Source organism: Elaeis guineensis, chromosome 13 (assembly GCF_000442705.2).
Source record: "Elaeis guineensis isolate ETL-2024a chromosome 13, EG11, whole genome shotgun sequence".
NCBI lineage: Eukaryota > Viridiplantae > Streptophyta > Magnoliopsida > Arecales > Arecaceae > Elaeis > Elaeis guineensis.
Genome location: NC_026005.2, coordinates 74164530 through 74236618, shown reverse-complemented (window position 1 = coordinate 74236618; position 72089 = coordinate 74164530). Strand labels below are relative to the sequence as shown.

General features: G+C 37.5%; 2 protein-coding genes and 2 non-coding genes across 5 annotated transcripts in view; 3 read left to right on the top strand and 1 right to left on the bottom strand.

Moving 5' to 3' along the window:
- Positions 1-9108, top strand: part of LOC105056041 (uncharacterized) — a 20897-nt gene extending 11789 nt beyond the window's left edge. For both annotated transcript variants that reach the window (XM_010938101.3, XM_029267848.2), the window contains 2 exons: positions 8441-8538; positions 8664-9108. In XM_010938101.3, the coding sequence (XP_010936403.1) occupies positions 8441-8538; positions 8664-8942 (377 nt within the window). In that variant the 3' untranslated portion in view covers positions 8943-9108. The remainder of the gene's footprint in view (positions 1-8440; positions 8539-8663) is intronic.
- A 14285-nt stretch (positions 9109-23393) lies between these two features.
- On the top strand, positions 23394-25697 carry LOC140853181 (uncharacterized). The gene is made up of 3 exons (XM_073247263.1): positions 23394-23589; positions 24598-24693; positions 24806-25697. The coding sequence occupies exons 1-3, from the start codon at positions 23394-23396 to the stop codon at positions 25522-25524; spliced, it is 1011 nt and encodes a 336-aa protein (XP_073103364.1). The 3' UTR covers positions 25525-25697.
- A 9735-nt stretch (positions 25698-35432) lies between these two features.
- On the bottom strand, positions 35433-35538 carry LOC140853555 (small nucleolar RNA R71). The gene has a single exon (XR_012136625.1). It is a non-coding gene; the product is annotated as a small nucleolar RNA R71 (small nucleolar RNA).
- A 22697-nt stretch (positions 35539-58235) lies between these two features.
- Positions 58236-59346, top strand: LOC105056043 (uncharacterized). Its single transcript, XR_012136496.1, has 3 exons — positions 58236-58368; positions 58880-58961; positions 59073-59346. It is a non-coding gene; the product is annotated as an uncharacterized protein (transcript).
- Positions 59347-72089: the final 12743 nt, after the last annotated feature.

The window sequence follows — 72089 nt, the reverse complement described above, 5'->3', positions numbered from 1 at the left end:
AGAAAAATAAATAAATAAATATGATAAAGAGAAGAGAGGCGCTCTCTTCTTCTTCTTCTTTAAGCAGGGTGATCAAATCCCTGTTTCCTTCTCTTTCCTCATCTGGCCATGGTCATGGAACCCGGCTGGCAGCCAATGGCAGCACACAGCGCCAACCAAGAGATGACCCCGACGGTGGAGGCAGCCATCGGTGATCGATGAAATAAGAAAAATCGGAGAGCAAGGGAGACTCCATCGGACCAAATCCGGTAGCTCATCGGACCAAATCCGGTGACGGCGAGCCAAGGAAAAAGGGAAAGAAAGGTCTTACCCAGTCCGATGACACCCACGGGGAAAGATTCGATCGTCTCTCTCCGACGGGAATTCAAGAAAAAATCTCGACGAAAATCTTAAAATCGGTGGGGATTTTTCCCAAAGATTTGAGGTGAGGAACAAGGAGAAGAGGGGCTTTGTATTTGTAGGCTAAAATCCTCACAAATTTTTAGAAAAATTAGACTCCTTTCCTCGATGGAGTCAGAGAAGAGGAAGACTCCCATTCTTTGCCTCACGCGCACTGCATGTGAGGTTTTCTTTTTTTTTTTGATTGGCCAAAAATTGGGTTATGACATTCTCCCCTTAAAATAATTTCGTCTTCAAAATTAGCATGTCTGAAGTTTTGCTTCGAACTCCCAAGTAGCCTCTCTTTTACTGTGGTTGCTTCATCGTACCTTCACATAAAGTATATTTCGATGGCGTAATACTTGATCCTTCCTCTCGACAATCTGTTCCGAATACTCTTCTTAAGTCAGATCCTCATAAAGATGCAACAGTTCATATTTCACCATGTGACTTGGATCTAGAATATATGTACTTAACATCAACACCTGGAATACATTATGCACACCTGATAGAGCTGGTGGCAAAGCTAACCGATATGTAACCTCCCTAGTTTTATCCAAAATTTCAAATAGACCAACATATCTAGGGCTCAATTTGCCATGAATCCTGAATCTCATCACACCCTTTATGGGAGATATCCTCAAGAAAATATATTCACCTACTTGGAATTCTAGCTCTCTTCTTTGATTATCAACATAACTCTTTTATTTATTTTGATAAATCCTTTATCAAGCAACTCTTATAGTTAGTCTCTGAGCTCTTTCAATTCGACTGGGACCATCCCATATGGAGCTTAAAAGATAGGATCAGTGCCAAGTATTATATCAATAGAATTCAATCTCTTTATCAGGACATAATTCTGGCAAGTTATCTAGAAAGACATCAGAAAAATTCTTCACAATAGGGATGCTTTCTAACTTGAGCTCCTTTTGTTGAGTATCTATCATAGTAGCCAAAAATCCTTTACAACCCTTTCTAAGAAGTCGTTTAGCAAGAAAAGCTAAGATCACCTTCTGATGAGAGGATAATTTGTTACCAAGAAAACTAAACTCTAATTGGCCCTGGATTTGAAACTTCACTGATTTCTTAAAGCAATCCATGGTGGCATGATGTGCGACTAACCAATCCATCCCAAGGATCAAATCAAAATCTTTCAGTTCTAGAACTAATAAGTTCGCTTTCATCTCTCTATCTCTGATATCCAAAATGCAATTCTTTGCAGATTGAATTAACTAATATGATCTCCCCACATTATGCTTTCTAATAAAACTAACTGATGTAAAGGAGTGGACAACATCAAGATCAAATGGAACATAAACATTATTGGATGATATCTTAAATCATACCTATTACCATCGAATTAGAAGCATTGGCATTCTGTTGTGTGAGTGCATACACCCGCCCTTGGGTTCTAGGCTATTGTTGTCCTCCTCCCTGTTGTTGTACATCTTGAGGTGCTCGATTCATAGTGGCTCCTTGCAAAGTTTGAAGTGCCTGATGGTTCTGTGATCTTTTTCCACTAGGACATACTATGGCTTTATGACCCTCTTGACCATGGTTGTAACACTTTCCTCCTAGCCACGTGCAATTTTGCTGATAGTGAGGCCCTCCACATCTATAGCACTTAAAGTCTTCTGGCTATGCTTTACCCTCAGTAGTTGCTTGGTTCAATCTTGGAGTCTTTGACTTAAAAGGTGTATTATCTTGATTTTGAGAGTCATTAGATCTGGTCCTTTTTTTTTCAAACTTCTCTCTTTTGCAGCCTGTGCATCATTTAGTCCTTTTTCAATTATCAAAGCCTTATTAACGGTTTCCTTATAGGTGGGCAGCTCAAATGCAGTTACTAATTATTGAATCTGACCTCTAAGTTCATTTTCGAATTTTTTGGCATGGACTCCCTCCTTAGCTATCAATGTTGGAGCATATCTGGATAGTTCTTCAAATTTTGCTGCATGCTAAACAATTATCATACTTTCTTGTTCCAATCGGTCGAACTTTCGAAACTTTTGGAATCGGATGCTCTGAGAAAAATCTCTCATAAAAGACTCTTTTAAATCCTTCCCATGTAAAGGGTACATCATTTGGCCCTAATTTTTCGAGCTCCATGTCCCACTAATCCACTGCCTCACTCTGTAACGTCAAAGTTGACTTTTTCCTCCACAGGGCATCTCAAGGCTTGAAACAGTTTTTCTATCATTTTTAGCCAACTCTCAGCCTCTATGGGATCAGAGATGCTTGTGAATGTTAGTGGAGTATACTTCTTGAAATCTATTAATGTGATTTGATGCTCCTGCTGGATTCCAACTCCCTACTGCTGTTGAGAAGTCTCTTATTGTGATTGCTGTTGCTGTATCAATTGCTCCATGAATTGTTGTTGTTGCTTCATGAGTCGTTGTTGTTGCTGTTGCACCTCCACCATTCTTGTCACATCTATCCTAGTAGTTTGCTGTTGTACCAATAGTTGCATAAGCTGGGAGGTACTAACTTGTTCATCCGGCTGTATCTTAGGTTCGTCCGGAGTTCCTGTTTCAAGAGTTCCTGTCTCTGGAGTATTATCAATGGGATCGATCGGGTGTTCTTGCTAGTGCGTATTGTTTATCGGTGAGGGTGGGTCATCTTCTTGTTGATTCGTGGGCTCCCAAGCACTAGAGCCATCCACAAATTGGGTGGGCCTCCTAGCACGCCCACGTCCACTTCCTCGTGCCATGACGCCCTACATCGATTTTGTTAGCATCACAATTTACTTTAAGCCTAAATTGCTCGTTTATATCACGAATATGTTTCATATTATTTTACCCCGCTTAGAGATCTACCCGCATACACTCTATTTAACCTTATGCCCTAGGATCCTAAAATCAAGGCTCTGATACCACTCTGTCACGCCCTGAACCAAACATCTGGGTCGACTACGTGACACAGCCGCATGAATCCTAAAGTAATGTCCTAGAGATCATGCAAGGTCTTAAATCGAATTAAAAATTCAATATTCTCATAATTAATAAGTAAAAATCAAACATCTCAATTAAATAGCTCCACGAGGGTAAATAACCAATAATTCAAGTACAACTATTTCAAATATTCCATGGTATCAGAAATTCAACTAATTAATAAACTAGCAAATCCAACTCTCGAACTTCACGCCCAATTCGACCAGCTATGCATTCTGGAACTCTGAAAGAAAAGAGAATCGAAGGGGGTGAGCTTTACAATCCAGTAAGAATCCTCATACACTCAGACCAATATAATAATAATATAATTAGAAAATAATTTGTGAACAGCATCAAAAGAAAACATAAGCCATAAAATCTCATGTCAAGTATCCCGTATAACTCAGTATCACTATATATATAAAAACATACATTATATACTATTAAATAATTATCTTGTTCAAAGGTGATATACCACACGTGCATCATTAAATAAAACTCATTTTACTTAATTATAATTTTGTCTTCTTACCCATATCTCATTAACATGATCCGAATCAATCAACAAATATCTTTAGGGTTATGGACTAATCACGATCACGATCCCGCCCATGACTGGCAAACCATAATATTCGCGATTCCGTCCGCAGTGGCAAACCAGAACATCCGCACTCCCGCTCGCGGTGGCAAACCATACTAGCCATGCTTCCGTCCGCGGTGGCAAACCATACTAGCCGCGCTTCCACCCGTGGTGGCAAACTATACTAGCCGCGCTTCCGCCCGTAGTGGCAAATCAGAATATCTATGATTCCGTCCATGGTGGCAAACTTAAGTATCACGTTTCTATCCGTGGTGGGGCTATTCTCAGTTTAATGTGGCTAGTCCAAATATCCCTTTCTTGATCACTAATTTGTTAAGTCTTAATTTTATCAAGAAAATACTGTATCATATTACGTTCTTTTCAAAATTCTCAATAGCCGGTAGCACAATTCAAACTATCCGAAAAGTCATCAATATTTAATACAAATATATGATATAGAATATACAGATAATCAGACCAGCAAACATAAAACAAGTATCAGCCATGAGAAACCCAATCATGTAGTACAAAAATAAATATATATATATATATATATACTGGTATTTGTGTCCAAAAATCCTTACTTCTATTAACGATAAATTAATCTCCTAATCTCAATCCACACCCTGATTTTACGAATCAGGTGTCAAGGAAACTTGTTCGAAGATCTCTTGTCAGGAAGATTGTTCTCTTAAAGAATCAATTTCAATATGAAAATATTAAAATATAAATTATTTAATTTAAATCCCCTATGACATGCTAGGGCCCGCTCCAAGTGCCCTTAATTTTATTTTATTTATTTTTCTCAACCCAATTAGACAAATAAATAAATAAGTAAATATGTTAGAGAGAAGAGAGGCTCTCTCTCTCTTCTTCTTCTCCTTTAAATAGGGCAACCGAACCCTTGTTTCCTACCCTCTCGTCATCCGACCATGGTCATGGAACTTGACCGGTAGCCAACGGCAGCGCACAATGCCAACCAAGAGATGACCTCGGTGGCGGCTACAGCCACCGACGGTCGATGAAATAAGAAGGAAAATCTGAGAGCAAGGGAGACTCCCATCTCCCGCGAATTTGGTAGCTCATCGGACCAAATCCGGTGACGGCGAGCCAAGAAAAAGGAAAGAAGGAAAGGAAGAAGGTCTTATCCCAGTCCGACGACACCCACGGTGAAAGATCCGACGGTCTCTCTCTGATGGGAATTCAAGAAAAAATCTTGACAGAAAATCTTAAAATCGGCAGCGATTTTTCCCAAGGATTTGAGGTGTGGAACGAGGGGAAGAGGGGCTTTGTATTTATAGGCTAAAATCCTCACAAATTTTTAGGAAAATCAGACTCCTTTCTTCGACGGAGTCGGAGAAGAGGAAGACTCCCAGACTCCCGTTCTTTGCCTCACATGCACCGCACGTGAGGTTTTCTTTTTCTTTTTTTTTTTTTGACTGGCCAAAGATTGGGTTATGATAGATCTCGATGGTGATGTCGACGTGGGACTGGGTGGCAAGATTGTAGACCTCATCGGGGAGGAGGACGTTGACCCAACAGGGGAGGGAGGAGGTGCCAGAGAGGTCATATTGGAGCTTCATGTAGGCCTTGTGGGTTGGCATAGCCTAGCCAGTGATGCCGATGATCCAATGGCACTGGCGGAGTGGTGATGGTTGGAGTCAGAGGACTCCATTGGGTTAGTTTCTTTTTTCTTCCGCTAATCAAGATCTCGAGGAGGTGGTGGGATTGGGGTTTGTGTTTAGATCTGGGAGGGATAGGGGTATTTATTGAAACCCGGGGAGGAGTTGTAGGGTCGGAGGGGGATTTTTTTTTTTTTTGGTAGGGTAATGGACTTTTCCTTTTTGAAGTTTATTTGATTTTTTATTTGCTTTTTGGAGGGAGGGAGGGAGGGAGGGGGGAGCGATTGGAGGGGGGAGGTTGGTGATTTGATTTTTTTTATTTGTTTTTTTGGAGGGAATGACAATAAGATGACATGGCTTCTCATTAAGATGAAATATCTAGAGAAGATGATTTTAAACACTTTATTCATTAGATCTACCTTTGGTCTTTGCTGCGTACATCTATATCATATCAAATAAATTTGCTTTGCACTAGACTTCCTTTCATCCATATATGTCTAACATTTCTTATATACATCCAAGTATCTTTGTTGAGATATTGCAAAATTTTAATAAGAGCTGGTGCTTGTTAAGGCAGAGAGAGCACAAAAGGTCTAATTGTTAAGATATATGCATGGAGACTTGTTGCAAGTCTTCGTAGTACTAGTTGTGGTGTAATGGCTCCATTTGTCATGTTGTACCAGCATTAAAGGTCAATATTAGACCATCAACCCTTTGCCCCTCTTTATAGTTGTTATATTAAAGTACCACATGGTATATGGTATAAGAGGAGGGAGGAAGAAGAAGGGAGAGGGGAGAAAATCCAAGTTTATTATCCAAACATAGGATATGATTACTTACATGGGATTCTTCTCCCAGTAGGATTTCATATATATTTCTATAGGATCACAACCTATATCCCATCATGAATTTTCTCCTAAAGTTATAAATTCTAGGCACCCAAACAGGCCCTTTGTAGGATAAAACCTATGGGATTTCTATAAGGGGGCATTTGGTATGGGGCGATCAACCCAAGATCAAGGGTGATGGGGGTGGAGGTGATACCATGTTTAGATTAGCAAATGCCACCTAAAGGAGTTGAATGCATATTGATTACTCATGTTCGTGTGCGCATAAGAAAAGCTTTGCTGTGTTTGACCTATTCCCATCTCTCTCTCTCTCTCTCTCATACACACACACACAGTGATGACAAAACTATTCATGGGAACTTGCAAAAGTCACTAGGAAAAACTGTGGAGTTCACTACCTTGATCCTCGGTAAACACTATCGAGTCTTAGTACCTTGATTATTGGATGCATCCAAGCCCTAGGCTATAAAAATCTCACCCTATGTCCCAAGCACATCTGTTCCTTTGTTTAAATTCATTTCTGCATATTTTCTGGTAAAAATAAGATATAGATCAGAATGATAATATTGACCCAGCCATTAGCCTATCCAAGTTCAGAGTCCTAATCATTTGACTAAAGTTAATTGCTGGCCACTAGTGACCTAAACCAAGATCTCTATTTCCTCGTTTGCTCAATTTCTTCAGATCTATAATCTGATCTGACCAGTCTTGCAATAGAAAATCTTAGAGTAGGTTTGAAATCCATTCATTTTCACCATGAATTTTATCCTTTTTCATTTCCTGTACCTTGCCTTGTTTAACTTCTTTCTCCAAACCTTGTGAACAAAAGGTTTTGAACAGCAAATGCTGACCACTGTTCTTTAAACCTTAGCCTGCCACTCTTTTATTTAACCTAGGTGTAAACCCTGGTTTTTAGATAATTATAACATCATTTCTATCAACTCTGCTTGAGATGTATGGTGTTTTTCTTCGTTGTTGGCTGGCTGATGTTTTTAGGAACAGGGTAAGACCAAGATTCTAATGCTCTGACAAATTTTCATGCCAAATGAAAATTCACACCATATACATGCATCTTAAAGATAAGCACATTGTTGAAACATTATTCCCCAGGTGTTCATATACTTCATACTGTTTGCTTCTTTGACCAAAAAAATTGTTTTGATAATTTAAAAAGATCAATTTTACATCCATTTAAGAAAGACATCAAAATGGAAATTGGACAGTTGGAGATATACATATGCTGGGTGGAATTTTTTTTGTTGTTCTCCATTTCATATTGTTGCATAGAAACGAAAGGAATGGTGGAAAAAAATAGCTTTCTCCTAACAGGTGTAGGAGATTTTGCCTCAGAATTTCCTCTTTCTTAGGCAGTATTTTATCAAAGTGTCTGAATATTAACCAGAATTTTCTTAGGTTCTTTATATGCATATATATTTCTCTATAGAGGATCATAGCTCTATATATTCTCTCCTCAATGCAGTTGAGATTTTGTTGATTGCTCAATGTATGGTAATATTTTTTAAAAATGAGAGAGAGAAACAAAGAATTCACATATAGAGGCACAAAAATCATGTTAATAGAGGGGCTAATTGGTCGTTTTATGTTGAGTGGTTTGCTTCAGTGATTGCATTGATCATGCAATTTTAACCCATTAGGATATATAGGTTGTGGACTTAACAGCAGTTGACAAATACCTGTTTTTCAAGGGGATCGGCACATTTTTGCTAGTAAATGTCTCTTATGTATTATGGGGACTTTTTAAAATTAGATTGTATTGTTTCGTCACTTTTTATTTTCATTGATTTGGTGTTATTATTTTTTGATCCATGTTTTCTTCTCTTCACAATTACCTGTATTTACCATTTAATAATTTACTTTTCCTTGTGGATCACTCATCTTCATGAGCAAGCCCATTGGTATTCAAAAATTGTAGGATAAAAAGTTGTTATTGAAGTTGGACTTGATGGATTATTGAACATTATGTAGTATGATATATTAATTTCAGAATCATCTGGTTTTCCACATGTACAATTGATGCTTCCAAATAATTTCAGAAATACCAATTTCTTAGGTTCTATCTTACAGATACCGATGGGTTTGTGATCCCAAGTTTGAATGTTGGGGACTCTGATCTTGGTAAACCTGGTGTACTGGGAGTAACAGATCCTAAACCTCCTCCAAAGGTTGGTCTTAAAATATTTCTTTGTTGAACTAGCTTCTATCATGCATTTGGCGGTTTTCAACAGAATCTTTATCCTGTTTTCCTTCATTTGAAAATTTACATTCCAGTTGCCTTTCCTTTAAACAGGCTGTTAAGGAAGCTGAAAAGATCTACTTGGGACCTCACGGTGCTCCACCTTCTCAAGCCAAGCTAGAGCTGAACGTAGCTGGCCGTAAGCAGCGTTTCAAACAGAAGCTCAAGGAAGCGGATCATAAATTCTCTGGGACGGGGCGTGAAAACAAGGTGGAAACCCTGAGACAACTTGTGGGCAGTAAGGTAAGCGGCACAACCATGCCAAAGAGCTCCCCACGAGATTGGCTCGACCCACATTGCCACGAGTCTCAGTTTGAGAGGTACCGTCAGTAAGAACACTACCAAGCAAACTCTTAGATACATTTGTGGAACATCTTCTATATAGTCTTGAAATCCCTAGCATCTGTTTTCAAGAGATGCATCCTTGTTATGAACCCTGGGTATTTTCCATTATTACTGAATGTGTTGTACTCGATACTAAATGGATTATGTTTTATCATCCTCATGTTGTCTGGTTTCCTAGTCAAGTTATCATCATCAAGAACTTCAATTGCATGTTAATTGATTGCTGTTTGAATGATGTGCTGTGTGCTGTGTGCTCTGTGCACTATGTTTGGTTTAGTTGCCATTAATTCTTTTTGGTTTAGCAACAGCAGCTGCATTTTGGAGTGATTGCACTAATTTTTGGTTCCTTTGATTGTGAAAGTTCTTTGGCAATGTCTCTTGATAGCATCATATGACTGCCTCCATTTGGTCCACTTGCAATCTTACAAAGGGCCTGGCGGAAACTGTAAGTATGATTTTAGAATCATGTTGTTTGATTCTTTACAAGGATGAAAATATGCACTTCAGCCACCCTTTCTCATGGAAGGCTGTATCTTTTGTTTGTTGCCATTCCTTCAGAAAATCTTCATGGCACCAAATCAGGAGGTTATCAGTGCCAAATCTTTATCTTGTGTGATCCGTTAGAAGGATGATAAGAGAAAAGTTATTATCTCCAAGTAATCGCATAACTTTTAATGTCATACTTTTATGTTTCTATTTATGTTTTTTTTTTTCCAAAAACATGATTATATATCTTGCTTGTGGGAGAGTGCATGAAATATGGGACTAGAGTCTAGGAGAAAGCAACCTAGAATGTTTAGAAGTGCTTGGGACATGACGTAAGAATTAAACGACAAGATATACCTGCAACTAAGTTGGTGATCATTTTGATTGTAGGTTGTCCGAACCCATCAACTTTGTGCCTGCATTAGGAGAGATAAGATCAAGATGATTCCATCAGCACACATCATGTTCCACTTTTATCTAATTGATGATGAAATTAGGTGAAAGTTCATGAAGGTCTAGACTAAAAATTTCATGATGCAATAGTCATGCGTAATGATTCCTTTTTGTGCGGTCACGGATGGCTAGAAACAGGTTATCCATTTTTAAATTATACCAGTATAGTGGGCGAGCGATGTCTGAATTTATTGATTTTGTAAATATACAAAAATAACCATCATAATAATAGATTTCAGTATAAGTTAAATTATAAATATGATAATTTAGTTTATAATTTAATTAGAATAAATAAAAAAATAAATTAAATATTCATGCACAGGATGCAATTTAATCCAAGCCCCCATCCGATTAAAAGGGCCGAAGATAGAAAAATAAAAAAAAATGCTCTAAAAAAAAAATCATGAATTTTATATTATATTTATATTATCGTGAGAATAAAAATTCATAAATTGAAAATTTTGTAGCCAAAGAAAGATCTTTTGGATAAAAAAGGATCTTATTTTTTTTTAAAAAATTGATTTTGTAATATATAATATATTTTATGTAAAGACATATTTATATTTAATATTTTTATTTGAATATGTCAAAAAATAAAATTATTTTAGATGCACTTCATATATTTTCAAAAGAGAAATTTCATCGCACGAGTCCCCATCAAATTGGTTGATAATTTTTAAGTTCTTAAAAAAATAGAAAAAAAATCACTTATGGATAAGAGATATAATAATACTTCCAAGTTACGTCCCTTTAGAATTTTTATATTTAAATATTTTTGTGATATCTGTTGGTTTATAAAAATTAAATAAATTTTTTTATTACATAAATAATTCATCCTCTTTAATTTTTCTAATTAAAATTAAAATATTTCTAACTGTATATAATTTTTTTTATTTAGAATTATATATAATTTTTTTTATATTTAGATTCATGATTTTATTTTTGACATACGTTGTTTTATTTGTATAATACTTTTTCTTGTGGTGACGTGCAATGCAGTTCGCATGAGTACGGCATGCCCAACATTCTACAGCAAAAAATATTTTTTGATAATACTTTCAATTCATTAGCAAAAAAAACTCTATAAATGATAATATTTTAAAAAAAAACTAAATTAATAAAAAAAATTAAGTCAAGTATAATGTTATGTCAAAAAAAAAAAACCTTTTATAACATAGTGTCAAAGTTCTCACAATATATCGAAATAATCGATAAAATAATAGAATAAATATATTATATAGCTAAACCAATAATATAAAATATTAAAATCAAAATGTAAAGGTGGATATCTCACTCTCTAAATTGGATGGCATTGTATTTTCAAATAATATTAAAAAAAATATCTACTTAATCCAAATAAAAAATATGCAGAGAAGTTTATTACCCACGAGTATCGCAGCATCAGATATATTAACCAATTATAGCATTATGGGTGTGCTAAAAATTTAACGATCTGCACCAATAATAGTGCTCACACAAACAACCAAACCAACTCTTTTATCGGCTAATAAAATTTTCATTGCAATTCAAATCTTTGAGCCTTTTAAACATGCAGAAATTTATGATTGAAAACAAATAAATTCATCATACTTTTAGAAAGAAAGTAAAAAAAAAAAAATCAAAACCATCGTACATCTGTAAGCCTAACAAATGCTACCAAGCCTTATAGGCTCTGATGAAAAATAACATTTACAACAGTAGATCCAGATCACCGTATCTTCTTACAAAAAAAAAAAAAAAAAAAAAAAAAAAACGTATGCTGGCGAGATCCTCAATGAAATAGAAGGCATCATCAAGGATCTGGATCCCATCAACCTTTAGCTCACGGGCCCACTGTTAGAAGTCATGTCGCCTAGTTGCTGGTTAGTATTTGGGGACTGTGAGTCTTTTTTTTAAGAAAAGATTTCTTTGTCATTTTATAAGTATAGATTATTTTCGTTTCTTGATTTGATCAATATTTTATTATTTTTTCTTGTTTCGGATGCCATCTGTTTTCAACCATTCTCTTCCACCTCCGCATCGTCGCCGCTCGCCTGAATCTCCTGTCGGAAAGCCAAGCGATGTTGCTACCATCTGCGCTACCCTCTATGAGCTTGCTGCTCGTGCCGATCTCCTCTGCAATTCTCCGATTCTTTACTCTTTTGAAGAAGACGATCTGGAAATTGGGGTCGGAGGACCAGAGGAAGAAGACGATGAAGGCGATGAGGATGGAGGAGATAAGAGAGAAGATGCCAAGAGGAAGGAGCCGCAGCACCCTCCGTCCATTGTATTTTGATTTCCCCCCATACCCTCGCCTTGCTTCCTCCTCTCCCCTTCTTATCCCCCTTGCCTACTTTTCCGGTGAGTACAGTGGCGTAGGGATGGTGAGCCTATTGGGTTCTGTGCCGACATCCCCACCATGATCCTCTCTTTCTTTCTATCACGTGGATGCCTTTGAGGTCTTTCAGTCCTGCCGTGGGTAAGCTGTGGGGATCTTCCTTAATAGTTTCACATCGGACAAATTCTGAAGTATCATATATTTAAAAAGGATACGGACACATTTTTTCTCACGAGGCATTTTACCCGTCGAGAATAAGGATAAAATCGTGAGACCGTCTCCATGACGCTGGGAGGACTCGCTTCCGATGTGGACCACGGAGCAATGCTCTCCGTCCGGATCTAGGCAGAGCGAACAATATTTCGTGGGCTGAGACGTGGTTCGCCCCGACGATCTGCTTGACATATGGATACATCAGTGACGCGCTAGGTAGGGGGCACCTGTCCCTTGCTCACAGCACATGCTCCTCCAGAGTGGGGGGTTATGTTGTGGGTAGGCTGTGGGGACCTCCCTTAATAGTCCCACATCGGGTAAACTCTGAAGTGTCATGTGCTTAAGAGGGATACGGGCACACCTTCCCTCACGAGATGCCTTTTTCCACCGAGGGTAAGGACAAAACCGTGAGGCCGTCTGCATGATGCTGGGGGACTCGCCCCCGGTGGGGACCACGGGGCAATGCTCCCCATCCGGACCTAGCCAGAGCGGACAATACTTCGTGGGCCGAGGTGTGGTTCGCCCCGACGACCTGCTTGACATATGGACACATCAAATCTCTTTCTCCTGAGATCCTTACATTGCTCTTTCAGTAGGTGCTGTCGGAGCCTCTCCTCGCCAGCGCCTCGATAGTGAGGTAACACCCACCCATTTCTTTCTCTCTTTCCTTGGAGCGGAGCACATACCAGTGGCCATGGGAGAAGTGGGTGGCGGAGGCGAAGGGGGCGAAAGCATGGACAATCTCAGAGCGGAGCGTATGCCTGCGGCCGGCGATAGGTGGGTGAGCGTGGCATAGAGCTCGAAGCCGAGCATGTGCCGGCAAGTGAGAGAAGTGGGTGGCGAAGGCGAAGGGGGTGGGAGCGTGGCCTGACGACCATAGGAGAAGTGGACAGCAGAGGCGACAGGGGCAGGAGCATGGGAGCTCGGAGCCAAGTGCGTGCCGGTGGTCGTGGGAGAAGTGGGTGGTGGAGGCGAAGGGAGCGCGAGTGTGGCGCATGGAGGCTGATGAATGAAACGAGAAAACACCGTGCATCCTGTTGTCGATCTCCTTCAGTGGATCCCCTCCTGCAACTCCATCGAACGTGCGTAGAATGGGATGGTGAACGACGGTCGCTGTCTTGTTGGATGTATGTCTGGTCAGAACATCACCTCTCAAGATCTTTTTGGTACTGTGTAATGCAGTAGGAAGAAAGAAGAAATAAAACAGAAACAATCAAAATACATGGATCAGCCAAAAAAGGATTCGCCTCCATGGGACATGCAAACTTCATTATGAGAAAAAGAAATATTATAAGAGGAGATCTCATCCTCAACCCTCGTACACCCAATTTTTCCCTCACAGAAAGTTCTCTCTCACTGAAGCTCTCTGTAGAAAGACCTCCTGAACTCTTGAAGTGATCGCTGTCCACTATCCAGGAGCCTCCCTGCTCCTTCTCTCAGTGTCATGGGTCTCTCTCTTCGCATGGGTTTGGGGTTCTCTGCTCAAGCCCGTGCACGCTACCAAAAATGAGCCACTACTTCTCTGTGGAGCATCAGGGCCTTTTAAAGGCCTTAAGAACCAATTAGAACGGGTTAAGGAGTCCTAATAACACCCGTATAAAAGCCCTGGACCGTCGAATTAACACCAGAATCAATCCACGCCCTCCAATTGCACATCGGTCTACGGAACAGTGCCGTAGATCGTGAGAAACATGTGGAAAACGCCCATGCGATCCATGCGGTGGACTGTGCACCGTCCGATCCACGGTGGATCGGGCAAATGGGCTCCTAACGGGCGCGCTGGGCCTGGGCCGCGCCCAGCCGCGCACTGCCATGCTTGGGTCGCACGGGGCCATGCTACCGCCGCTCCATCTGCCCGCCGCCGGCCGTCGGCGGTCCTCTATCGCTTTGGATTTTATGCCAACTTCTCTCACGCATATCTCCTCTATCTGAGCTCTATTTGAGGTGATCTTGATCTTGTTGGACTCTGTTTTTCATCACGGACTTCGTTGTAGGCTTAATGTGGATCAAATCTTGAGATGTTAAATTCTAACAATCTCCATCTCGACTCGATATTTGACCTTCTTCTGACTCTGAGAGCTTCTGAATCTCCTCGTCCCCATGCTCTGGGACAATCGCCTGCTAATCATGGATGGCAAACATGAGAGTCGAGTTAGACCGCTTGATCCTATCTTCATCGTATGCTGTACTCCTCTTGACTTGAGACCTACTCGGGGTATCATCCTGTGATAATAAAAATCTCATTTTGCGACGTCGCTTCTCGTCCTCCCGAGTCTCTTAGCTCGTGCCCGATCCACCTCCACCTGGAGCTCCACCTTGCTCTAGGCTCCTCCTGGCTCCTGAAGCTCCATCTTGCACTGGGCTCCCTGTCAGGTAATAATGTCCTCTTCTTTCCTTCTTCTCTTTCAGAATAATCTTATCGCCGCGTAGCACCTTCAGGATTCCTCCATCAGCTACCGTCCTGTAGTCTCTCGAATCCAGTCTACTCAGTGAGATAAGATTTTGCCTGAAATCGGATATGTATCGGACCTCCTCCAATCTCCTCACTGCACCATCATATGTCCTCCAGCTGACCATCCTAATACCTCTGATCGCACAGCTCGATCCATCCGACAGATAAATAGTGCCTTCACTGTTCTCCAAGAAGTCAAACTGCTCCTCTTTGTAACATACATAATAGGTGCATGCAGAATCTAAAATCCACTACTGAAAAAAAGTATATACTTCGTCAGATATCTCTAGGACATCTCTCTCTGAATCGCTACTGACCGTTGCTATAGCAGCCATCGTCCGATCCTTGAGTTGAAAGTAATCTCTGACTAGATATCCCAAGTCATCACATCGGTAACACCTGGTCTTGCTCAAATCCCTTCTGGACTTGGACCGTCCTTGTCGCGATCTCCTGTCGCTCCATCTACTGACTTTTGCTCCTTCAGAAGCCATCAAAGCTGAGCTACCGCCACCCGAGCTCGAAGTCGGATTCTCCCTCCTGAGAATCTCATTTTGGAGTATCATCGTAGTGATCTCGTTCATCTTGATGGTGCTCTTCCCCACTAGAAGAGCAGTCACTAAGGACTCGTACGAAGGAGAAAGCGACGTCAGCAAAATCAGTGCCCTGATCTTTTCCTCAACATTCTCACCAACACTGAGGAGATCGATGAGGATCTTCTGAAAGTGGCTAAAATACTCCTGCACGTTCTGTCCCTCAGTCATTTGCAGCTGGTAGAACTGCCTCTAGAGGAAGAGTGTTGGTGAGAGATTTCATCATGTACAACTCCTCGAGCTTCGATCACAGCACCATTGGAGAAGTCTCGCTAAGCACATGGATCACCATCTCATCCGCTAGATACATACGGATGGTACTCACCGCTTACATCTATAGCCGTTTCTAATCCCGCACCTCCATGATGGTTGGCTTCTCCTCGCATAAGAGAGCATCAATCAATCCTTATTGGATGAGCACATTTTTGACCCTTACCTACCATAAGGAGAAATTGCTCTTTCCATCAAACTTGTTGATCTCCATCTTGATTGATCCTGTCTTCTCTATCTTCAGTCTTACTCACCACCGCTGCAATATGCGTCCTTGCATCGCTTCGCTCTGATATCACTTGTTGGGTGGATGTGTGGCCAAGACATCACCTCTCAGGATCTTTTCGGTGCCGCGCGATGCAGCAAGAAGAAAGAAGAAATAAAATAGAAACAATAAAAATATATGGATCAGCTAAAAAAGGACTCGCCTCCACGGGGCATGTAAACTTCACTATGAGAAAAAGAAATATTACAAGAGGAGATCTCATCCTCAACCCTCGTACATCCAATTTCTTCCTCATAGGAAGTTCTCCCTCACAGAAGCTCTTTCTGTAGGAAGACCCTCTGAACCCCTGAAGCGATCATTGTCCGCTGTCCAGGAGCCTCCCTGCTCCTTCTCTCAGTGTCACGGGTCTCTCTCTCTTCGTGTGGGTTTGGGGTTCTCAGCTGAAGCTCGTACGCGCCATCAAAAATGAGCCACCGCTTCTCTATTAAGCATCAGGGCCTTTTAAAGACCTTAAGAACCGATTAGAACGGGTCAAGGAGTCCTAATAACACCCGTATAAAAGCCCTGGATTGTCGGATCAACACCAGAATCAATCCACGCCCTCTGATCGTGCGTCAGTCCACAGAACAGTACTGTGGACCGCAAGAAATGCATGGAAAATACCCACGAGGTCCATGCGGTGGACTGTGCACTGCCCGATCTATGATGGACCAGGCAAACGGGCTCCCAACGGGCGCGCTGGGCTTGGGCCTCGCCCGCATTGCGCGCCTGGGCCTAGGTCGCGCCCTATGTGCTCGGGCTTGGGCCGGCCCACGCGCTTGGGCCTGGGCTGTGCCGCGCGCACCTGGACTTGGGCCGGGCGCCGTGAGTTAGGTTGCGCCTTGCCGTGCCCAGCCGCGCGTTGCCGTGCCGCCGCCGCTCCGCCTGCCCACCGCCTGCCGCCGATGGTCCTCCGTCGCTTTGGATTCTGTGCCGACTTCTCTCACGCATATCTCCTCCGTCCGAGCACCATTTGAGGTGGTCTTGATCTTGTTGGACTTCATTTTTCATCGCGGATATCGTTGTGGGCTCAATATGGACTGAATTTCGAAACATCAAATCTTAACATGTCTCACCCTAGCACCCCATCCTTCGATAGCAACTGCAAACGACGGTCGTTGCCCCAACTCGGGCCGTCGTCGATCTCATTCCGTGGATTCTCTCACACGCAATTGAATCAGAAAGTTAGACGATGTCACAAGGCTCTCTTCTCTTATTTTCAAATGACTACATATTAATACGAAATACCATCTCTCAATCTGTTGATCATTTTACTATTATAATATAGGTACATGTTATGCATTCTTTGGATGAGCAATAGGGATTGAACTAGCATAGTTCTTTTAAGTCCCAAATTGTGGCTCAAAATTTTTTGGCAACAGTTCTCCTTTTGTCATCATCCACCGAATCAACAACTTGAGGATTTTTATTGGGCACCACAGATCGTTGATTTATAAGCAAGGGCGTTGCAACATGAAACCACTTCCAAGATACAGATAACACTACTAGTAGGTAAAAGGACAAACTGGTCCAGCCTGCCAAAACTAAAACTCCAGCTCCCCATACTTGGCAACAGTACTTTTGTCATCAACCACCGCGCAGACAATTTGGGAATTTTGTTGGGCATCACAGACCATTGATTCTTAAGCCGGGGCCTGGGAACATGAAACCACTTCCAAGATACGGAGAACACCGCTAGTAGGTAAAAAGGCAGACCGGACCAGCCTGCCAAAAGTATTACTTTGACTCACCATGCTTTGGCAACAGTACTTTTGTCATCAATCACGGAACAGGCAAATTTAGGATTTTTGTTGGGCATCACAGACCATTGATTCATGAAACCACTTTCCAAATCCAAGATACAGAGGACACTGGTAGTAGGTAAAAGGACAAGCTGGTCCAGCCTGCCAAACCTATAACTCCAGCTCCCCACGCTTGGCAACAGCACTTTCGTCATCAACAACCGCACAGACAATTTAGGATTTTTGTTGGGCATCATAGACCATTGATTCATAAGCCATGGCCTTGGAACATGAAACAACTTCCAAGATACAGAGAACACTACTAGTAGGTAAAAGGACAGACCGGACCAGCCTGCCAAAAGTATTACTCTGACTCACCATGCTTGGCGACGGTACTTTTGTCATCAACCACCGAACGGACAAATTTAGAAATTTTGTTGGGCATCACGGACCATTGATTCATGAAACCACTTCCTAAGATACAGAGGACACTGGTAGTTGGTAAAAGGACAAACTGGACCAGCCCGCCAAACCCACAACTCCCGCTCACCATACTCGCGTGGACACCACCTACCTGATTGAACAAATAAACAGCCCCAGACTAGAACCCACTAACCCTACAAAAGAAAAGCAGCCCTAATGTATGCTTTGTTTGTTAGACTTTTGATTCAAACCTCACCTCAGCATCTTTATAGGTATGACTGATCTAAAGAGGTCATTACATTATCTCCACCAAAGTTGAAAGCATTGAGAGTTTGCACCAATGGTGGTGGTTCTCATGATTTATAAGGATGGCACAACAAGAGAATGATTTGTTATTTTAATTCTATATTTAGTTAGAGTCATAAAAGAAATAATGAATGAGATTAGAAGGATGGATGGCCTCAATTTACCATTTGATTCAAAAAATATTAAGAAGGATGGATGATAGGAGGAAATTACCAATCCATCCTAACCTAACAATTTTACACTTTCAAATTGGAAGGATACAGGGAAGTTATGAATGGAGCATGTTAGAGGGTTTCTATGTTAATAAAAAATTCTTCATTATTTTTGAATATTTTTTTGCATATATACCCTTCTAATATTAAAATTTGCATGAATATCCTTCCAGAAATGGTATTTGTAAGTCTACCCTTATAAAATAGTTATTAGTTGTGCATACCCTTTTTTTTCTTGTATATGTATCCATACCATCTAATGCCATTGATAAAATAACAGTTTTTAATTTAAAAACTAAAATACCCCTAATGGATAGATATGCAAAAATAATTAAATTTTATCATATTTAGGAGGGTTCATGTGCCAAAAAAATAGGAGCCTTATGGGGGTAATCATGTACTTTATCATATTTAGGAGGGTTCATGTGCCAAAAAAATTAAATTTTATTTTTATCTATTTCCACTTGTTTATACCTAGATTATTCTTTTACTTGCTTCTTAATGTTTTTTATGAAAGCATTTCTAATGAAAAAAGAAGGATTCGATGATCAAATAACAAAGAGAGTTTTGAAAGTTCTTTTACTAATTATGAGATTAGTTTACTTTATGCTTTTTTATTCATAATATTGTTATATTTTATTTCATCAAAAATCAACTTCTAATATTTATTATTATAGATGTATATAAGAGGGTATATATAAGAATATAGAATATGATTAGAATCTCTTTTGAAGGCACATGAAATAGATAAAATTAAAATTAAAATTAAAATTTTTGTATGTAAACCTTCTAATATGTAAAACTGCATGAGTATCCTTGCAAAGCTTTACATGCATATCTTTATAAATATTTCTTGTTGCATATCTATCTATTAAGAATATTTTAGTCATTTAAATTAAAAATAATTAATTTCTTAATGGTGTTAGATGTTGTGGGCACATATTAAAAAAAAAAAAAAAAAAGGAAGGGTATGCATGTAAAATAAGTATTTTATATAAATATATATATAAATATTAGTTTCGAAAGGATATTCATATAAATTATAATATTTAGGAAGGTATGTATGCAAAAAAAAGTAAAAGACCAAGGCTTGCCTTCTTTGTCAAAGGATAGTTTAATAAAAATATCATACCAATATTTTTGTCCTTCTTTTCATTCATTTTATACTAAATAGAGGAGAAAATCATTCTATTCCATCATTCCATATTTCACCAAACATATAGAAGGATGAATGGATTTTTTATTCATCCTCTTCCTTATCCATTCCGCTCTCATCTATCCTTTCATTCACCCTCTTCCTTATCCATTCCGCTCTCATCTATCCTTTTATTCATCCTCTTTCTTATCCATTCCGCTCTCATCTATCCTTTGAGCGTGAGACCATTTGGCAACCATGATCTGCTGGGTGTCATGGAAAGAGAGGAACAGTGGGCATTTTCGGTTTGAAGCATACTCGATAGTAAAGGCGTTTGAACGTAGCATCATGCTGCTAAAACAATTAATCGCAGTGTTATCAAATCAACGTCTCACGCGAACTGTTGATTTGGGTCCCGATCGTTGTGGAAAACCATATCCCTCTCCCTGGACCACACATCGTTCCATAACTTGGGGTACGGAAAAATTGAAAATTCCGCCACCTTTATCTTGCTTTCTGTCGTGCCTAACACCAAGATATCAATAATTCCAAACTTAATAGATGCCGGGTGGTCCAGTCCTCCCGTTTTCATTAAAAAAAACAAAAGTTTCACCAAGGGAGTGGTCCTCTTGGGCACATTGCTAGTGATCGATCATATCGGCTAGTGGCCGAGGTGGAGTGCCAACCAAGTGAGCACCGAAGCTTAACCCTTCAAATCTCCTCCATCTTTGACACCATCTAAGAACACTGTTTTTCAAATCATTTCATCGGGATTTTATGTGGAATGGTAAAGGGCATGAGCTTCGTCTTTCTCCGTAGAGTTTTACCTCCAGTTCATGCATGGATCTTCTTTTACATAAATGTCATTTTCGAGGGATCTCTTTCACATCTAATCATCCATTGTCTTAAACCTTCTACATTAATAATATTTTAGTGTAATGATTACCTATCGTTTTTTATTTCCTCCATCTTCGCCTCTTTCTTGTAGCAGATATGGTTGACTACTACTGTACGTGAGCACCGTTCTCTTAATGGTGAGTCTTCCACTCTTTCTGAGGAACCCCATGTAGTTTTGGTTAAAATAGTACTGTATCATTGAGTTATTTTGTTTTTTGGTTGGTTCCAGTAACTTTATGGTTCCTTTGATCACAAGTCTTTGGCTGTCTGTCGATATCACACGGTAGAACCTATATTACTATGATTTGATGTTTCCCTTCAGCATCTCTTTCGAAGATGTTTCTTACATAGAACTGAGCCATTCTTGGATGGCCTCAAATTATTGTTGTGTATGTCCATAAAATCAGAGTGAAATATTATACCACTATATGTGTTTTGTATGCTATGCACATGGTCAACTATCATAATGCATTAGTCTAGACTAGGCGTTAGTCCACTGGTTTTTGTTTAGACTTTGCATGAGTCAGTGAAGTTTTCTTTCTTTCCTTCGGTTTTTTTTTTAAAACAAGAAGAGTATTCAGAGACTGATCACTCCCGTTAAGCGAATGAAAAAGAAACACAGAGAAACCCACTAGCGGCAAACACACGGAAAAGGAGAAATGAAAGCATCAAAGAAAGGACCAGAGATCAAATGTTAAGCATAGGGAACAAAGAGGTTAGGGAAGAAGATAATCTAGCTGGAGAAAATCTGGCACAGTGATTTGTAGTTCAGATCCAATTTGAGCTTCAACCTTTTTGGAACGAGTTACATTTCCATTCCATTACCAGGTTAAATCAGGTTTATCCTCGAGTCTTGCCATTAATTTGTTTGGTCTGCTATGATTAGTTCTATGCTTTGTGTTGTAGATCAAATAGATTACAGTTAAGTTTCATTTGATGAACCAGGCTTGTGCCAATGGTTACACCCTCTTCCTATTAATCAAATATTCCGAATTTGAATTTTAGATGTTGAATTATAAGTATTTAGACTTGACTAATTAATATGTTGATGGTTGATCCTTCTTAGTAACTAGTTTCACAAGGGCATTTTGATGGATCGATCACTCTCTCTTCTTCAAGAGTCCTTATTAATAAAAGGCCAATATTTAGGACCACTGCTTGTTATAAATGGGTTTTAATTTTCTATTATAAAAATATGAACTCCTCCAATGGTCCGTGCCTGCAATGTTTTTCCTCAGATTATAACGACGGAATAAGTGAAGCTTATAATTTTCATTTAAAAATAAAGAATCAATAAAATTTGTTACTAATTAAAATACAAGGACTATTTTTTTTTTTAATAAATAAATTAGGTCCTACACAAGAGCTATGTTGGAATTAATTAGGCAGAGAACTAGTATGTCAAAATCTCTTTAAAGAAGATAAAGCTAATAAAGAGGTGACCTTAGAATGCAATTGTTAGTAAAATGAGAAAATTAAAGTTAAAATAGTATATTATAGACTTCTATTTATTTCACTCTTTGTTTTATATAATCCTATATTGCGCTTTTAAGAAGGGTATAGGGAAATAAGGGGGTAGGATAAAAAATGTGGTAGTGGCAGCAAAAACTGGTGTAATTTATCCAGTGTTTGGAAGCGTTCGGAAAAGAAGGTACGTCGACATGATTTGACGGGAACCAGCAAGCTGGTCGGCGTGATCCATCCGTGGCAACCACGCAACCTTTTGATCACATGGCCGGCAAGAGCATGATTAAGAGATGACGTCGACGTGATTTGATCAGCGCATACCATAATAGTTGCGTCCTCATGGCGGCAATCCACGACCTTTCCGTTATTACTTTTATCTTAAATAATAGTTCAAAGATAACGTAATAATACCTATTCATTTTTTTCTTCTGATACGTATAGTCTCCATGCACTACATGGCACGGCAGACTACATGCATGCAATGCATGCGACCATGTAATCATGATCTCATTGCATTGCACAAAATGATTCAAGAGGAAAATTAAACTATGTGATCGTCAAATCATGTATTGTATCCGATGGTATATTATTGGATGGATATTGATCAGAATCATCTTCAAATCTTTTCAGTACCATGCGATGCAAGAAAGAAAAAAAAATAAAAAATAATTAAATACGTGGATCAGCCACAAAAGAGCTCGTCTTAATGAACATGCAAACTTCACTATGAAAAAAAATTTTACAAGAGAGACTTCATCCTCAATCCTTTTACATCCAATTCTCTCTCACTAGAAGTTTCCGTCTCAAAAGTTCTCTCTCTCTTGGAAGATCCTTGAACCCTGAAGTGATGGCGTCTGCTGTCCAGAACCTCCTGTTTTTTCTCTCACAGCATACGGCCTTCTCTCTCTCCTTCACGGGCCTCCGATCTTCTCTGGTTTCCGGCGAACACAGCCCTCAGAATTTTCGTGAGATAAACCAAGTCGTCTGTTCTCTGTTTCACCGATCATCCCTATTTAAAGGCTTAAACCTGATTAGAGAGGGATTATGAGTCTAAACAAAGCCAAATAACCTCCTGAACCGTCAGATTAAGATCGGAGCCACCCACGTTGTCCGATCGCACTCTGATCTATGAAATAGTACCGTGGATCGTGAGAAACGCGTGGGAAATGCCCCACAGGTCCACAGGCCAGCCGTGGACCGCTCGATCTACGATGGATGGGGTACAGGCCCAGGCAAGACGCCTGGGCCTGGGCCGGCCCGCACGCACCGGCCTTGGCCGCGCCCGCGCGTGGGCCCGTGCACGGGCTGAGCTGCGCGCCCTCCTGGGCCGCCGAGCCCAGTTGAGCGCTCCGCCGGTCGCCGACAGTCTTTCTACCGCCTCGCATCTTGTGCCGACTTCAAAAGCTCGTATTTCTTCCGTCTGAGTTTTATTTGGGGTGATCTTGATCTCGTTGGATTATTTTTCGCTGCGAATCTCGCTGTGGACTTAATATCGAGACGTCAAATCTTAATATATATATTATATTTATGTACGACTCCACTGCCATGGACGGGAGAACCAAATCATAACCCAGAGGTCCCGTAGCTTCTCTTTACACACAAACTCCCGTGGTCTTTGAAAAAGTTATTACCCTTAGCATGATGCAATTATAACCAAGCTACCAGCTCCTCTCCAGTGCTCCCACAATTATTGGTTGGTACCCGGTCACATCTTCATCCTCTTTTCTGTCGGTCACTCACGTTAAACAATAGGCTACCCCCGCCCTGCACTCCTCGCTATAAATCTACCCTCGAAACCGAACGTCCAGTATAAGGATCTGGCTTCAATCTAGCAATGGCGGAAAAGAAGGAAAGGTTGGAAGTTCTCCTGAAGCTTATTGATAATATCATGATCTTTTTCCTAAAGCTTCCAGTTGTATGTTGATGATAGTATGAAGCTTTGGTATTCCCTATTATGTTTTTATCAGAATAAAACTTAGAGGCTTGGCGAATGGTTTCATCACTCTTGAATCTTTTCTTTCTTTCTCTTTTATTTAGATCAATATTCTTACCATGTTTAGCTTTGACATACATTATTTATCCTTCCTTTATTAGCTTAAGATCACAATTATTGCTAAATTATTTCTAAATTTATCAGTGAAAGCAAGTTTCGAGCTTTTATTTTCTTTTTGTCCCTACTCTCTCTCTCTCTCTCTCTATATATATATATATATAATAGCAAGTTAAATGCTTCGTTTCTAGAAAAGCAGATAGATGCTTGCATTTTTGCCACCTTTTACTTTCTTCCTTTCCTTTTTTTTCTTATTCTTTTAATACTCATATCAAGACAACAGCATGATCATTTGTATTGCGTATTTATTTTCACATAATTCCTAGGTAGCTGGGTGCTTCATATTATTTTCACGTTCACTAAATAAATTGTATCACAGATCTCTAAGATTGTCATAACGGTTGACCTAAGCTGCCGTTGTTGCTACAAAAAGATTCAAAAGGTTCTGTGCAAGCTACAAGGTACGTAATTAAGCCTCCCCACACTTCACTGCCTCCATTCTAATCCAATATTTTAGCTACTAATGATTCTATCAATCATCCGATTTTTGGCCCATGATTTCCATCAACAAAGAACGAGGAGAGCCCATACAAACTATCTCCTATGACGAGAAGAAGAATACTGTCACAGTCATCGGTCCATTCGATCCCCATAAGCTCTCCAAGAAGCTCTGGTGCAAGGCCTGCAAGGTGATCATAAATATCGAAATTGTACCTGACAAACCACCACCACCGCCGCCACCACCACCACAACCTCCCAAAGTAGAACCCTGTAAATGTAACGTGATCAACGACGTCCAAATTGTAGTATGTGACCATCACAAAGATCCTAAATGCACTGTTCAGACCTCGTGTAAGGAGAAACCTAAGCCCGAGAAGCCCAAGGAGAATGAATCCAAAAAGGACACTAAGGATAAAAAAGAAGAAACTCCCAAAAAAAAAGAATGCTGCAAGGTGATCAACGACATAGAAATCATAGTAGTGGACCCTAAATGCTGTGATAAGAAGCCCGAAAAGCCGCCGCCAAAACCTGAACCTGAGAAACCCAAGCCACCTGAGAAACCCAAGCCATGCCCGAAACCCGTACCGTGTTGCCCACCGGCCCCGCCGGTTTGTTGCATGATGCCTTGCCATGTGGGGCACCAAGGAGGGTCCCGGTGTTGCTCTTGTGGAAGGGTCTACGGATGTGTACCTGATTATTGTCCACCGGTACTGCACTATGGCGGACCCTCTCATGGAGGATTCCAGTTCTTTTGCGAGGAGGATCCGCCAACGTCATGTACCATTATGTGATCATGTGTATCCGTGCATGTTTGTCCTTTTTCGAAGATAATATCCGTATTAAGAGTGAAAGATGTTAGCTCTGCTGGGGAGTAATGAAGAAATAAATTGTTATTTTGGTGTGTTTGTGTTTTTGAATATTGTATGAGAGGATTTTATTCTTGATAATGTGAAGTTTTTTCTTAGTGCTTTGCTCCAAAAATAAATAAAAAGGCAGGGTCGCAATTGTACTTTTTGCATGAGAGGAGTATTCATCTTCCTCCACAAAAATTCCACCATTTGATCACCTGATGCACAGCTCTCCTGGCAGTTCAAACTCCATCATTCATCTGCCTACATGGATCTCAGAGCAATCAATGGATAATTCAAAGATGGAATCGCTCGAAGGAAGACAGATCCCTTCCTTGTCATGGAAGATACAACTCTAATGCTTGAAAGTTTCAAGTATTAAGCTTGATCCGCTGTGGATTCTGATATCAAAAAATAGATAAAGGTGGGTGGTGGGATGGGATAAATTTTTATAGTTGGACTGACCATGGAAAAAATTATCATCGTCCGTCATCATCTGCCACATGTACACCACCCTGCCCTCCACCACCCCCCCGACACTGATGGTAAGTGCGTCCCCAATGGCTGAATCCCCTCCCTCCTCCCTGATGCCTACATCCCAACCCCCTGCCTCGATGACCGCAACCCCTGCACCACCGTCAGCCCCCACCCAGACGACCGCATCCCCCACGCCACCTCCGCCTCGATGACTGCACCCCTTGCACCGCCTGTGACCGCGCCCCCCTGGCGGCCTCCACGATCATGTCCTCCGTGCCGCCTCTGCCTCGGTGCCCACCCTCTGGCTTAAACCGCTCCACCCCCCTCCTCCCTCTGCACCCTGGCTCCCCCTCCCTTTGGCTCAAATTGTGCCACCCCCTTCCTCCCTCCCTATCCTGGCCAACACCCCTCCTCCCCACCCTCGACGATCCGCGATTGTCCACGCCCCCCTTGCTATGGCCCCACCCCACCATCATCCGTGTCACACCTGCCGTCCACGCCACCCCCACTGCGGCCCCACCCCTCCCCTCTCCTGGCTTTAGCGTCACCAACCCCCTTTCCCCCCTCTTCGTTTAAGTTCCTTCATTTTTTTTTCTCTCTTTTTTTTCCTCTCTGTGGAGTGGTGGACATGTGGCAGACAATGATAGACCGATCATAATTTCTTCCATGATCAGCCTGACTATATAAGTTTTATCTGGTGGGATGGCTCGAACCCCCTTTATCTTTTCTTTGAAAAAAATAGTAGCAACCGGGTTATCCATTAGCTCCTATGTGCTTCAGCTAAAGATTGGTTGTTAGAAGCATTCCTATCCACATTGGACTATTAGTTGACTTGAGGTCAAGAGAATGTTAATCAAAGTCTTCAACCAACCATTACAAAATCTAAGATTATCAGGTCCATAACTGATGCGAAACAAAAACCCGCCTGTATGTCTTGTATATGATAGTCATAGTACATGAAAATAAACTAAAACTAAAATTTTGATTTTATTCAAAGTTTTTAAAATTTTAATATAACAATATTTCAATTATCTCGGTAGATGGTTGAGACTGAAATAAACTAAGATCTCAATTTATATCAGCGAATATGGTAAGTAAAAAATAGGAGAATCAATATTTTTTTGAGTTATCAATTGATATTTTCATATAGATATTGAAATACTAGCCAATATGGTAAATATGGATTAAGAAATATATTACATATCGATTTTAAATCTAACAAAAAAAAAAGGCTCTCTTAGATGCTAATTAAGTGGCAAGAGGAGGAAGTTCAATTTCAGTAGGAGTTATCCTCGAGTGTAGGATAGCAATAGGGTGGAAAGGCGGGGCTTAGCCCCTCCTGGCCTCAAAAAAATTTCAAGATTTGGAAATAAAAGTGATTAAAAAATATTTTTTGATACGAATAATATTGTGTCAGCTTATAATATCTTGGATTTTATCGATTTATCTTGATTGGAAACATAGGACAAGACTTTTGTATATATTGTATATCCAAAGTTGCCCTACAAATTGAGATTTCAGTCGAGATAAAAATTTTAGTTTTATTTAATATTGATATAAGAGAATTATCAGACTTGATATAAATCATTTTGGTCATTATAAGGAGGATTATATATGGTTTATGAGCAAGAATCACCACATCAAAATGTCAAATCATATGCTAAAATTTCGAGTGTTATAACTTGGCCCTATGATGGTGGATTAAGATGTTTTTCCTTAAAAAAAAAGATAACTTTTCAAGCTCTACAACATACTACCACCCTTTAATGATGTAGTGTAGTAAGCAAACGGGACCAAATTTTATTATTTAAATCCTAAAATGGACTGATCAAAGTAGTTGTTGGTGATTGGAATCGCAAGATGGACTTAATTAATGGTGGTGCCATTAGAAGATTTTGACGCAATAGTTAGCAATAATTTCTTCATGGTTACCAAAATGATGATTATGCCATTTCTATTTGGGTTGCTGATTAGCAACAAAAGGAAGCCCTACTTTGTGGCAGGGCATAGCATGCCTATAGATGTTCATGTAAGCAAACACAAATCACAGATATTCTTCATGATGTAGATGGTCCATGATTGAAAAAAGGCTAAACCATATACCTCTCTACTTTCATTGAGATAGCCATGGAAGAGATAGTGATGTAGTTGTAAATATCGTTAGAATTCTAAAAAAATTTAGCAATATAATATCCCCAGATCTGCCAAAGGTGTTGCCATCGTGATGCATTGTGGATTATAAGATTGATATATATTGTCCTTAGCATAAGGCCTTCTGTCAAAGCTCCCTACAAGCAAACAGTGCAGTAAGCAAATAATACCAAATTTCATCATTTAAATTCTAAAAAAATAAACTAATCAAAGTAGCTATCGATGATTGGGATGGCAAGATGGATTTAATGGTGATGCCTTTGGATGACTTTGACGTGATGGATAATAATGATTTCTTCATGGTTATCAAGTGGTGATTATACCATATCTATTTGGGTCACTGATTAGCGACAAAAAGAGGCCCCATTTTTGGTAGGACATAGCATCCCTACAGATGCTGAAGTAAGCAAACATAAAGCAGAGATAGTCTTTACGATGCAGATGGTTCATGGTTGGAAAAAAGTCAAATCACGTATCTTTTTGCTTTCATTGAGATAGCCCCATAAAAGATAGTGAGATAGTTACAGATGTTGCAAGAATTTTGAAAGAATTTAGTGACGTAATGCCCCCAGATCTACCAAAGGGGTTGCCATCATGATGTGCTATGGTTCATAATTAAGATTGATCTTATCACCATCACAAGATCTTCTATCAAAGCTCTCTATAAGTAAATAGTGCAGTAAGCAAATAATGCCAAATTTCATTATTTAAATCTTAAAATGGATTAGTCAAAGTAGCCATCGATGATTGGGATGGCAAGATGGACTTAATGGTGATCCCATTGGATGACTTTGACGTGATGGTTAGCAATGATTGCTTCATAGTTACCAAAGTAGCGATTATGCCATGTCCATTTGAATTGCTGATCAGCGACAAAAGGAGGCCCTACTTGTGATAGGGCATAACGTGCCTATAGATGTTGAAGTAAGCAAACCATGAAGCAGAGATAGTCTCCACGATGCAGATGGTCCATGGTTGGAAAAGGACCAAACTATATACCTTTCTACTTTCATTGAGATACCCCAGGAGAGATAGTGAGGTAGTTACAGATGTCATAAGAATTTTGAAGGAATTTAGCACTATAATGCCCCCAGATCTACCAAAGGTGTTGCCATTGTGATATATTGTGGATCAAAAGATTGATATTATCCTTAGCATTAGGCCTTTTACCAAAGTTCCCTATAAGAAAATAGTGCAGTACTAAGTAAGAATTACCAAATTTTATCACTTAAATCCTAAAATAGACTGATCAAAGTAGCTATCGATGATTGGGATGGCAAGATGGACTTAATGGTGATGCCCTTTGATGACTTTGATGTGATGGCTAGCAATGATTTTCTCATGGTTATCAAAGTAACGATTGTACCATATCAATTTGGGTCACTGATTAGTGACAAAAGGTGACCCTACTTTTGGTGGGACATAGCATGTCTGCAGATGCTGAAGTAAGCAAACATAAAGTAGAGATAGTCTCCATATGATGTAGATGGTCCATGGTTAGAGAAAAGCCAAACTACACATCTTTCTTCTTTCATTGAGATAGCCGTAGAAGAGATAGTGAGATAGTTACCAATTTTGCAACTATTTTGAAAGAATTTAACGATATAATACCCCCAGATCTGCCAAAAGAGTTGCTATTGTGATGTGCTATTGATCATAATTAAGATTGATCTTATCCTCATTACGAGACCTTCTATCAAAGCTCCTTATAAGTAAATAGTGTAGTAAACAAGTAGTGCCAAATTTCATTTAAATCTTAAAATGGATAGTCAAAATAGCCATCAAATGATTGGGATGGCAAGATGGACTTAATGATGATCTTATTGGATGACTTTGATATGATGTTTAGCAATGATTGCTTTATCATTACCAAAGTGGCGATTATGCCATGTCTATTTGGATTGCTGATCAGTGATAAAAGGAAGCCCTACTTTGTGATAGGGCATAACATGCCTATAGATGTTGAAATAAGCAAAATATGAAGCAAAGATAGTCTCCACAATACAGATGGTCCATGATTAGAAAAGGGCCAAACCATATATCTTTTTGTTTTCATGGAGATAGCCCCAAAAGAGACAATGAGATAGTTATGGACGTTGTAAGAATTCTGAAAGAATTTAGTAATATAATGCCTCCAAATCTGCCAAAGGGGTTGCCATCATGATGTGCTGTGGATTATAAGATTGATATTGTCCTTGGCACAAGATCTTTTGTCAAAGCTCTCTATATGCAAATAGTGCAATAAATAAATAGTGCCAAATTTCATCATTTAAATTCTAAAATAGACTGATCAAAGTAGCCATCGATGACTGGGATGGCAAGATGGACTTAATGGTGATGCCATTGGATGACTTTGACATGATAGTTAGCAATGATTTCTTCATGGTTATCAAAGTGGCAATTATGCCATATCTATTTAGGTTGTTGATCTGCGACAGAAAGGAGCCCTACTTTGTGAGAGAACATAGCATGCATGTAGATGCTGAAGTAAGCAAACACAAAGTAAAGATAGTCTCCACGATATAGATGGTTCATGGTTGGAAAAGGACCAAACCACATATCTTTTTGCTTTTATTGAGATAGCTCCAGAAGAGATAATGAGATGGTTACAGATGTTGCAAGAATCCTGAAGGAATTTAGCAATATAATACCCCCAGATCTGCCAAAGGGGTTGCCATCATGATGTACTATATATCATAAGATTGATATTGTTCTCGGTACAAGGCTTTTTATCAAAGCTCCCTATTACTAAATAGTGTAGGCAAATAGTGCCAAATTTCATCATTTAAATCCTAACATAAACTAGTCAAAGTAGCCATTGATTATTGGGATGGCAAGATGGACTTAATGGTGATTCCATTGGATGACTTCAACATGATGGTTAGTAATGATTGCTTTATGGTTACCAAACTGACGATTATGCCATGTCTATTTGGATTGCTGATCGATGACAAAAGGAGGCCATACTTTGTGGTAGGGCATAGCATGCCTATAGATGTTAAACTAAGCAAAAAATAAAATAAAGATAGTCTCTGTGATGCTGATGGTCCATGGTTGGAAAAGGACCAAACCATGTACCTTTCTGCTTTCATTGAGATAGCCTCAAAAGAGACAGTGAGATAATTACAGATGTTACAAGAATTCTAAAGAAATTTAGTGTCGCAATGCCCCAAGATTTGACAAAGGGGTTGCCATCGTGATGTGTTGCGGATCATAATTAAGATTGATCTTGTCTCCGATATAAGGCCTTCTATCAAAGCTCCCTATAAGATGTCTCTAAAAGAATTGACCGAATTGAATAAATAGTTAGAGGAACTACTAGATTCAGAAAAGAATTCAACTATCTAAAGCCCTATTTGGTGCTCTAGTACTACTAATTTAGGAGAAAGATAGATCACTCAGGCTCTGTATAGATTATAGAGGCTTGAACAAAATCACCATTAAAAATAAGAACTCGATGCCTCTGATTTCAAACTTGAATAACTAGTAGTCCAAGTCGAAGTATTTTACCAAGTTGGACCTATGGTTGGGTTATTGCAAGTTAGAATTACAGAAAGGAATGAGCCAAAGACCAACATGGTCATAAGGTATGGCTTGTCTGATTTTTTAGCTATTTTGTTCAGCTTAACAAAGACGTCGACTACTTTCTGTAACTTAATGAATGATGTATTTCATGACTATATCAATCAATTTATTATTGTTTACTTGGATGATATAATATTTTATAGTGACTCCTTAAAGTACTTTAGGCTTGTGTTCACTCGACTGAGGGAAAACACTTTGCACATGAATAAAGAAAAACATGAATTCTGCTTTATAGAGATCAAATTTTTAAGGCATATGGTGGTGAATGGTGCTATAAAGATAGATCAAAGGAAGGTGCATGTTATCATTGACTAGCCTGTGCCTACAAGGATGGTTGAATTGAAAAGTTTTTTGGGGTTTGCTAACTATTATTGCAAGTTTATGCCAACTACTCCAAGAAAGTTACTCCCTTGATTGATTTACTAAAAAGGAATTAGACTTGGTCAAGAAAATGTCAAGGGGAAATCAATGAGGTAAAAGCCAAGCTACCAGTTTTACAAAATTTACATTGAAGTTGCCTGATTATGAGAAGCTATTTGAGGTATATACTTATGCTTAAAGGCATGTCGGTGTAGAAACGACATCCTATTGCTTTTAAAAGTTGAAAGCTAAAAGAAGTAGAACAAAAGTATTTTTTGTCTATGATGAAAAGAAGATGCTGGCAGTGGTGCATTGCTTATGAGTTTTACAAATTTCTTTACTAGGTATCAGATTCATGGTAAAAACTAATAATGTTACTAACCATTTCCTTTTGATAGGCATAACTAGGTTGCTGATTGATAAACACTTAATTTAAGTATTTTAAATTAAAAAATTATATTTAATTTATCTTATTTATTAAGAATTTGATGTTTCTTTCTATGTTTTACAGGAAAGGTGATCGCCGATACAAAGAGTCCGATTCATAGATCAAAAAGACTCAAGTTTGAAGAAAATTGGATTTAAAATAAAATTAAAATAAAAGAAAGACGCATCCGGTATTATAGAAAATGAAGATACTATGCAAGGAATCCAAAAAGGATATAGATGTCATTATGATGGAACTTTTGTTTCTTTTTGGAATATAAGAAAAAGGGATTCACGTGAATTTGATCTGGGCGGTTTCACGTGATTCAAATGCTTTGGCGCGCGTAAATTCTTTGGCGCGTGAACACCCGCGCGCGGGACGTGGCGTGGATGCGCGGGACGCGGCGTGGACGCGCGGGGACGGGCGTGGACGCGCGGGGACGGGCGCGGATGCGGGACGGGCACTGATGCGGGCACGGGTGCAGCATCTCGCGGGTGTGGGCGCACTGCAGACAAGTTCAAAATAAGGAAAAAAATAATATTTAGAAATGTTTTGAAAGATTTGTATTTTTTTAGTCCCACATCGAAAAATCATGTAAAACTCCTCCCTCCTAACACCTATAAAAAGACTTTTGTACTCTCATTGAAGGGGGAGCCCAGAAATTCTTCTAGAGCCTTGCATAGAGGAATAGAAAGGGATTACTTCATGAGCAGCTAGGCTAGCAGTCTCGGGAGTGGAGAAGAAATTTTGTAACGACACAGAGATGGTTTATTGTTCTAAACTTTCCTGTATTTCTTTATATGCAATAAAGATTATGCTTTTTATTTAAATTATCATGAGTTCTTTATTTGCTCCCTATCATATGCTTTTATTTATGCTTTCTTGTTAGATTAATATTAGGAACAACTTTTACTTTCCGGAGACGCGTCGTGATCTACGGATACGGGGCGTGCCGAGGAAAGAAGAGTTGGTTACCTAGTACTTTCCGAAGACGCGCCGTGATCTACGGGTACGGAGCGTGCCGAGGAAAGACAGGTATTTTTCCTAAGATTAATCACATCTATTTAGTTAAAAAAGAGATACAACTCTGCTAGTGCAAATTAATTCAAAACTCCCGAGCTCTTTATTTTTTAATTACCTCAATTTTACGATAATTTATTTTCTAAATCAAAAATAACGCTTCTTTCTTTTAACTTGCAATCTCAACTTAGCCCAAGGTCCCTGAGGATACGATCTCGACTCATCCTACCTACGTAGTAAGTAGAGTTATTTTTGGTGCTATCAACGACTACGCATCAAATTTTGGCGCCGTTGCCGGGGATCTTGGCACGGTTGAATTAAAAAAAAAAAATTTGAAATTTTTTTTTTAATTTTTTTTTTAAAAAAAAAATACTTTTCAGTTTTTATTTCTCGTTTTAAATTTTTTTTTTTTTTTCAGTGCTTTCTAGCTAAATAATCTTATTTGCATAATTACAGAATTACCTTGCATAACTAATTTACTATTTAGAATTTTGCTGCTTAGAATAATTTGCTACTTTTCATAGCCCAGTAATTTATTGCTTTTTAGACTTAATCACTTAAATTTATTTTCTTGCAAAACTAAAAAAAAAAAAATTAAAAAAAAATATATATATATATATAAAAAGATAAAATTATATATAAAAAAAAAAAAAACCACTGACATTTCATAACACTTAACTAAAATAGCGTAACCTCAAATATAAAAATTTCTAACCTGATTGGACACCTTGTTTCCTTGCATTGCATCTCCATAATTGATCTTAAGGGCAATAACCCATTAACCAGATAAGGTGGGGATTTGATCACCCTTCCTTGGCCCACAAATCACTCCCTTGCATTTGCATAACCTAGACCTTAATTTAAAATTAACTAGACGTCAACCCTAGGAATTTCGAGCTCAATAGGATAAGAAAGCTCTAGAGTTGAACCGAGTGCGGATTGGTTAATTGCTCGGTGTCTAAGGCAAGTGGTTAAAGAAAGTGGTTTTCAATTGGTTCCGTTGACTGACCTGGCCAACTTAGTTGGTGTCTAAGGAAAGCAACGAGCAGGGAACCTCCCACATCTTACGCTTACCTGACCGAGTCAGTTAGTCAGTCTTGAGTTTGGAGTGCTCAAAAGCAATCTTGAAAGTTAGGAGCTGTCTAGATCTAAGTTAACCTTAGGATAGAGAGTCTATGATTGTTTAAGTTGATTGCAATTAACATCTAAACATTAATTAATTTCTTCCTTTTCATAGATTTAAGGTTCTTAGGTTCTTCTCTTTAGATTTTCTTCATTCTTTTCTCACTTTATTATAAAAATATATATTTAAAAAAAAAAAATTCTGTGTGTGCTCTACAGTATAATTGTAAGGTGTATGCTTGGCCGTAGATCGTTACGACCAGAAATCCAATCTTTTGATCCAGAAATAGAAAGAACCTTTAGAGCCTACAGACATAAAAAGATGGACCGAAATCAGGAGAATGATCCACCCAAGCAATTGAAGGAGTACTTTACTCCTTCCACATATACCTACTCTCCTTGTATTCAAGTACCCCCAGTGGAGGCCACTCAATATGAAATTAAGTCCAGTATAATCCAAATGTTACCTTCATTTTATGGACTTAGTAATGAAGACCCTTATAAACATCTTGAAGAATTTCTTGAGATATGCTCAACTGTCAAAATTCACAACTTCTCCGATGATGCTCTTAGGTTGAAATTATTTCCTTTTTCACTTAAGGACAAAGCCAAATACTGGCTACATACTTTGGATTCCATGACTATATCAACCTGGGACCAGCTACAAGGAGAGTTTCTCAAGAAATATTTTCCCATAGGAAAAACGAATCAAATAAGGAAAGCCATAACTAGTTTTTCCCAATTAGATGGAGAAATGTTTCATGAAACATGGGAAAGATTAAAGGATCTTATTAGAAAATGTCCCCACCATGCTGTACCCAAGTGGCAGTTAATCCAATGTTTTTATGATGGACTCTCTGAAAGATATCGACAAATGGTCGATGCATCATGCGGTGGGACATTTATGCTGAAAAGTGAGGATGAGGCATGGCAACTGTTTGAAATTTTAAGTGAAAATTCATTACATCATATGTCTGCCTCCATTAGAGATAAACCCATGTTAAACTCAAAAAGAGGTGGAATATATGAAGTAGGAAATGCCATAGATATCCATCAAAAGGTAAATGAACTATCCCAAAAATTAGATCGTCTTCTAAACACTGGACAATCCCCGATTCCACCTAATCCAATCCAAGAAGTTTGTGCATTGTGTGCAAGTCCAAACCATTTTGTTAGTAAATGCCCAGCCGCACCCCAATTTCCTGAGTTTGTGCACGAACAGGTTCAGCAAGTCCAACAAGCTCGCAGACCAGGAAACGATCCATATTCGAACACTTATAACCCCGGCTGGAGAAACCATCCAAATTTTTCCTGGAGACCACAACCAGTGGTTGGTCCTGCCACACCTCGACCTCAATATCAAGACCCAACATATAGGCATGGACCATACCATCAACTCTAAAATGTTCCTCAACCGTCTACTACTGGTCACAGCTCAGCTTTTGAGGAAAAAGTCCTGAAAGCACTAGAAAGATTAGAAGTCAACACTCAGATCCTTAACTCCCACACACAATCCATTGCTAAGCTAGAGACCCAAATAGGTCAACTAGCGACTGCATTCAGTAGGAGGGAAGAAGAAAAATTACCTAGCCAACCCGAGAGCAACCCAAGAGGGCAATTTGTGATTGAGAGTTATAATACCCCAGAAGCTTTTTCTGAACATGCCAAATCAATCATGACTCTGAGAAGTGGGAAGGTCATTGAACACACTAGTAAAACCAATGAGACTGACCCTAAACCTCTAACCGAATCCAAATCACCCAAGAATAAGGAGGATCTGAAAATAGAGAAGGAACCAACTGCACCGGAATCATCTTACTTGCCAAAAGCCCCATTTCCGGATGCCCTGAAAGCCCCTATTCCTGCAGATAAGAAGGGAGGAAAACTCGATGAGATGTTGGAATTGTTTAAGCAAGTCCAAATTAATCTTCCCCTTCTAGACGCAATCAAACAGGTCCCTGCTTATGCCAAATTTTTGAAAGATTTGTGTACCCAAAAACGTAAATCTAGATCACAAATCCCAAAGAAAGTACGTCTCACTGAACAGGCTAGTTCTGTCGTCCAGCATGCCACTCCTCCAAAGCTTAAAGACCCAGGAGCCCCCATCATTTCCTGTGTTATAGGAGATTATCACATTGAAAAAGCTCTTCTAGATTTAGGGGCAAGTGTGAATCTTTTACCTAGTTCGGTGTATGAACTTTTTGGATTCGGAGAACTAAAACCCACATCAGTCACATTACAGTTAGCCGACAGATCAATTAAAGAACCACGTGGAATGCTTGAGGATGTCTTGGTCAAGGTAGATGAGTTTTACTTTCCAGTTGATTTTCTGGTTCTCGATATGGAATTAAGTGGCAACCCCAGACAAATTCCCATTATCTTAGGACGACCTTTCCTAGCTACGGCGAATGCATGCATGAATTGTAGGACAGGAGTCATGGATGTATCGTTTGGGAATAAGAAACTGAGACTGAATGTGTTTGGTGCTTCCCAAGGACCATCAATGGATAGTTGCTTCAAAGTAGATACACTAGAAGATATTATAGAAGATGCAACACCCACAATTCTAGCACCTGAACCCTTAGATACTTGCTTGGCTCACTTTGGAGTGTATGACTTTAAGGGATATATGAAAGAAGTTAACATATTGTTGGATACACCACATGATAAAACCACTCCTCCATGGACAATCAAGTATGAGCCATTACCCATCTTTTGTTGGTTTTATCGCATATGACGTCCGGCTGAAGACGTAAAACTTAGCGCTTTTTGGGAGGCAACCCAAATTTCGTCTATTTTGTTTTAACTGATCATCATTTTTTTAAAAGAATAAAGGACCACTCTGTATGGAAGAGTCTGTTAATAAACTTGACGTCTGGCTGAAGACATAAAACTTAGCGCTTGTTGGGAGGCAACCCAACGATTTCATATTTTTTTTTTTACTTTATCGCAGCTGCAGGAATTTAGAACAAGAGCCTATTAATCAATGAAGTTATCTTCAACTTCCGAAGCAAAATTATCCCAGGTGCACTCTCTCCTTTTATTTTCTTTGCTTTCCTACTCCATTGAGGACAATGTAGATTAAGTTGGGGGGGAAGGAAATTAATCAAATCCTCGAGTATGGTCAGAAATAATTAGTTTTGTGTATTCAAATTTTATTTTGATTAAGAGTCAATTAGGCATCCTAATAAATGAATGATTAACGGTCAAGATAATTTTAGAGATACTGAGGAATAAATTATTAAGAAAACCCAATGAATGGTAGGGTTTAAACTAGACCAAATTTTAGGAGTGATTCTATAACCCTCTTCTTACTGATCTCAATAAAGAATCTGCTTCATGAGAAATTGGGTAAAGATCGAGGTATTAAAAAAAAAAAAAAAAAAAAAAAAAAAAAAAAAAAAAAAAAAAAACATTGGTCTCCTACTGAGTAACCGGGCCCTTTCGCCTAAGTAAGCGTTGTGGTTCGCGTAAAAAGGTAGGCAATGTTATATATATATATATATATATATATATATATATATATATATATATATAAATCTCTTTCCCATTAAGTTAGAGAATTTAAAGAGTAAAGTGGGGAGTTGGTGAAAGAAAAGCTCTGAAATTTCTTTAGTTAATACTCAGCCACTAATTGGGTCAAATTGATAATCCAATGAAATATCTCTTTAATGGTCTGACCAAGTATCATCTACCTTTTGGGATGCCTAAACTAATTTTTGATTCAAAACCGAATTGGTACACAATGCTGATATATCTATTTTACTCGAGGACGAGCAAAATTCAAGTTGGGGGGTGTGATAAACACTTAATTTAAGTATTTTAAATTAAAAAATTATATTTAATTTATCTTATTTATTAAGAATTTGATGTTTCTTTCTATGTTTTACAGGAAAGGTGATCGTCGATACAAAGAGTCCGATTCATAGATCAAAAAGACTCAAGTTTGAAGAAAATTGAACTTAAAATAAAATTAAAATAAAAGAAAGACGCATCCGGTATTATAGAAAATGAAGATACTATGCAAGGAATCCAAAAAGGATATAGATGTCATTATGATGGAACTTTTGTTTCTTTTTGGAATATAAGAAAAAGGGATTCACGTGAATTTGATCTGGGCGGTTTCACGTGATTCAAATGCTTTGGCGCGCGTAAATTCTTTGGCGCGTGAACACCCGCGCGCGGGACGTGGCGTGGATGCGCGGGACGCGGCGTGGACGAGCGGGGACGGGCGTGGACGCGCGGGGACGGGCGTGGATGCGGGACGGGCGCTGATGCGGGCACGGGTGCAGCATCTCGCGGGTGTGGGCGCACTGCAGACAAGTTCAAAATAAGGAAAAAAATAATATTTAGAAATATTTTGAAAGATTTGTATTTTTTTAGTCCCACATCGAAAAATCATGTAAAACTCCTCCCTCCTAACACCTATAAAAAGACTTTTGTACTCTCATTGAAGGGGGAGCCCAGAAATTCTTCTAGAGCCTTGCATAGAGGAATAGAAAGGGATTACTTCATGAGCAGCTAGGCTAGCAGTCTCGGGAGTGGAGAAGAAATTTTGTAACGACACAGAGATGGTTTATTGTTCTAAACTTTCCTGTATTTCTTTATATGCAATAAAGATTATGCTTTTTATTTAAATTATCATGAGTTCTTTATTTGCTCCCTATCATATGCTTTTATTTATGCTTTCTTGTTAGATTAATATTAGGAACAACTTTTACTTTCCGAAGACGCGTCGTGATCTACGGATACGGGGCGTGCCGAGGAAAGAAGAGTTGGTTACCTAGTACTTTCCGGAGACGCGCCGTGATCTACGGGTACGAAGCGTGCCGAGGAAAGACAGGTATTTTTCCTAAGATTAATCACATCTATTTAGTTAAAAAAGAGATACAACTCTGCTAGTGCAAATTAATTCAAAACTCCCGAGCTCTTTATTTTTTAATTACCTCAATTTTACGATAATTTATTTTCTAAATCAAAAATAACGCTTCTTTCTTTTAACTTGCAATCTCAACTTAGCCCAAGGTCCCTGAGGATACGATCTCGACTCATCCTACCTACGTAGTAAGTAGAGTTATTTTTGGTGCTATCAACGACTACGCATCACTGATGCTTTGAGTCTCATGGAGACCATGGCTGCCATTTCAAGGATTGAAGACAACATTACCGACAAAGTCTAGAATGCTGCCAAGATGGACGTTGGGTATTTGAAGTTGCTTCAATAGGTCCAACATAAAGTAATCTAAAGGTACTAGATTGAGGATGATCTGCTGATGGCAAAAGGTAGCAGACTATATATCTTTAATGATGGAAGACTCAGAAGGCATCTTATCAGGGAGTCTCATGCATGATCCTAATTGGATAGATCAGTCAAAAAAAGAGCACATGATGGTGTTGATATCCAATACACTTATCTGGCCTAGGATAGAGGAAGACATTGGAGGCTAAATCTAGTCTTGTTTGGTTTGCCAATAGAAAAAAAGTGGAGCGGTAGACAGAGGCAAGCTTCTTGCAACAATTATTAATTGCAGAGAAGCCTTGGATCTTTGTGTCTATGGATTTCATTAATGGCTTTCCAAAGGTTGATGTATTATTTTTAGTCATAGTTATGATCCACAGTGTTTGTCCCTACACCAGAAGCATGTCCTACAGTGGTGGTTATTGACGTATTCGATCGAAATATTGTGAAACATTTTGGTTTGCCAGTAGATATCATTAGCAATAGGGATTTTTAGTTTCTTGGAATGTTTTAGACTTATCTCTTTTCATTAAAGGGGTTTGAACTAAAGTTCTCCATAGCTAATTAATCATCTCTGGACTGATGGTCAAATTGATTGGGTGAATACATTGTTGGAGGAGTACCTTAGGCATTATATTTCTACAAGCCAATGAAAATGATTGATGCTGCTGAATACTATCCAGTTCTACTGCAATCTTCATCGATCATCTGTGTCTGGGTTCAATTCCATCAAATTGGCTTTGGAGAGATAACCTCTCACTCTTTCAAAACTTGCAATGTAGAAAAGAGGGGGGTGGGGGGGGGTTTGTATCTAGCAGCATACCAATTTGCTAGAAATTAACAGGAAATGCTTAAGGAGGCATAAGATAGTCTCTGCAAAGCAGCAAAGTGGATCAATAAGTACACAAAAAAAGGCATATCCTTAGAATTCAATGCGGGGGATAAAGTCATACTGAAGTTATCTCCGCAAATCTAAAAAAAAATTAATAATAAAAGGGTTTATCGAGGCCTGATTACTACGTATGATATTTCTTTAAAGTGGTGAAAAGTATTGGGAATGTTGCCTATAGGTTGCAATTACTGGAGAGGTTGAAGGTGCACCCAATATTTTGTATTAATTTCTTAAAGTCATATCATGAAGATATTATGAGGGTGTAGTTAGAAAGGAGGTTGAGAGGATATTGAACCACTTGAGTTTGGGGCAGAGCAAGAAGTATAGAAAGACAGCGTATTTGGTTCATTGAAAGGATGAACTAGAAAGCAAGACTAGCCTTGAGGAGATAACTCTACAATAATTTGGAGAGTAGATCCAATTAACTTGCCTATCACACCTCCTGCTATGGACATTGGGCTCTTCGGATGCGTGAGGTTTGTCAGAACCCACTAGCCGCTTACATAGATTGGCACAGAGGGGTGCCTTTCACTGTGCCAACCTGAGTGGACAAGGGCATGACTTAGAGTCATGCCACAGCAAGGCACCATCAATTTGGTCTAATGGTCGGATAGCTGGACAAGATGCAGGAGTAAAGTCATGCCACAGTAAGGCACCATCAATTTGGTCTAATGGTCGGATGGCTAGACAAGATGCAGGAGTGCATGGAGTTAGGCTAAGATGCATGCAAGACATTCATGCATAAGTGCAAGCAAACATGTATCAAGATGATTGTGTTAGATGTATACCCTAGAAGCCAATCGGAGTGACATATTAATTTTTTCTAGGACATAATTTCATACTTGACCTAATTAGTTAGGACAGTTAAATTTTATTTATGTAGGATATGTGTCAATGAATCATCCAGAAAATTAATAAGATGATGACACATGTTCTCAAGAGTTGAAAATTTTAGATATGTGTCATTGATGGTTAATTTTTAAATTACTCTCAATCGATAGATCATCACAAAGATGGTGATTGATCTGATTAGATTGGTACATGGATCGCTTCCTCTAGGATAGACGAGTCTTGAGTCATAGTGTGGGGATACTGAAGCAATAATACATGTGTTTGTTAAAGAATAAAGGTACAGAGCATGACCAACACAAGAAGTCACTTGGATGTCTACTCACTCATCAGTGACTTTCTCGATGCTGTAGTGGTGTGACTAGTTCTTTGACCTATAGTGACTCGACTATTCACAATGGGATTGCTATAGTTTGACTGTATAAATACTTGATCTTCTAGCCATTCGGATCCTTGCGATGTATGTTGGCTATAGTAGATTCGTTGTAAAATAGGGTATACACTTAGATGAAATCTATCGATCTTAGTAGATAAGAAGATCTTGGTCAGGATAGAGTGAATTATGAAAAAATTTTTATGAGATTTTACAAATAAATTTGAGTCAAATAAATCTTACATATGACAGACGAAGGGATTTAATAAATTTTTCATAATCTCTATCTTATCAGAACTCACGATAGAAAAACTAAATCACACGGTAACAACATCTAGAGATTCATTTCTTCTGTTCTTTTGGATTGTCACTACATGCTGCTAGGCATCACTGGTGGATTATGAAACCAACGAAAATTATTTTGATGATTAATAATTCTTGATTGATGAGTTGGAATTGCTCCAATCTATTAAAAATACTTTCAATGATATTTTAATGGAGATCAAAATATATCTCACTAACAGACAGAATAGAATCTATAAGATCACACACAAAATAGATCCTAACTGATTGGATTATCGAATGATGATTTTGAATCATAAAAAAAATTTAATTATCAATTTGATTGATGATTGGACTTATATGTAAAAGTTACATAAATGACTTGCTAAGAGTTAGTGAGTTGTAGGAGGACTTAATTATAGTTATTGTAATTATTTAATTTGATCAAATAATAAGATCGAGTCTTAATCAAATTAAATTTAGATTAGATTAGATTAGATTTGATTTGAGTTTAAATCACATTAGATTTCATTAGTCTAAAGGGTTTAGACTAACTCAATGAGTACTTGACTTATTGTGAAACCTAAATCAATTTGGATTTGAATTCAAACCAAATTGGGATCTTATCTGTAAGAGGTTTTTAACCTGTAGAAGGACTCTTCTAATCCCTCACACCTCATAAGAAAGCTATGGTGTTTTTTGATGTGAGAAACAAAGAGAAAGAGAAGGGGAGTGACAAAGGTTTGAGAGAGGAAAAGGAGGAAGGGGCGCTCCAAGGGTTGTTTGCCTCCCCCTACTTCTATTCTTCTTCCTAACCTTCATGGGATGGAGGTCTTGTTCTTCTTCCTTTCTCTCTTCCTAACGTCCATGAGATGGATGCCTAATCTCTCTCTCTCTTTGGTTCAAGAGTTGGATGTCTTCTCTATCTCCTTCTGCTTCAGATTAATCCAAGAGTTGGATGAAAAAAAAGAAGAGAGATTTGATCTCTCATATTCCTCTTTCTCTAGATCTTTTTTTATTTCTCTTGAGAAGAAAAATAGGAAAGAATAAATCAGATTAGATCTGATTTCTTCCTCCTATGATAGATCTATTTGATTCTCTTAAGAAGAGAATCAAAAAGAGGAATTGATTCGATAATTTAGGAAGCGATCTCTACAAAGAAGCTAGTACTCCAATGAGATCGAGATTTCTTGATCAGATCAGCCTCGTATGGATATTAATAGAGGTTGGATACTTGTGTGGCTTCAACAGATCTTAGAGATATTCATAGATCATCGTATCGTGATTTTAACATTTCTTGAAGATATCCACGGATCATCAGATCGAGATAAGATATCTATATTTGATTGAAATATGATCTCTATGTATGCTTAATTATATTAGATCTAATGAACATCATTCTGATATAAGATTGTTCTAGCATAATGGTGAAACGTTATGCTACAAGGTTGTCCTAGTATGATGTTGAATATTTCAAAAATTATTTTAAAATTTCTCTTCCATTGTGATTTTAGTTTTTTAAATTTCTGCATGTATAACGGTCGCCATGTGATGGTGTATCCTAACAAATTGGGTGTGCATGACAGGCTCAGACAAGCACACCTAAGGTCAAGATGCATCAGTGAAGAACTTGGGTACATAGGTTGCTGGCACACAAGTATGTAGGCCATAGGCTATAGGCTTACAAGCATGCAGAAGCACGAGCAAGTAGGCATACAGGCCAATGGTTATAGACATGACATTAGGTGGTTAACATTGGTCAAATCCTAACAATATTATGATTCGACATTGGACTAGTCTTGTCCATACTTCAGCTTGTGGTTGGCCAGATACATACACCATGTTTCCACCCACAATCGGCAAATATATGATCAACTCATGGCATATAACTGAGGTACTCTAAGATGGCCCCACGTTATTATTGTTGGGTTTCGGTCATGCAGTGGAAGGTTGAATTTCAAAATATTTATGAAATCCAAGAACACCCAAAACCCTAAATCTTAGGATCTCCTTTGATGCATTCAATCAAATTATTAAACTATGATAAAATGAAGTATATAATTTTATAAATACCTCAATCACTATTTTTAATATCTCCATAAGGCACATAAGTATATACCATCCAATGGTGATCCACATAGAAATTGGCACAAAGAGATACACTTTCTGAACTTGATCGTCGGACCTGAGTTGACACTGACTTGATCGGCTTGGTCGAATCACTTTTTGAACTTGACTTGGATCACTTCTTGACTTCTTGAAAACTTGGCTAGACCTCTTAAGACCCTCTAAAGCCTTATTCTAAATCTGATTAGGATTAGATTAGGCTAGAAGGGCTTGTCGTAAGAGAATAGGGGTGTAAGAGAGAGAGGAGGAGAGGATTCTTGTTTTAAGCAAGACAAGATGGGGTGTAGGAATTGAATGATCCCCTTTCGATGCCACTCCCTATTTATAATTACTGAGAGGGCATGAGAAGCAACCCCCGATGATTTTCAACTGCCTAAAGAAGAGGCTTATCAATACCAAAAATAACTTATCAGATAAGTTTCTTGGAGATAAAACACCGGTCCACTTTTCCCTCGTGCGTGCACTCTCATGGAAGGATACATATGGCATCCTGATTTAAATAAAAAAATCCTCATATTTTGCCATGTGACAAGTGACTCCTTTCTAATTTTAATCACTAAAGGAAACCCCTTAAAAGGTTTCTTATTTCTCCTTTTAAAACAAAAAACCATTGGCATCGCTTCGAAAGACTGCATGCGTGCGTCTTCACTTCTTTCTCCTTCCACACCATATCAGGCCACCAAATCCTTTAAAACCTATGCTAGGCTGATAAAGGTCTTGATGTAGTGCCACGTGGGTCTTAAACCCAAATAAGAAGGGCTCTCCACATTCCTCCATGCCAAAGAGAATACACCGATCTATAATTTCTATGCCAAGTTAGGTAAGAGTCCATATCTCTTTGGACTCTATTTATTTTGACGCCTCCTTAGGCCAAGTGGCATCATTTGATGACTGCCCACATCAGACATAAACCAAAATCATTTCTCAATTAATTAAGTTCAAACCGATATTGATCAAAATAGAAGCTAGGGTTAGCCAACAAGTGCTAGCTTACCAATTAGCCACCCAATTAGGATCCAATGACCCGTAAATTAATTCAAATAATTTTTTTGATCAATTCTTTAATGTGTGTGACCCATTGGACTCCACACTTAGCTAGTAGTAGGTTCGGATACATATTGATCAGATTTGATTAGACTCCATCTAATCGATTTAGGTTAAATCCATATAGATCCGAGTTGTCAAAATAGAACCTTCTCTAATTGACTCATGAATTAATCTATTTAATTCATAAGAATCTATAAGACATGATTGAAGTCTATCAATGTGTCATGCTTATCTGGAAGATGTGAAATATTTTGATAAAAATATTAAAAATATCTTTCAATGGCAAGTACTAGTAATTCAATCATTCGATCATCTTTCATCCCAAATAGGTAATGGATATAGAAAAATATCAAACCCTAACACATTCAAATGAATCTTTATTCAATAATGATGACTCAACTTATAAAATATTAGAACTATTTTTTTAATTTTTATTTTATTTTGATCAAAGACTTTCTAAGTCATCAATTGATGAGATTACTTAGGATGGCATCTCTCCTTATCGAAAGTAATCGATTTCTTGTTGACTTATTCACTAATTTTATACATATATCATCATATTTAAAATATCCCACACATGTTTTAAAAAGTCATGATAGGAAATAAATCAAAATATAGATATATATATATAAGATACTGTGGTAGTCTCAGATCAAAGGACTACATGTACTACTCCCACTAGAGAATCATCTTTTGACATATAAGTAAGACTTCCATAAGATGTAATTCTCATGATGGATCACTTCAGTGAACTCATCATCCTATGAGCATCCACATCCTTATATTAGTATCCCTATACAAGTGATTGTAAGATTAATCACCCCTCCATTGAGCATACAAAGGATGTGCCAGTCTATCCGGTATCATTGATCTCCGACTCAATGATCCTATGATTAAAAAAATTTTAGATTAAAATTTTAGAGTTTTAGATCTCACTGGCATGATTTAATCATCACTCTAAAATCATTGTCCTAACCTATGGAGTTCATCATAATTTTAATAATAATACACAGCATATGATGAAATAAAATATCTTTATTTTATTCATAATAAAATATTTTTATTTTATTCATAATAAAATATATCAATTACATGAGTATGAAAGATAAAGCAGATTAATCTCTTTATATATGCTATAAGATTTGCTTGCAGGGCATTAACTTTTTCAATCTCCTACTTGTACTAAAGTCAATCACCCTTGTATTTAATTTTCATACATTCAAGATGACGATCTAACATTTGCTGTGACAGGTCAGATCTTAGTGAATGAGTCTGCTATGTTGTTCTTTGTATCCACTCGTTCTATGACAATATCCTTTCTTTCAATAATTTTTTAAATAAGATGGAAGCATCTTAGAATATGCTTGAATTTCTGATGAGATTTTGGTTCCTTAGCTTGAGCTACAGCTCCAGTGTTATAACAATAAAGTGGTATGGAATGTTCAATCTTAGAAACTATACCTAATTTGATGATGAACTTCTTCATCTAGACTATTTTTTTGGGTTTCACTAACAGCTATGTATTCTATCTCAATATCTGAGTTAGCTATAGTTTGCTGCTTGAAATTCTTCCAACTCACTGTTTTTCCATATAAGATAAATACATAACCTGATATGAACTTGCTATCATGAAGATCAGATCGAAAATTAGAATCAGTATATCCTTCTAATTTTAAATCAGACTCTCCATATATAAGAAAAATATCCTTAATTCTTCTCAGGTACTTAAGAATATTTTTCACTGTTTTCTAATGTCTCTCCCTGAATTAGCCTAAAATCTATTAGTTATGCCTAAAGCATAAGTCTATCAGGTCTAGCACATAACATGGCATACATAATAGACCTTACTGCTGAAGTATAAGGTATAGAACTCATTCTATTTATCTTTTCAGATGTCTTTAGAGATATCTTCTTAGAAAAATATATGCCTTGACCTATGGGTAAATAACCTATTTTACTTCTCTCCATATTGAATCTTTCAATATTAGATCAATGTACCTAGACTCGGATAAGCCTAACATCCTTTTAGATCTATCTCTGTAGATCTTTGTACTAAGTATATAGGATGCCTCTCTTAAATCTTTCATGGAATACTCTTTAGATAGTAATGATTTGATCGATTGTAACAATAGAATATCATTCTCTATGATAAGAATGTCATCAACATACAGAATCAAGAAGATAATGGCACTCCCACTAGTCTTCTTATACACACATGGTTCATCCATATTTTTGATGAAGCCAAATTCTTTAACTGTTTCATCGAAATAAATTTTACAGCTCTTCGATATTTGTTTTAATCCATAAATGGATTTCTTTAGCCTACATACTTGATTTGATCTCGTACTTGAGATAATCCCTTCCGACTGTGATATATAAATTTTTTTCTCAAGGTTGCCATTAAGGAAGGTAATTTTTACATCAATTTATTAGATTTCATAATCATAATATGCAGCTATGGCAAGCATTATTCGAATAGACTTGAGCATAGCCATTAGTGAGAAGATTTCATCATAGTCAATTCTTTATCTTTATTTGAAACCTTTTACTACCAACCTAGTCTTGTAGTTTTTAACTTAGCTATCAGCTCTAATTTTTTTTTTAAAGATCCATTTGTACTCTATCGGATTTATATCCTCAGATGCATCAATCAAAGTCTATACTTGGCTTGAGTATAAAGAGTCAATTTCAGATTTCATAGCTTTAAGCCATCTATCAGAGTCTTTACTTATGATAACTTCTGAATAAGTCAAAAGATCATCATCCTATATAATCTGGATTTCATTATCATTTCTGATGACAATACCATATCTTAGATGTGCATTTCGCACTCTCTCTGACCTTCGGAGAGGAGGTATGTTATGTAGATGTATATTATCATTGGATTTATTAGGTTGAGGTTCAAGTTGTGGACTATCCACAAATTTTTGAGGAATTATGTGTAGGTCTTGAATTTCTTCAAGTATCCTCCCACTATTTTTTTTGGATAATTTTTTTTTCCAAAAAAATAGAATGTCTATTGATAAAACCCTTTTATTCAATAGGATGATAGAAATAGTATCCAATACTTTCTAGAGGATATCCTATAAACCTATATTTTTCCATCCTAGCACTTAATTTATATCCAAAAATATTTTTGACAAAAGTTGGGCAACCCCAAATCTTAAGATATTTAAGATTGGATCTTTTGCCTTTTCATATTTCATATGGTGTACTAGTGATAGACTTAGAGGATATTCTGTTTAAAATATAGATAGTTATTTCTAGGGCATATCTTCAAAATGAAATAGGAAGGTCCGTGAAGTATATCATGGACCGCACCATATCTAATAAGGTGCAATTCTTTCTTTCGACTACACCATTTAATTGTGGTATATAAGGAGAGGTCTATTCAAAGAGAATATTATTTTTTTTTAGATAATCAAAAAACTCATTAGATAAGTATTTTCCTCCTTGATCAGATCTAAGGACTTTGATACTTTTTTCAGTTTATTTCTCAACTATCTTTTGATACTCTTTAAATTTTTTAAAAACTTTAGATTTATGTTTCATAAAATACACATATCCAAACCTTAATCGATCATTAGTAAATATGATGAAATAAGAGTATCCATCTTTAGCATGAGTTATCATAGGCCCACAAATATCTGAATGTATTAGTCCTAACAATTCACCAACCCTATCTCCATGTCCAGTGAATGGAGATTTGGTCATCTTTCCCATGAAGCATAATTTATAAGTTTCTAATGATTGAAAATCATTAGAATCAAAGAACTCATCTTTGATTAACTTATTGATTCTGGACTCACTTATGTGATCAAGTCAGAAATGCCAGAGATATGTCATATTATTATTTTTTCTCTTCTTTTTTTTATTTTTATCCATCATAAAAATATTATCATTAAGTAAAAATATAAAGAGACCATTATCCATATATGTATTTCCAATAAACTCATTAGATAGAAAAATAGAGCAACTATTGCTCTTTGCTTTTATTTCATAATCATGTCTCAATAATATTGATATAGAAATAATATTTCTAATCACACTGGATATATAATAATAATATCTTAATACAATGGTCTTGCCCTTAGATACAAACAAATAAAAGGTACCAACTGCTTCTGCTCGAATGGATTCTCCATTTGCTCCATGCAGCATAAAGTCACCTTCCTTCAAACTTCTAATTTTTTGCAGGCCCTGTAATAACTTGCATATATCAGACTCACTAGCAGTATCTAATATCAATAAATTAGAAGTTGAAGCACTTAATGAAAAGCTAGTTTGTATCATGTACAATTCTTTAGATGCAGCACCGATATTTGGCTTCACACTTGCAAGATAGCTCTTGCAATCTTTCTTCCAGTATCCCTACTTGCCGTAGTGAAAGCAGGTACCATCTTTGAAAACCTTCTTCGCCTTCTTCCTTTTGAAGTTGCTACCTTTAGGATTTAGCTTTTTATTTTTCTTTGAACTCTTATCCTTTGCCATCTTCTTCTTTTTATCTACTAAAGGAAGATTAGCTTTGTTACTTCTGAAGTGATTCTCAACGATTTTTAACATATTTAACAGTTCCGACAAAGTCATATTCAGTTTGTTCATATGATAATTGATAACAAACTATAAAAAAGATTCAGAAAGTAACTACAGGATCAAGTTCTGAGAGAGTTCACCATCTATAACAAACCCTAATTGACCTAATCGTGTGATTAAGTAAATTATTTTTAAAACATGGGCTTATACAGATGAGCCTTCACTCATTCTTGCACGGAACAATTGCTTCGATATTTCATATCGAGTAGTTCTACTTTTCTCTCCATACAACTCTTTTAAGTTGAGAAGTATGGATTGAGGGTTAATGCCATCATGTTGCCTCTGTAGTTCATTGCTCATCGAGACCAACATAATATATTTGACAGTTGTACTGTCATTCTGTCATATCCTGAATGTGGCCTTTTTCTCCTCTGTAGCATCTTCTCCGATCGGCCCTGGATCAGGAGTGTCGAGGATATAGGAGACTTTCTCTTATGTAAGCACAATCCTCAAATTCCTTAACTAGTCCACAAAGTTAGGACTGATCAATTTATTTATGTCCGATACACCATGCAGTGATAATGAAGATGCCATTTATGCAAAAGTACTATACATTAAATTAAGAACAACGTATAAGCAAACACTCATGATGACATTCACAAATAGAAGAAGACTTAAATCTAATTGTGTCTCCCACTATTTTATCACATCTACCATAACCCTCATATATGATAGACAAAAGAATCCTAAGTTGATTTCTTTAATGGGGTTGAGATCTCTATTCCTCATAAATGTCTTGTGGTTACACAACAAATATTTATGAGTTCAAGAGTAGAAAACACCCTTTTCAATTGCATCCATACAAATCTCAACATAATACTGGCCTCTAGCATATTCATAGCCTTGTGGTTGCACAACAAACTATAGTGTCAATTAAGTTTGACCCTTCATTTATATACAGTTAAATTTGAATAATATTGCCTCTGTGGTTGCACAACAAAATAGTATATCCAAAAATACCGTAAGCATCTTCTATGCACCAGGACTACACTATATCTGTCCTCATAGCAAGCTTTGTGGTTGCACAACAAGTCTACTATAGTTTTTGATATAATATAGACTTAGTATGAAGGATGATCCTAAGTAATATTTTCAACATTAGAATTTTTTAATTTCTGGACCGTTTAACTAAATTAGCCAGGTAAGTAGGTGGGGATCTCTCCATTATTTTTCTTAGACTCTAATAAATTGATCAGATCAGTCAATGGAATCAAATTAAAGAATCACCTTTAGCACTTTTCTAAACACCAATTGATCAAGAATTGATTAACCCATAGTTGCTGTCACTACCACTTAGTATAATTTTTATGAGGATTTTACCAGTCTCATGCACATTCTAACATATAGCATCCATACTATAATAATAACAAATCATATAAAGCATTGCATATTAAGTATATCATAATTGATATTGCAATTAAACATGTGAAACATAATACTTGACATAGAATTTCAAATTCAGGGTTTAATTTGCATAACATATGAATATATATTAAACCCTAGATCATAGAGCCAACAATATAATTTGATTGAATCAACCAAAGGAGGCTCTGATACTATTGTTAGGTTTTTTGATCACATAGCAGAAGGTTGAATTTCAAAATATTTATAAAATCTAAAAACACCCAAAATCCTAAATCCTAGGATCCCCTTTGATGCATTCAATCAAATTATTAAATTATAATAAAATAAAGCATATAATTTTATAAATACCTCAATCTCTATTTTTAATATTTCTATAAGGTACACAAGTGTATACCCTCCAATGATGATCCACATAGAAATTGGTACAAAGAGATGCTTTTTCTAAATCTTATCGCTGGGCCTAAGTTGACCCTGACTTGATCGGCTTGGTCGAACCACTTTTCGAACCTGACTTGGATCACTTCTTGACAACTTGGCTAGACCTCTTAAGATCCTTTAGAGCCTTGTCCAAAATCCGATTAGGCTAGAAGGGCTTGTCTTAAGAGAACTAGGGGTGTAAGAGAGAGAGGAGGAGAGGATTCTTATCTTAAGCAAGACAAGATGGGATGTAGAAATTGAATGATCTCCTCTTAGTGCCACCTCCTATTTATAATTACTGAGAGGGCATGAGAAGCATCCCCTGGTGATTTTCAATCACCTAAAGAAAAGGCTCATTGATACCAAAAACAACTTATCGGATAAGTCTCTTGGAGATAAAACATCGGTTCACTTTTTTCTCACGTGCGTGCTCTCATGGAAGGATGCATATGGCATCCTGATTTAAATCAGAAAGTCTTCATATTTTGCCACATGACAAGAGAATCCTTATTGATTTAAATCACTAAAAAAAATCCCTTAAAAGGTTTCTTATTTCTCTTTTTAAAATAGCAAAACTGCTAGCATTGCTTCAAAAGATTGCACGTGCGTGTCTTCACTTCTTTACCCTTCCATGCCATATCAGGCCACCAAATTCTTTAAAACTTGTGGTAGGCTAAAAAGGGCTTGATGTAGTGCCACATGGGTCTTAAACCCAAATAAGAAGGACTCTCCATATTCCTCCATGTCAAAAAGAAAATACCGATCTATAATTTTTGTGCCAAGTTGGGTAAGAGTCCATATCTCTATGGACTCTATTTATTTTGATGCCTCCTTAGGCCAAGTGGTACCATCTGATGGCTTCCCACATTAGAGATGAACCAAAATTAATTTTCAATTAATTTGGTTCATAATTCAAATCAGGTTTGAACCGATATTGACCAAAATAGGAGCTAGGATTAGTCAACAAGTGCTAGCTTGCCATTTAACCACCCAATTAGGATCCAATGACCCATAAATTGATTCAAATAAAATTTTTGACCAATTCTTTAATGTGTGTGACCCCTTGGACTCCATACCTATCTAGCAGTAGGTCCGGATACATGTTGATCAGATTTGATTAGACCCAAATTGTCAAAATAGAACATTCTCTAATTGACTCATGAATTAATTTTTTTAATTCATGAAAATCTATAAGACATGATTGATGTCTAGCAACGTATTATACCTATCCAAAAGATGTGGAATATTTTGATAAAAATATTAAAAATATTCTTTAGTGGTAAGTACCATGCAATTCAATCCTTTGATCATCTTTCATCCCGAATAAGTAATGGGTATAGAAAAATATCAAACCCTAAAATTTATTTGAATGAATATCTATTCGTTAATGATGACTCGACTTATGAAACATTATAAACTATTTTTTTAATTTTTATCTTGTTTTGATCAAAGACTTTCTGAGTCATCGATTGATGAGATTATTTAGGATGATATCTCCCCTTACTGTGAGTGATCAATTTCTTGTTGACTTAGTCACTACCTCCATATATATATCACCATATCCAGAACACCCCACACATATCTTAGAAAGTCATGATAGGAAATGAACCAAAATATAAATTTATATATAGAAGATACTATGGTAGTCTCAGATCAAAGGACCACATGCACTACTCCCACTAAAGAATCACCTTTTGACATGTAAGTAAGACTTCTATAAGATATAATTCTCATGACGGATTACTTCGGTGAACTCATCATCATATGAGCACCCACATCTTTGTATTAGTGTCCCTATACAAGTGATTGTGAGATTAATCACCCTCTCCATCGAGCATACAAAGGATGTACCAGTCTATCCGATATCATTGATCTCCGACTCAATGATCCTATGACTAGGAAGATTTTAGATTAGAATTTTAGGATTTTAGATCTCACTAGCATGATTTAATCATTACTCTAAAATCATTACCCTAATCTATGGGGTTCATCATAATTTTAATAATAATACATAGCATATGATGAAATAAAATATCTTTATTTTATTTATAATAAAATATGTCAATTACATGAGTATGGAAGATAAAGTAGATTAATCCCTTTACAAATGCCATAAGATTGGCTTGTAGGGCATTAACTCTTTCAATTGTTGTATCCATAAAATAATAGTGGTTCCTATACCACTATACATGATTTGAATGTGATTAAAATAGTCTACTTCCACAATTTATTAGTCTAGGTTGGGTGCTTACTCGACTTGCTTTCTGTTTAGTCTTTGCTTAAGGGGTTTTATTGATACAAGGTTTTTAGATGAGATCCAATAGAGTTTCAACTTTCGACTCTGTTGGAATGAGCTGAATTTGCCCATTCCATTCAGACCAGGTTAGGTTTGGTTCATTCTTGGGATCTTGTCATTAAATTCGATGATTCCCGATGATTTGTTCTGTGCTTTGTGTTGTAGACAAATAAGATTAAAGTTAAGGATGGTTTACGTGGGGAGTCCAAAGAATAGGAACCTAGATTGAGACCTGGCTTTTGCTACGTACACCTCCCCTAATAACTGCCTTGCACCTCTTTCAGGTTACCAGTGCCAAATCAGGAGGCTTCACACAAATCCCTCTGAAGAACAAGACACTAGCAGTAATTAGTTTCTTGAAGCAGAAGTGAAGAAAGAGGAAGCCGACAAAATTTGTTATCTTCAAGTAATCGCATAATTTTTTAAATGTCATATGTTTATAATTTATTTAAGTTATGTTTTTTTTCAGAAAAAAATAATTATATATCTTTTCTATAAGGAGAGCACAGGAAATATGGGACTAGGAGAAAGCAATCTAGAATGTTTAGAAGTGCTTAGGACAGGATGTAAGAATTAGATGGCAAGAAATACCAGCAACCAAGTTGGTGATCATTTTGATTGTTGTAGGTTGTCCAAATCTTTCAACTTTGGTCTGCATTAGGAGAGATGAGAACAAGATGATTCGATTGGCACATATTATGTTCCACTTCCACCTAATTGATCATGAAATTAGGTGATGGCTCTTTATGAGTGGGTAAAAGTTCATGAAGATGTAGGCTAAAAACTCCATGCTGCAAGAGTCATGCCTAATGAATCCACCAACCCTACCACAAGAAAAGCAACCATAGTAAGCTTGCTTTGTTAGACTTTTGATTCAAACCTCACCTTACCATCTTTCAAGACCACATGGCTGATCATAAAGAGGCCAGCACCATATTTCCATTGGGTTCAGATTGTCTCATTCACGTGGCTGTTCATGATATTAACCATTGGATTATGTCTCGAACAACTCTCAAAGTACTCCAAACTCTCTTTTTCATTCGTCTGCATAGGTCTCATATTGGCTATTGCACAATCCAATAGTGCATATTGTGTGAAAAAAGATGAATAATTCTTTTCCGAGAAAGATGCAACCTGAACCCATCTCCACTAGGTGGAAAGCAGTGAGAGATTGCATCAACGGTGGTTCTCATGTTTCCCCCATTAAGATGTCACAACAAGAGGGTCATCTAGCGCTTTAAGTTTCACGAAGGGAGCATATATAGGACACAGTTTGGTAACCGTGGGACTGTTTGGCAACCGTGATCTGGTGGATCCTATGAAAAGAGAGCGAAGTTCGGTTTTTTTAGTTCGAAGCATGCTCCATGGCTGAGGTGTTTCAACGTAGCACGATGCTGGTAAAACGACGGGCCTCCTGCTACGAGGGCAGAGTCGTCAAATCAAACTCCCACTACCTGTTGGTTTGGGTCCCAAACATCATATATCAAAGTCTTCCCTCTCCCCGGACCTCAGAGGTGGACACGTCGCTTGATGGGTTTGGGTACGGGACGTTGAAAATTCCGCCCAACTCAATACCGTGGCCCCCGACGACCTTCGTGTTGCTATCTTGCACGTACATGCCAACTTGAATAATAAAAGCCGGGTGGTCCAATCCTCTCGATTTCATCAAAATAAATAAATAAATAAATAAAGTGATCCTCTTGAGCTAGGGCCTGTGGAAGAAGTGAAGGCCCCAACCTCAACCCATCAAATCTCTTCCATCTTTGACAGCAGTTATTAACACTGTTTTGTATGTTGTCCTTGTTTCTGCACAACAACCCCACTTGCCCGACCCATTACCAACCAGATATATGAGAGTTGCCCCGTCTTTGAGGATGTCTAGGAGTAAATACTTGATCTAAAATCCAAACTAATCCAATAATTCTTTTACAAAAATGTCATTTTGCAAGGAACTCTTTGACATCTAGTTCACCGACCATTATCCTAAACCTTCTACTTTAGTACTATTTTAGTGTAATGATTATCTCTTCAGATCTGTAATCATATCCTATTAGTCTTGTCTTATAAATTCTCAGAGTAGGTTTTAAACCCATCCGTTTTCACCCTTAAATATTATCATTTTTCCTTCTCCTTTTTTTTTTTTTTTTTTGAGAACAGAAATCTTATGATTTTTCATTTCCTCCATCCTCCCTTGTTGGGTTCTACTTTCACCCTCTTTCTTCTACAACTGTGAGCACATTCTCTTTAAACCTGAGCCTCCCCCTCTTTCAAAGGAACCCAAGTTTTGGTATCAATTAGTCCTTTTTTTGGATGGTTACAGTAACTTTGTGGCTCCTAATTAGTTCCTTTTTTGGATGGTTACAGTAACTTTGTGGCTCCTAATTTGATCATAATTCTTTGGCCGTTAATATCACACAACAGAACCTATATTATATTGCTATCATTTGATGTGTCCCTTATAAGAATGAAAATATGCACTCCACCAGCTTTTTCCCATAGATGCTGTATCTTCTTTCTGTTGCCATTTCTTTTAAAGGTCTTTCTTACATAGAACTGAGCTACTCTGAGATGGCCTCATATTATTGTTGTGTCCTTAAAATCTTAGTATGATGTAATTTGTATGCGATACACATGGTCTACTATCATAAGTATGATGTTACTCCTCCAATGATTCATGTGTCCATACTTCTTGTATCAAATTATAATGGTGGAATAGGTTAAGTTTATAATTTTCATTTAAATATAAAGAATCAATAAAATTAGTTACTAATTAGAATATATAGAGACTATTTCATCTTTTGATAAATAAATTAGGTCCTACACAAGAGAGAATTATGGTGGAATTGGGCAGAGAAAAAGGAACTAATTTGTCAAAATCTCTGTACGTAAGGAAGAAGCTCATAAGATAGTGATCTTAGAAATTAGATTAGCTTAAGATCAAATTGGTGACCTGAAAGGAGGGTCCTAACCCGATATTGGCTCGGGTCAAGTATGGTGGAAGTGATTGTATGTTGTTGTTCTCATTGGGCCACAAAAACCCCACCTGCCCAACCCATTACCAACCTTATACATACGAGTTGCATGATACTAAGGGCCGTCATTGCCCCGTCTTTGGTTGTGTAAATACTGAACCAAATATGAATATGTCAAGGATTAAATATTTGATCTAAAATCCAAACTAATCCAACAATTCTTAGTTTCTAGGCAAGGATTATATATGGCACCAGTTATGTAAGGTGTTTATGTAAGCCATTTGTTTATGTATATAAGAGATATGTGGTCTTGACAAATAAGTCCTCCGGAGCACTTGGGTGGAAAAGGGATGTAAGTCGTTCTTCCTTCGGTAGGCAGTGAAGGCTTGGAGACATACAGTGTGCTTCAATAATATAAAGCTGATTTGACTAGAGAATGAGCATAGCAAGGTTCTCAGATCATACTGATTTAGTTAGGCTAAGAACTTATTGGGTGTCGAGGCTTTATATTCATAATTGATCCTTTCTCTAATAATAACTTTATGCTTTTTTGAGTCTAGTGAATGTAGTATATATCTAGAGGTGATGAATTCAAGTTCGGCAATTAATTTTTCTTTGGTTCACCTTTTGTGCATGTTCTTAGCGCTATAAAAGCTTAACCTTTTAAGATCTAAGGTTTAATTAACGTCTCGGCTGCCACAATAGTTGGTGTAATTTATCTCGGAGCAGATTCCTGGAACAAGCTGGTCACATGATATATCGGTGGCAACCCCGCAAGTTTTTGATCACGTGGGCGGCGACAGTCTGATCGACAGATGACGTCGACATGATTTGGTGAGCCCATATCATGATATAGTTGCGCCCTATGGCATCAACTTTCCGTTATTACTTTTATCTAATTAAATAATAGTTAAAAGACGGCGTAATAATATCTATTCTTTTTTCTCTCTCCCTGTAGCTTCTCCTTACGCACTACTCCCGTTGTCACTGAAAAATTACTACCCTTAGAAGCCTCTTAAGTTCTCCCATAATTGTGGGTTGGTTCCGGTCGCATTCCCCAGTCTTTTCTGTCGGTCGCTCACGTTATAAAGAAGGCTACCCCCGCCATGCACTCCTCGCTATCTGCCCTCGAAGCCAAACTTCCAGAGTTAGGATCTGGCTTCAATCTAGCAATGGCGGAAAAGAAGGAGAAGGTTGGAAGTTCTTCTAAAGCTTATTGATAGAATCTTCTCTATGCAATTATCAAAGGCTTATGATGATTTAACTCATTTCTCTTATGGATCTCGTAATTAATATCATGATCTTTTTCCTAAAGCTTACAGTTATATCTTAATGATAGAAAGAAGCTTTAATTAACGAAGCTCTCCTCTCTCCAAAATCATTTATTGCATCTTCTCTATGTAATTTTCAAGCTTTCCCTTTTCTTTTCTTTTCTTTTCTTTTTTTGTCCCTACTCTCTCTCTCTCTCTCTATATCTATCTACCTATCTGTCTGTCTAACTAATAGCTGGTCAAATGCTTCCTAGAAAAGCAGATAGATACATCTTTGCCACCTTCTTTCTTTCTTTCTTTATTTTCCTTTTTCTTATTCTTTTAATACTCATGACAACGGCATCATCATTTGTGTTGCAGATTTATTTTCACATACTCCTCAACTAGGGTGCTTCATATTATTTTCACATTCACTAAATAAGTTGTATCACAGATCTCCAAGATAGTCATAACGGTTGACCTAAGCTGCCGTTGTTGCTACAAAAAGATTCAAAAGGTTCTATGCAAGCTACAAGGTACGTAATTAGATCTCCCGGCACTTCACTTCATTCTAATCCAATATTTTAGCCACTAATATTCTACCAATTAATCATCCGATTTTCCCCCCATGATTTCCATCAATAAAGAACAAGGACAGAACATAACAAATATCTCCTATGACAAGAAGAAGAATACGGTCACAGTCTCTGGCCCATTCGATCCCCATAAGCTCTCCAAGAAGCTCTGGTGCAAGGCCTGCAAGGTGATCAAAAGCATCGATATTGTACCTGACAAACCAAAAGAAACATCAACACCACCACCACCTCCCAAGAAACCCTGCGAGGTGATCAACAACATAGAAATTGTAGTATGTGACCCTCCTAAATGCCCCATTCCACCACCGGTCTGCCCAAATTGTTGTTGCAAGCCTCCTAAATGCACCCTGTCCGCCGCCAGAACACAAACCTTGTTACCCAAAGAAAAAACCCGTACCGTGTCCACCACCGGTTTGCCCAGATTGTTGCTGCAAGCCTCCTAAATGCACCTGTCCGCCGCCAGAGCACAAATCCTGTTCCCCGAAGGAAAAATCCGTACCGTGTCCACCACCGATCTGCCCAGATTGTTGCTGCAAGCCTGCTAAATGCACCTGTCCGCCACCAGAACCCAAACCCTGTTCCCCAAAACCAACATGCATACCGTGTCCACCACCGATCTGCCCAGATTGCTGCTACAAGCCATGCTACATGGATTGCCATGGAGGGTGCCGAAGTTGCTCATGTGGAAAGGCCGGTGGATGAGGGGTTTGTGGTCGATCAATCTGTTGTGGAACCTGTCATGGGGTTACGGTCCAGCAATCTGTCGTGATTTGCGAGTATTCACCAGCGCCATGTACCATGATGTGATCATATTTGTGTTTCTGTGTTTTTCTTTTGTCAAAAATAATAAGAATAAATTAAGGTGAATGATGTTAGATCTGTGGGAGAGTACGTAATGAGAGAATAAAATGTTATTTTGGTGTATTTGTGCTTTTGAAGATTGTATGAGAGGGTTTTATTCTTGATAATGTGAAGTTTTTTCTTAGTATTTTGCTCCAAAATCAATAAATAAGCACGTTTGCTATTGTATGTTTCGCATGAAAGGAGTATGTATTCATACTCCTTCGTACAAATCAATCGTTTGATTACCCGATGCACAGATCCAGGAGCGGCTCAACATATTGGGAGGCCTAAAGCTAAATACTAAAATATAAATTTTTTTTATTGAATTTTATGTAAATTTTTTATTAAAATTTTATTTTTCTAACTTTTTAGATGCAAAATTTTTAATTAAATTTTTATAATAATTTTTTTATAATATTTTTTTTTCAATTGATAATATAGTTAATCCATTTAATCTTTTTTGAGATATTATTGATCTTAAATAAGATTTTATTAATTTTAATTTTAAATTTTTTTTTTCTACCGAAGCAACACTTATTAGAATTGTTAATATTATTCTAAAAGTAATATATGTATTTGAAAAAGAGTCGAGTCATTTTATATGATTGAATATGTTCATTGGACTGTAATCTTCCACTTGTATAATTTTGTTTTTAAAATTTTTAGCTCTGAAAATTTTTAGCCAGAAACTCCGTCCCGCTGGAGATATCCCTCAAGCGTGGAATGTCCGCCGCCGGAGACCAAGAGACGCCCCTCAAATCAGACTGTTACTGTCGGATGGTGGGATGGGTCCGCATCCTCTCCATCAATGATGGTACCACCGGTGCCTCTGATGGCCTTCTCGTCGGTGTCGTCCTCACCTGCCTCAAGACCTCCCTCTGCAAGCTCTCCGGCGACCCCACTGTCCGGATTGCCAACTTCTTCACCCACGGCCCCGACGGGCAACTGTTCTTCTCTGCCTCGAGGCCTCCTCACCCACTCCTGTCTCGTCGCTCCCGCTCATCATCTCCTGTCTCGTCATCTCCATCTTTATCTCCAGTGTCGTTCATCTTCTCGTGCCCGTAGGTAGATGGTTGGATATGGTGCAAATGGATGGCAGAGGGAGGGGGTGGGAGGCCTAAAACAAATTGGGGCCTAAAGCCCTTGCTTTAGTGGCCTTACCTTTGAGCCGGCACTGCACAGATCTCATGGCATATCAAACTCCATCATTCATCCGCCTACACGGATCTCATAGCAACCACTACTGGATAATTCATGAAGGTGGATTCGCGTGAAGGATGACGAATCCTTCCTCCCCTTCGAAGATACAACTCTAATCCATCGAAGTTTGGAGTAGTCTGTTCTGGACTCTGATACCCATAGAGTGGGTGAGAATGGGCGGTGGAGAGTGGCTTGGATCCCTGTAACACCCGGTCCATTGGGCCTTTAACCCAAAAGCCCAAAAAAAAAAAAAAAAAAATTAAAGAAGACTCCTTGTGGGAGTCTTTTTCCACCGTCGATGACTCTTAATCGGAGTCGGAAAGGCCACCGGGGAGGAGTCAAACTCCTCCCCTCTGGCTCTATTTAAGGGGAGACCCTTCTCCCTTTCTCCCATCATGAAAATTCGGAGCGAAACGGCGAAGATCGTCAGAAATCGTCCGTGAAAATCATCACCGTGCTCGCCGCGATTCCTCGTCGGAGCTCGAGATAAGCATATGGTTCTCTTCCTCTCTTCTCTCCCTTCCTTCCCATGCCGGTGTGCACGTTCGTCGGAGACCGGAGTCGCCGGATTTTATCGTGGGAGAGGTTTCGATTTTTTCTGGTTTTCGGGTGTCGGTGGTCGTTGTCGGCCACCGGTTGGTTCCTTCGGATGGCAGGTCGCTCTCCTCCTACCGTCGGCCATCCCCGTGCCGGCCGGCCGCTGGTCGGCTAACCAAATGAGGGGGGGATCATTCGGTCCCCTGTTTCATCCATGGGAGGCCACGGGAAGAAGTAAAAGAAGGAAGAAAAAGAAAAAAAAAGAAAAAAAAAGAAAAGAAAAAAAAATAAATAAATACGAGAGAAAAATTTTCTCTCTCTCCCTTCAGTCTGACCCATTGCTTTCTCTCTCCAGAGTTGAACTTTCTCTCTCTAAAATTTTCTCTCTCTAGATTGTTTCTCTCTCTTGATGGATTTCTCTCTCCAAAGTTATCCTTCTAAGATTAGCATGGTGAAAGGCTTTATTTTGATGATTTTGATCGAGTTTAGTGAAGAGTCCGATCCCAAGTGGGATTTTGATTTAGAATTTGTTTAGATTTATTTTTTAATTAAAATAAATGTAAGAATATAATTTTGAATAATAGGTACTGAAGAATCTCTTAGAGATTAATCGATCTATTCGTTCGGTGGTCTGTGAAAGGTAAGTAATGAATCATCTTTTTGAGATATTTCATATTTATTCTAAAGATTAAATAATTATTCTTTGAAATCATGCATGATTTATGAAATTATGTTTTGAACGAAAAGTGATTCCAAAATACTATGATTTATTGATTATGCATATATTCAGTGAAAATTATGATGTGTTATGATACAAAAATATTTTGACACAGATCGAATTTATGCTCTCAACCTAACTATGTTTCGGTGGGCCCCGCCAATGAGGATTATACGTTGGTACTCAGTGGATCCTGCCAGTGGGGGTTGTACGCTGGTATTTAGTGGATCCTACCAGTGGAGGTTGTGCGCTGGTGTTTGTGGACCCTGCCAGTGGAGGTTGTGCGCTGGTATTCAATGGATCCCATCAATGGGGGTTAAACATTGGTCATAGTCGAGGCTGTTGAGTTACGAGTATTTTAATTCGAATCAAATTTATGATTATATTATATGTAAATATTTGAAAAGGTTGGATTTACATTGAATTAGCATGAAATATATTTTTATGTTTATTCATAGCATTATTCTTGAAAATTATATAAATATTTGAAATATCTAGTTGAGATATTTGTTACTTACTGGGCTGTCTAGCTCATTTTTTTTATTTTTTAGATTCAGATAATTAATTTCGAGCGTGAAAAATAATATTGGGACAGAGCTTTTAAAGGTAAGATTTGGCATTGTCAACTTAATTGAACTTAGATCTATTGTTTATTTTTAGTAAAATTTTATTGGATGTAAGATATTTGATTTAATTACTTGAAATAAAATTGAATAATAATTATTTAAATTTATTTCACTGTGATACATTGATATCATGATGAGATGCCTTGCATGTTTATGGAGAGAGTTCTTCATAAGTATGCGGCGGTTGCCGCGACCTCCTGCTCGCGATCTCGGATTGGGGGTGTGACAATTAATATGGTATCAGAGCATAAGTGGATAAATTATGACACATAGAATTAGACATAGTATGAGTGTAGATGGGTAGACATTAGAAATATTGGAACGTTAAAGTATGAGCATCATAATAAACCCATCCTAACAAATAGATAAATGAATACAAAGGTTATTATGCCTCTCTGTAGAATAACAAGAACTACTCAAGGGATCGCAAGAGAGACATTACAACCATGGGATGGTAGCACTCCCCATCTGACCAGTGGCACCCCTCAGGAGGAGGGAGTCGTAGATCCTAATGGGAGTACTTCGAGAGCACGTCAGGAACTAGATATGGCTCAGTTAATGCAGACCCTAATCGGAATGGTACAAATGCAAAAATAAATACAGCAGCAAATACTTGAACAACAGCAGATACAACGAGATGCACAACAACATCAGCATCTACTACCACAACATAGAGAGCAACCAGTACAATGGAACAATATTTCAGAATTTAGAAAGCTTGCTCCTCCAGCTTTCAAGGGGACTACTGAACCTTTGGAGGCTGATAACTGGATAATGGAGATGAAAAAGGCCTTCGCTGTCCAAGAGTGTCGTGATAAAGAAAAGATTCGATATGCAGCTTATTTACTACAAGAAAAAGCATACAACTGGTGTTAGCGACTACAGCATAAGTATTAACAAGACGGTGAAATACTTACCTGGGAGAGATTTCGGATTGCAGTCTACGATCAGTATTTTTCTCAGAGTATAAGGATCTAGAAAGAGCAAGAGTTTATTTATCTGAAGCAAAAGGGTATGAGTATGACTGAATATGAAGCAAAATTTACAGAGTTAGTAAAATTTGCTCCGAGATTAATGCATGATGAGCAAGAACGTGTTCACAAATTTGAGATGGGACAGAGAACTGAGATTCAAAAATAAATGGTTCCAGATGAATTGATAACTTATGCAGATGTGGTAAACAAAGCACTGATAATTGAAAGAGAAGTCAATGAAGAATGCATGGAAAGGGAAAGAAAGCAAAGAAAGAGAGCAAAATCAAATGATACATAAGGGCAAAATAATAAAAATATCAAAAGTTCAGCTAAGAGAGTAATAGATAATAAGACTCAATAGATTGATGGTGAGCGGTGCTCCAGATATGGCAAAAATTATGCGGACAAGGATTGCCATTGGAATACAGGTGCTTGTTTCAAATGTGGTTAGATGGATCATAAAATTGCTAGCTGTCTGCTAAATACTGAAAATCAAGTTGGCCAAAGAACTTATGAAGGACAAAATAAGGGTGGTGGATAGATTTCTAAAATCCAGAGAAGAGTTTATGCTCTTACTCAATAGAACGCACAGGCTTCCAATGTAATGGTGACAGGTAAGAAAAATTTTGAGGACAAAATTTATTTTTAGGAGGGAAGAATGTAACACCCGGCCCATTGGGCCTTAAACCCAAAAGCCAAAAAAAAAAAAAAAATTGAAGAAGACTCCCTACGGGAGTCTTTTTCCATCGTCGATGACTCCTAATCGGAGTCGGAAAGGCCATCGAGGAGGAGTCAAACTCCTCCCCTCTGGCTCTATTTAAGGGGGAGACCCTTCTCCCTTCCTTCCTTGTGAAAACTCGAAGCGAAACGGTGAAGATCGCCAGAAATCGCCTGTGAAAATCATCACCGTGCTCGCCGCGATTCCTCGCCGGAGAGGTCACCGAAGCTCGAGGTAAGCATATGGTTCTCTTTCTCTCTTCTCTCCCTTCCTTCCCATATCGGTGTGCACATTCGTCGGAGACTGGAGTCGCTCGATTTTATCATGGGAGAGGTTTCAATTTTTTCTGATTTTCGGGCGTCGGTGGTCGTTGCCGGCCATCGGTTTGGGTTCCTTCGGACGGCGGGTCGCTCTCCTCCTACCGTCGGCCATCCCCATAACGGCCGGCTGCTGGTCGGCCAACCAAATGAGGGGGGGACCATTCGGTCCCCTGTTTCACCCATGGGAGGCCACGGGAAGAAGAAGTAAAAGAAGGAAAAAAAAGAAAAAGAAAAAAAAGAAAAAGAAAAGAAAAAGGAAAAGAAAAGAAAAGAAAAGAAAAATAAATAAATAAATATGAGAGAAAATTTTTCTCTCTCCCTTCAGCCTGAACCATTGCTTTCTCTCTTTAAAGTTGGACTTTCTCTCTCTATTTTCTCTCTCTAAATTTTTTTTTCTCTAGATTGTTTCTCTCTCTTGATAGATTTCTCTTTCCAAAGTTATCCTTCTAAGATTAGCATAGTGAAAGGCTTTATTTTGATGATTTTGATCGAATTTAGTGAAGAGTCCGTTTCCAAGTAGGATTTTGATTTAGAATTTATTTAGATTTAATTTTGAATTAAAATTAATGCAAGAATAGAATTTTGAATAATAGGCACTGAAGAATCTCCTAGAGATTAATCAATCTATTCATTCGGTGGTCTGTGAAAGGTAAGTAATGAATCATTTTTTCGAGATATTTTATATTTATTCTGAAGATTAAATAATTATTCTTTGAAATTATGCATGATTTATGAAATTATGTTTTGAACGAAAAGTGATTCCGAAATACTATGATTTATTGATTATACATATGTTCAGTGAAAATGATGATGTATTATGATATAAAAATATTTTGACACAGATCGAATTTATGCTCTCAGCCTAACTATGTTTTAGTGAGCCCCATCAATGGGGATTATATGTTGGTACTCAATGGATCCTGCCAGTGAAAGTTGTGTGCTGGTATTTAGTGGACCATACTAGTGGGGGTTGTGTGCTGGTGTTTGTGGATCTTGCCAGTGGAGGTTGTGCGCTGGTATTCAGTAGACCCCGTCAATGGGGGTTAAACATTGGTCATAGTCGAGGTTGTTGAGTTACGAGTATTTTAATTCGAATCGAATTTATGATTATATTATATGTGAATATTTAAAAAGATTGGATTTGCATTGAGTCAGCATGAAATATATTTTTATGTTTATTTATAGTATTGTTCTTGAAAATTATATAAATATCAAAAATATCTAGTTGAGATATTTGTTACTTACTGGACTGTCTAGCTTATTTCTTTTTTTTTATTTTTCAGATTCAGATAATTAATTTCAAGCGTGGGAAATAATATTGGAACAGAGCTTTTAGAGACGAGATTTGGTATTGTCAACTTAATTGAACTTAGATCTATTATTTATTTTTAGTAAAATTTTATTGGATGTAAGATATTTGATTTAATTACTTGAAATAAAGTTAAATAATAATTATTTGAATTTATTCTGCTGTGATGCATCATATCGTGATAATATGCCTTGCATATTTATCGAGAGAGTTCTTCATAAGTATACGGCGGTTGCCGTGATCTTCTGCTCATGATTTCGAGTTGGAGATGTGACAATTGAGTGTAGAATGGGTGAGAATGGGCGGTGGAGAGTTGCTTGGATCCCACATATATTTTTTGAAAAAATATTATAGCATCTGGTTTATCCATCAGCTCCCATGTGTGTGATCTCAAGATTGATAGTTAGAAAGCTTTTCTATCCATATTGGACCATGATTAGTTGACTGGGAGTCAAGAGACTGTCAATCGAACAGTCTACAAACAACCACAACTCAATTGATATATATGACCAAAAAAGCCAGAACATCCCATCATTGAAGTGATATATAGGGGCACGGAATACGTTACCAAGAAAAGATTAGACAATGGATGTTATTTATGATGGCCTATTATCTTTGGGTGTCCCTAAAATCTTATAGTGAAACCCTGTGTCAAAAGATGTGATATGTAGGTGGTACATATGGTCTACTATCATTATTATGATATCACGTCTCTGATTTAAAATTTAAATTAAAATAAAATTTTAAAAGTACAAATAGTTATCATTAAATAGATCTTATAAAAATATAAATATAATTATTTAAAAATTTTAAAAATAAATATCAAGATACATATAGTTTTGGATCGTTCATAAATATATAGTTTGAATTTTACAATCACTATCATACAAATGATCAAAATAGTAGCAAAAATTATTTATCTAAAAAATTATATTATAATCAAATATTGTTTGACCTTTTGATCACTCGATTTTTATTTAACGATCCAAATTATCCCGTGTTAAATTGATCATGATAATGATGTTTGATTGAAGTAATATTTTGATAGTGTGCTATAAATATCACCGAGATCATCATTGCAAATTTTTGGATTCTTTGAGAGTCTCTATCTATCAAATCATTATACGGTCGTTCGTGACCATCGAAATCAAATTTTAATTATCAATATACCTAGGGCCACCACATCGAGGTGGTCTTTTATGACGATACTCTAACGATATTATTTAGATAATGAATGGTGAAGATGAAATTTAAATTTTAAAATTATACTATATTCAGAGAAAAATAGAAAAAAATTTCTTTTTCTTTTTGCAACGGACGTTCCATCGCTAATAATTATTAGCGACGGTATTTGCCGTCTCTAATACTTTTCGCACCATCGTTAATAATTATAATAAATAATTTTATTTATTTTTTATGATGGACATGCTGTCGCTAATAGTGCCATCGCTAATGGTTATTAGCGATGGCACTTGTTATGGCTAATATTTTTTTCATCATTGCTAATAATTTTAATAAATAATTTTTTTTTGATGACTAATAATATTTAAAAAATATTTTTATTAGCGATGAGAAAATACTGTCACTCATAATTAAGAATCCATCGCTCATAATCCTTTAATTTTTTTTTTTATTCACGATGGCAAAATCGTCATAGCTAATTATCGTCGGTAAAAATATTTATTAGTAATGACTGATCTGCCGTCACTAATAGTCATCGCTAATACTCATTTTTCTTGTAGTATACAATGGACCATCTATGGCTACAGTGGGCCATGTTGATAGCTACAGTAAACCAACTGTGGTTACAATGGACCATCTTGGCTACAGTTGGTTATGTGGCTATAGTGGACCATCTTTAGCTATAATAGGTCATGTTGATAGATACAGTGGGCTACCTTAGCTGTAGTAGGCTATGTGGCTACAGTGGACCATTCGTAACTATAATGGATCACGTTGACGGCTATAGTAGGCTATCTTGATTATAGTGGACCATCCATGACTATAGTGGGCCACATTAATGGCTACAGTTGGCCACTCATAGTTATAGTGGGCCATGTTGATTTTTCTGAAGGTAGGGCCTCCGCATCATAGGAATCTCGGAGAGCTTCTTGCTCTTCTTTGGGTGCCGAGCCTTATGGGGCTCGAGGCTTCATCCGCATGTGAAGACCAATAGAGGACTTGATTATCCAATTGGGTTGTCACGCACTGTATAAGCCTTTTGAGGATATCATTACTGAGACTGTTCGTCGCTTGACATGACCTTTGTTCTAGCCTCATTATAACAAAACAGATTGTTAGCGACGAAAATTTTTCGTCCCTAATAATCGATTTTCATTGCTAATAATATTAGCGATGAAAGTTTGATCGCTAATATTTCATCGCAAATAATCTCATCGTTGATAATATTTTATATTGAAAAAAAAATTTCATCGCTAATCAAAGATATTTGCGATGAATAGTTTTCATCGTTAAAAAAAGAATGAAAAAATTTAATCATAAAAAAAAGATATTTGTGATAAAAAATACCATTGATGATAAATTAAAAAAATTAATAGCGATTAAAAAATTTTCATTGCTATTATTTTCAAAATTTTTAGCGATAAAAAATTTACGTCGCAAAAAATATTTTTTGCAATGAAAAAATTTATCGCTATTAATTTAATAAAAAATTTTTAGTAAATAAAATTGAATAATATTATCGATGAAAATTTTACATCGTAAATAAGGTAATTTTTGACGAAAGTTACGTCGCTAATAATTATTTACGATGAATAACTTTTCATTACTGTTAATTATATATTTATTAAAAAATTAAATTATGTTAGTAAAATATTTTTGGTGATGAAAATTTTATCAGAAATAATTACATTGCTAATAATCTAATCATATTTTTTTTAACAAAATTATGAATATATATTTTAAATTTATATGTATAATATTTTTTACAAATTAAAAAAATAAAAAAAATTTACATAATAAATTGACAAATAAATTTTGTTATTTTATTATATTAAATTTTATTTGTAAGTAGTTTGAAATAAAAAAAGTATATCAATATACCGTCAAATATCAGCATTTGGAGAATGAGCTAGGGACGGAGAGTGCTCGACAGAGCTCGAATCAGCCTACTGCTGTCTCATCAGCTGTATCGTCTGCTCCATCTGCAGCATCCGCTCCATCATCTGAATTTGAAACTGCTGATAGTCATCGATGCGTGCAGCCAACTCTCGAGCTTACTGCTCAGCCTGCTATCGATCCACGACAGCCTACTGTCGATTCTCGGTAGCCTGCCTCTACACCTCCATCAGTCGAGCAATTAGAAATTAAAAATTACCTACCATGTGCTCCATGTGACGAGCAAACGATCTCGAACCCCCACAATGCGGTATGGTTTGTCTCATCCGGTTTGCCGCATTTTGGGCACATTGTCTTTGTAAAATTATTAATCAAATTAGTAGATAACAAATTTAATTTAAGAATAAATAATTCAATCATTAAACTGTAAAAAAAACTTTAGATGTATAACCTGATATGCTGGATCCTCATACTGTCGGTATATGGCAGTTCAATCATCCATAGTGATGCTGTCATAGGGTTGCTGCCGCGCTGCGTCCTCCCCATGATCCTGCACCACCCGATACCAATGCTGATGCATGTGATGGCGATAACCCTTGAAATGTAATGATAACTGAGTGTCAATGGCTCGCCTCACATGATCCTCCTCAAAATCAGCGATGTCAAATACACCCTGTCAATAACAAATATTAGAAGAATACTGTGCAAATTAAATATTCATAATATAATTTATTTTACCTGTAAGTGCATATAGAAAATCTCTCTTTGAGCCAGTAGAATGTGATGCCCATCGAAGAGCATCACGGAGGTATAACTGCGGCATATAATACCCAGCTCAGTCTGCCATGGCTCACAACATCCCCTAATGGGTCTAGTATAGCCGATCGATATTTCGATCCGGAGATGCTGTCCCAGGTATTGCATCTCTAACACTCCAGAGCGAGGTTCTTCGATGGATCACGCCCTCACCTCTCCATCGATGAAGACTAATCTGAAACAATAATAAATAAATCGTTTGTATGATCCAGATAAAAGAATCAAATTTCATTATATATAAAGTGTAATAATTAATACCACTGAGACCCGCCTCACTGGGACCTGGCTCACTGAGACCTGCCAGTGCAGGACCCTCTGATAGTGGAGCCTGTGCGGCAACGGAGATCAGTGAAGGTGCCTCAACCTCCGAAGTATGTGCAGGTAACTGTGAATGCGAACGTCGTCATCTGTCTCTTGGTGCCATATCTGTAGAAATTGAGATATAAATAAATATAATATTGAATAATAATAATAGAAATCAAATAATATTCTAATAAATATAATTATATCGTATACTATTATTGGAAGAAAAAATTGAACGAAGAATATAGATCTACTCATCAATATTCATATCTTCCTCGATATGTAGATCCTTGTCCGAATTACAGTAATCGATACATGTGTCATCTTCTATCTCATCGTTATTTATGAACTGATCGTCGCCTTTCGACTCATCAAGATTAAATACAAAGTCAGCTTCAACTTCATTAGACGGGAGATCAGCCCTATTCAAAGGTACCGTTACAAATTCTTCATCAACCAAAAGCTCAGCTAATATTTGTTCTTCTTTCTAAAAAATTTTCTCTTCATGTAAATCTGAATTTTTATCCATTTCTAATCGAATTGGTATGTCATATATGCCTCTAGATGTTATTTTTTATACAACTAATCAATTACCTTAATACTTTAGATCTTTCAAATATATTACTTATTTTGCTTGAGTTGCTAATATATACAGCTCATTTTGATATCATGTTCGTGCAAGATTTACACTGATAAATTATGAATCGTTATGAATATCGATCTTTTTATTACTAATACTCACCATTCACACTGAAATAAAAATACAAAATTACTAGATCTATACTTTAGTTCTATGATATCTATCAGTACACTATAATAATCAATCTCTTCTTCTCTTTCATATCCTATTATAGCAATTTCACTATTCTGGATCCGTCGTTGTATCTCAAGTTTTCTTGTGTGAAATCTCATTTCTCCAATGATACAAGATGCGTAGTGATTAACCTTTCGATCGGGACTACATGCTAAATCATGTAACTCATCTGTCGCACCCACTTCTTTATTGAAATACTTATGTTTTATCTACATCACAAAATAAAAAATTATATTAATTTAAATAATATTATTTATAAGTAAATAAATAATATATCACTAATGCAACTTACAAGATCATCAAACTATTTTGCAAATTCTCTCCTATATCGATCATCAGCATCCGTATTATTCTCTCTACATAGTATACTCTTGTGCTCACTATAAGAAGTTATGATTTTTAATTTTATATCGATATAATTTTTTTTTAATCATTAAATAGTATAGTAAGATGATACTTACTCAATAAAATCTTTAATTTCTTTATAATTATTTAGAACATAAAAGTGTGCTTTGAATAGCTCGTTCACGTCCACAAATTCATATCCCCTTACACCAATAGGTCGAACTGTTTATTTAAATATAGACAATGTCGGTTCATTGTCACCCCATTCATGATTTGCATTACGATCTGCATGATTGAATCTTGTTTCGATATCATCAAGATACATCGAGTGGAATGTGACACACTCGGTAGCTACATATACTTCCGTTATAGACCCTTCAGGTCTTGCTTTATTGCGCACATACTTTTTTAAGGTGCACAAGAATTTGTAAACAAAAATAAATTTAAATTTTAAAAATATATTTACA

What these genes read in the sequence shown, in the direction of transcription:
- LOC140853181 (XM_073247263.1), top strand. Translation starts at nt 23,394, where the DNA reads ATGGATGGGGTACAGGCCCAGGCAAGACGCCTGGGCCTGGGCCGGCCC. An exon ending in TGTGCCGACTTCAAAAGCTC is followed by an intron (nt 23,590 to 24,597) that starts GTATTTCTTCCG and finishes CGTTCACTAAAT; the next exon opens with AAATTGTATCACAGATCTCT. An exon ending in GGTTCTGTGCAAGCTACAAG is followed by an intron (nt 24,694 to 24,805) that starts GTACGTAATTAA and finishes CCATCAACAAAG; the next exon opens with AACGAGGAGAGCCCATACAA.